Source organism: Alosa pseudoharengus, unplaced genomic scaffold (assembly GCF_046254945.1).
Source record: "Alosa pseudoharengus isolate Yale_2024_CS ecotype anadromous, Long Island Sound unplaced genomic scaffold, YU_APseudo_1.1 YU_APseudo_1.1_scf_16, whole genome shotgun sequence".
NCBI lineage: Eukaryota > Metazoa > Chordata > Actinopteri > Clupeiformes > Clupeidae > Alosa > Alosa pseudoharengus.
This window is the reverse complement of record NW_027468630.1, coordinates 39,416,005-39,488,093: the sequence shown is the minus strand read 5'-3', so window position 1 is coordinate 39,488,093 and position 72,089 is coordinate 39,416,005. Positions and strand designations below refer to the sequence as shown.

Here is a 72,089-nt window from a genome sequence, read left to right as displayed (position 1 = left end):
TTCATAAGATGTCGCGGGCGATCGGGAAGACGCTGAGCAGAGGGCACCGTCGCGTAAAACAACGTGAGTCCGCGGAAACTGCCGGACGGTGCTTCAGGCCGGATTCGAACCTGCGATGACATTCTTAAAGTGCTATGTAGCACAGCGCTGCCTTTCCCATGTGTGCTACGGAGACACCGATTAATGCAGTGCTCATTATACATGATTAGAGTCTCGTGACTGCCAGCTACTGCTTGCGTGCGTGCGTGTATAGGTCAAAGTCCGCCGATCGCAGCATTCCCCTATTTTGTAAAATTATTTTTTACTCTCCTGGGTGTTGCAATGGATATCAATGATTCATATGATTGCCCTCAGTAAAAAAACACAAGAAACAGGAATGCAATCAGTTACAAACACTCAGGTTCTCTGCTTCATAAGATGTCGCCGGAGATCGGGAAGACGCTGAGCAGAGGGCACGTCGCGTAAAACAACGCGAGACCGCGGAAATGGCCGGACGGTGCTTCAGGCCTTATTCGAACCTGCAATGCCATTCTTAAAGTGCTATGTAGCACAGCGCTGCCTTTCCCATATGTGCTACGGAGATGCTGATTAGTGCAGTGCTCATTATACATGATTAGAGTCTCGTGACTGCCGGCTACTGCGTGGGTGCGTGCGTAGGTCAAAGTCCGCCGATCGCAGCATTCCCCTATTTTGTAAAATTATTTTTTACTCCTCTGGGTGTTGCAATGGATATCAATGATTCATATGATTGCCCTCAGTAAAAAAGCACAAGAAACAGGACGCAAACAGTTACAAACTCTGCTTCATAAGATGTCGCGGGCGATCGGGAAGACGCTGAGCAGAGGGCACCGTCGCGTAAAACATCGTGAGACCGCGGAAACAGCCGGACTGTGCTTCAGGCTGGATTCGAACCTGCGATGACATTCTTAAAGTGCTATGTAGCACAGCGCTGCCTTTCCCATGTGTGCTACGGAGACACCATTAATGCAGTGCTCATTATACATGATTAGAGTCTCGTGACTGCCGGCTACTGCGTGCGTGCGTGCGTGTGTAGGTCAAAGTCCGCCGATCACAGCATTCCCCTATTTTGTAAAATTATTTTTTACTCTCCTGGGTGTTGCAATGGATATCAATGATTCATATGATTGCCCTCAGTAAAAAAACACAAGAAACAGGAATGCAATCAGTTACAAACACTCAGGTTCTCTGCTTCATAAGATGTCGCCGGCGATCGGGAAGACGCTGAGCAGAGGGCACCGTCGCGTAAAACAACGTGAGTCCGCGGAAACTGCCGGACGGTGCTTCAGGCCGGATTCGAACCGGCGATGCCATTCTTAAAGTGCTATGTAGCACAGCGCTGCCTTTCCCATGTGTGCTACGGAGACGCTGATTAATGCAGTGCTCATTATACATGATTAGAGTCTCGTGACTGCCGGCTACTGCGTGCGTGCGTGCGTAGGTCAAAGTCCGCTGATCGCGGCATTCCCCTATTTTGTAAAATTATTTTTTACTCTCCTGGGTGTTGCAATGGATATCAATGATTCATATCATTGCCCTCAGTAAAAAAACACAAGAAACAGGAATGCAATCAGTTACAAACACTCAGGTTCTCTGCTTCATAAGATGTCGCCGGCGATCGGGAAGACGCTGAGCAGAGGGCACCGTCGCGTAAAACAACGTGAGTCCGCGGAAACTGCCGGACGGTGCTTCAGGCCGGATTCGAACCTGCGATGACATTCTTAAAGTGCTATGTAGCACAGCGCTGCCTTTCCCATGTGTGCTACGGAGACACCATTAATGCAGTGCTCATTATACATGATTAGAGTCTCGTGACTGCCGGCTACTGCGTGCGTGCGTAGGTCAAAGTCCGCCGATCGCAGCATTCCCCTATTTTGTAAAATAATTTTTTACTCCTCTGGGTGTTGCAATGGATATCAATGATTCATATGATTGCCCTCAGTAAAAAAGCACAAGAAACAGGACGCAAACAGTTACAAACTCTGCTTCATAAGATGTCGCGGGCGATCGGGAAGACGCTGAGCAGAGGGCACCGTCGCGTAAAACATCGTGAGACCGCGGAAACAGCCGGACTGTGCTTCAGGCTGGATTCGAACCTGCGATGACATTCTTAAAGTGCTATGTAGCACAGCGCTGCCTTTCCCATGTGTGCTACGGAGACACCGATTAATGCACTGCTCATTATACATGATTAGAGTCTCGTGACTGCCGGCTACTGCGTGCGTGCGTGCGTGTGTAGGTCAAAGTCCGCCGATCGCAGCATTCCCCTATTTTGTAAAATTATTTTTTACTCTCCTGGGTGTTGCAATGGATATCAATGATTCATATGATTGCCCTCAGTAAAAAAACACAAGAAACAGGAATGCAATCAGTTACAAACACTCAGGTTCTCTGCTTCATAAGATGTCGCCGGCGATCGGGAAGACGCTGAGCAGAGGGCACCGTCGCGTAAAACAACGTGAGTCCGCGGAAACTGCCGGACGGTGCTTCAGGCCGGATTCGAACCGGCGATGCCATTCTTAAAGTGCTATGTAGCACAGCGCTGCCTTTCCCATGTGTGCTACGGAGACGCTGATTAATGCAGTGCTCATTATACATGATTAGAGTCTCGTGACTGCCGGCTACTGCGTGCGTGCGTGCGTAGGTCAAAGTCCGCTGATCGCGGCATTCCCCTATTTTGTAAAATTATTTTTTACTCCTCTGGGTGTTGCAATGGATATCAATGATTCATATGATTGCCCTCAGTAAAAAAACACAAGAAACAGGACGCAAACAGTTACAAACACTCAGGTTCTCTACTTCATAAGATGTCGCGGGCGATCGGGAAGACGCTGAGCAGAGGGCACCGTCGCGTAAAACAACGTGAGTCCGCGGAAACTGCCGGACGGTGCTTCAGGCCGGATTCGAACCTGCGATGACATTCTTAAAGTGCTATGTAGCACAGCGCTGCCTTTCCCATGTGTGCTACGGAGACACCGATTAATGCAGTGCTCATTATACATGATTAGAGTCTCGTGACTGCCGGCTACTGCTTGCGTGCGTGCGTGTATAGGTCAAAGTCCGCCGATCGCAGCATTCCCCTATTTTGTAAAATTATTTTTTACTCTCCTGGGTGTTGCAATGGATATCAATGATTCATATGATTGCCCTCAGTAAAAAAACACAAGAAACAGGAATGCAATCAGTTACAAACACTCAGGTTCTCTGCTTCATAAGATGTCGCCGGAGATCGGGAAGACGCTGAGCAGAGGGCACGTCGCGTAAAACAACGCGAGACCGCGGAAATGGCCGGACGGTGCTTCAGGCCTTATTCGAACCTGCAATGCCATTCTTAAAGTGCTATGTAGCACAGCGCTGCCTTTCCCATATGTGCTACGGAGATGCTGATTAGTGCAGTGCTCATTATACATGATTAGAGTCTCGTGACTGCCGGCTACTGCGTGGGTGCGTGCGTAGGTCAAAGTCCGCCGATCGCAGCATTCCCCTATTTTGTAAAATTATTTTTTACTCCTCTGGGTGTTGCAATGGATATCAATGATTCATATGATTGCCCTCAGTAAAAAAGCACAAGAAACAGGACGCAAACAGTTACAAACTCTGCTTCATAAGATGTCGCGGGCGATCGGGAAGACGCTGAGCAGAGGGCACCGTCGCGTAAAACATCGTGAGACCGCGGAAACAGCCGGACTGTGCTTCAGGCTGGATTCGAACCTGCGATGACATTCTTAAAGTGCTATGTAGCACAGCGCTGCCTTTCCCATGTGTGCTACGGAGACACCATTAATGCAGTGCTCATTATACATGATTAGAGTCTCGTGACTGCCGGCTACTGCGTGCGTGCGTGCGTGTGTAGGTCAAAGTCCGCCGATCGCAGCATTCCCCTATTTTGTAAAATTATTTTTTACTCTCCTGGGTGTTGCAATGGATATCAATGATTCATATGATTGCCCTCAGTAAAAAAACACAAGAAACAGGAATGCAATCAGTTACAAACACTCAGGTTCTCTGCTTCATAAGATGTCGCCGGCGATCGGGAAGACGCTGAGCAGAGGGCACCGTCGCGTAAAACAACGTGAGTCCGCGGAAACTGCCGGACGGTGCTTCAGGCCGGATTCGAACCGGCGATGCCATTCTTAAAGTGCTATGTAGCACAGCGCTGCCTTTCCCATGTGTGCTACGGAGACGCTGATTAATGCAGTGCTCATTATACATGATTAGAGTCTCGTGACTGCCGGCTACTGCGTGCGTGCGTGCGTAGGTCAAAGTCCGCTGATCGCGGCATTCCCCTATTTTGTAAAATTATTTTATACTCTCCTGGGTGTTGCAATGGATATCAATGATTCATATCATTGCCCTCAGTAAAAAAACACAAGAAACAGGAATGCAATCAGTTACAAACACTCAGGTTCTCTGCTTCATAAGATGTCGCCGGCGATCGGGAAGACGCTGAGCAGAGGGCACCGTCGCGTAAAACAACGTGAGTCCGCGGAAACTGCCGGACGGTGCTTCAGGCCGGATTCGAACCTGCGATGACATTCTTAAAGTGCTATGTAGCACAGCGCTGCCTTTCCCATGTGTGCTACGGAGACACCATTAATGCAGTGCTCATTATACATGATTAGAGTCTCGTGACTGCCGGCTACTGCGTGCGTGCGTAGGTCAAAGTCCGCCGATCGCAGCATTCCCCTATTTTGTAAAATTATTTTTTACTCCTCTGGGTGTTGCAATGGATATCAATGATTCATATGATTGCCCTCAGTAAAAAAGCACAAGAAACAGGACGCAAACAGTTACAAACTCTGCTTCATAAGATGTCGCGGGCGATCGGGAAGACGCTGAGCAGAGGGCACCGTCGCGTAAAACATCGTGAGACCGCGGAAACAGCCGGACTGTGCTTCAGGCTGGATTCGAACCTGCGATGACATTCTTAAAGTGCTATGTAGCACAGCGCTGCCTTTCCCATGTGTGCTACGGAGACACCGATTAATGCACTGCTCATTATACATGATTAGAGTCTCGTGACTGCCGGCTACTGCGTGCGTGCGTGCGTGTGTAGGTCAAAGTCCGCCGATCGCAGCATTCCCCTATTTTGTAAAATTATTTTTTACTCCTCTGGGTGTTGCAATGGATATCAATGATTCATATGATTGCCCTCAGTAAAAAAGCACAAGAAACAGGACGCAAACAGTTACAAACTCTGCTTCATAAGATGTCGCGGGCGATCGGGAAGACGCTGAGCAGAGGGCACCGTCGCGTAAAACATCGTGAGACCGCGGAAACAGCCGGACTGTGCTTCAGGCTGGATTCGAACCTGCGATGACATTCTTAAAGTGCTATGTAGCACAGCGCTGCCTTTCCCATGTGTGCTACGGAGACACCGATTAATGCACTGCTCATTATACATGATTAGAGTCTCGTGACTGCCGGCTACTGCGTGCGTGCGTGCGTGTGTAGGTCAAAGTCCGCCGATCGCAGCATTCCCCTATTTTGTAAAATTATTTTTTACTCTCCTGGGTGTTGCAATGGATATCAATGATTCATATGATTGCCCTCAGTAAAAAAACACAAGAAACAGGAATGCAATCAGTTACAAACACTCAGGTTCTCTGCTTCATAAGATGTCGCCGGCGATCGGGAAGACGCTGAGCAGAGGGCACCGTCGCGTAAAACAACGTGAGTCCGCGGAAACTGCCGGACGGTGCTTCAGGCCGGATTCGAACCGGCGATGCCATTCTTAAAGTGCTATGTAGCACAGCGCTGCCTTTCCCATGTGTGCTACGGAGACGCTGATTAATGCAGTGCGAATTATACATGACTAGAGTCTCGTGACTGCCGGCTACTGCGTGCGTGCGTGCATAGGTCAAAGTCCGCTGATCGCGGCATTCCCCTATTTTGTAAAATTATGTTTTACTCCTCTGGGTGTTGCAATGGATATCAATGATTCATATGATTGCCCTCAGTAAAAAAACACAAGAAACAGGACGCAAACAGTTACAAACACTCAGGTTCTCTACTTCATAAGATGTCGCGGGCGATCGGGAAGACGCTGAGCAGAGGGCACCGTCGCGTAAAACAACGCGAGACAGCGGAAACGGCCAGACGGTGTTTCAGGCCGGATTCGAACCTGCGATGACATTCTTAAAATGCTATGTAGCACAGCGCTGCCTTTCCCATGTGTGCTACGGAGAGGCTGATTAATGCAGTGCTCATTATACATGATTAGAGTCTCGTGACTGCCGGCTACTGCGTGCGTGCGCGTAGGTCAAAGTCCGCCGATCGCAGCATTCCCCTATTTTGTAAAATTATTTTTTACTCCTCTGGGTGTTGCAATGGATATCAATGATTCATATGATTGCCCTCAGTAAAAAAGCACAAGAAACAGGACGCAAACAGTTACAAACTCTGCTTCATAAGATGTCGCGGGCGATCGGGAAGACGCTGAGCAGAGGGCACCGTCGCGTAAAACATCGTGAGACCGCGGAAACAGCCGGACTGTGCTTCAGGCTGGATTCGAACCTGCGATGACATTCTTAAAGTGCTATGTAGCACAGCGCTGCCTTTCCCATGTGTGCTACGGAGACACCGATTAATGCACTGCTCATTATACATGATTAGAGTCTCGTGACTGCCGGCTACTGCGTGCGTGCGTGCGTGTGTAGGTCAAAGTCCGCCGATCGCAGCATTCCCCTATTTTGTAAAATTATTTTTTACTCCTCTGGGTGTTGCAATGGATATCAATGATTCATATGATTGCCCTCAGTAAAAAAGCACAAGAAACAGGACGCAAACAGTTACAAACTCTGCTTCATAAGATGTCGCGGGCGATCGGGAAGACGCTGAGCAGAGGGCACCGTCGCGTAAAACATCGTGAGACCGCGGAAACAGCCGGACTGTGCTTCAGGCTGGATTCGAACCTGCGATGACATTCTTAAAGTGCTATGTAGCACAGCGCTGCCTTTCCCATGTGTGCTACGGAGACACCGATTAATGCACTGCTCATTATACATGATTAGAGTCTCGTGACTGCCGGCTACTGCGTGCGTGCGTGCGTGTGTAGGTCAAAGTCCGCCGATCGCAGCATTCCCCTATTTTGTAAAATTATTTTTTACTCTCCTGGGTGTTGCAATGGATATCAATGATTCATATGATTGCCCTCAGTAAAAAAACACAAGAAACAGGAATGCAATCAGTTACAAACACTCAGGTTCTCTGCTTCATAAGATGTCGCCGGCGATCGGGAAGACGCTGAGCAGAGGGCACCGTCGCGTAAAACAACGTGAGTCCGCGGAAACTGCCGGACGGTGCTTCAGGCCGGATTCGAACCGGCGATGCCATTCTTAAAGTGCTATGTAGCACAGCGCTGCCTTTCCCATGTGTGCTACGGAGACGCTGATTAATGCAGTGCGAATTATACATGACTAGAGTCTCGTGACTGCCGGCTACTGCGTGCGTGCGTGCATAGGTCAAAGTCCGCTGATCGCGGCATTCCCCTATTTTGTAAAATTATGTTTTACTCCTCTGGGTGTTGCAATGGATATCAATGATTCATATGATTGCCCTCAGTAAAAAAACACAAGAAACAGGACGCAAACAGTTACAAACACTCAGGTTCTCTACTTCATAAGATGTCGCGGGCGATCGGGAAGACGCTGAGCAGAGGGCACCGTCGCGTAAAACAACGCGAGACAGCGGAAACGGCCAGACGGTGTTTCAGGCCGGATTCGAACCTGCGATGACATTCTTAAAATGCTATGTAGCACAGCGCTGCCTTTCCCATGTGTGCTACGGAGACGCTGATTAATGCAGTGCTCATTATACATGATTAGAGTCTCGTGACTGCCGGCTACTGCGTGCGTGCGCGTAGGTCAAAGTCCGCCGATCGCAGCATTCCCCTATTTTGTAAAATTATTTTTTACTCCTCTGGGTGTTGCAATGGATATCAATGATTCATATGATTGCCCTCAGTAAAAAAGCACAAGAAACAGGACGCAAACAGTTACAAACTCTGCTTCATAAGATGTCGCGGAGGATCGGGAAGACGCTGAGCAGAGGGCACCTTCGCGTAAAACAACGTGAGACCGAGGAAACGGCCAGACGGTGTTTCAGGCCGGATTCGAACCTGCGATGACATTCTTAAAGTGCTATGTAGCACAGCGCTGCCTTTCCCATGTGTGCTACGGAGACGCTGATTAATGCAGTGCTCATTATACATGATTAGAGTCTCGTGACTGCCGGCTACTGCGTGCGTGCGTGCGTAGGTCAAAGTCCGCCGATCGGGGCATTCCCCTATTTTGTAAAATTATTTTTTACTCTCCTGGGTGTTGCAATGGATATCAATGATTCATATGATTGCCCACAGTAAAAAAATACAAGAAACAGGACGCAATCAGTTACAAACACTCAGGTTCTCTGCTTCATAAGATGTCGCGGGCGATCGGGAAGACGCTGAGCAGAGGGCACCGTCGCGTAAAACAACGTGAGTCCGCGGAAACTGCCGGACGGTGCTTCAGGCCGGATTCGAACCGGCGATGCCATTCTTAAAGTGCTATGTAGCACAGCGCTGCCTTTCCCATGTGTGCTACGGAGACGCTGATTAATGCAGTGCGAATTATACATGATTAGAGTCTCGTGACTGCCGGCTACTGCGTGCGTGCGTGTGTAGGTCAAAGTCCGCCGATCGCAGCATTCCCCTATTTTGTAAAATTATTTTTTACTCCTCTGGGTGTTGCAATGGATATCAATGATTCATATGATTGCCCTCAGTAAAAAAGCACAAGAAACAGGACGCAAACAGTTACAAACTCTGCTTCATAAGATGTCGCGGGCGATCGGGAAGACGCTGAGCAGAGGGCACCGTCGCGTAAAACATCGTGAGACCGCGGAAACAGCCGGACTGTGCTTCAGGCTGGATTCGAACCTGCGATGACATTCTTAAAGTGCTATGTAGCACAGCGCTGCCTTTCCCATGTGTGCTACGGAGACACCATTAATGCAGTGCTCATTATACATGATTAGAGTCTCGTGACTGCCGGCTACTGCGTGCGTGCGTGCGTGTGTAGGTCAAAGTCCGCCGATCGCAGCATTCCCCTATTTTGTAAAATTATTTTTTACTCTCCTGGGTGTTGCAATGGATATCAATGATTCATATAATTGCCCTCAGTAAAAAAACACAAGAAACAGGAATGCAATCAGTTACAAACACTCAGGTTCTCTGCTTCATAAGATGTCGCCGGCGATCGGGAAGACGCTGAGCAGAGGGCACCGTCGCGTAAAACAACGTGAGTCCGCGGAAACTGCCGGACGGTGCTTCAGGCCGGATTCGAACCGGCGATGCCATTCTTAAAGTGCTATGTAGCACAGCGCTGCCTTTCCCATGTGTGCTACGGAGACGCTGATTAATGCAGTGCTCATTATACATGATTAGAGTCTCGTGACTGCCGGCTACTGCGTGCGTGCGTGCGTAGGTCAAAGTCCGCTGATCGCGGCATTCCCCTATTTTGTAAAATTATTTTTTACTCCTCTGGGTGTTGCAATGGATATCAATGATTCATATGATTGCCCTCAGTAAAAAAACACAAGAAACAGGACGCAAACAGTTACAAACACTCAGGTTCTCTACTTCATAAGATGTCGCGGGCGATCGGGAAGACGCTGAGCAGAGGGCACCGTCGCGTAAAACAACGTGAGTCCGCGGAAACTGCCGGACGGTGCTTCAGGCCGGATTCGAACCTGCGATGACATTCTTAAAGTGCTATGTAGCACAGCGCTGCCTTTCCCATGTGTGCTACGGAGACACCGATTAATGCAGTGCTCATTATACATGATTAGAGTCTCGTGACTGCCGGCTACTGCTTGCGTGCGTGCGTGTATAGGTCAAAGTCCGCCGATCGCAGCATTCCCCTATTTTGTAAAATTATTTTTTACTCTCCTGGGTGTTGCAATGGATATCAATGATTCATATGATTGCCCTCAGTAAAAAAACACAAGAAACAGGAATGCAATCAGTTACAAACACTCAGGTTCTCTGCTTCATAAGATGTCGCCGGAGATCGGGAAGACGCTGAGCAGAGGGCACGTCGCGTAAAACAACGCGAGACCGCGGAAATGGCCGGACGGTGCTTCAGGCCTTATTCGAACCTGCAATGCCATTCTTAAAGTGCTATGTAGCACAGCGCTGCCTTTCCCATATGTGCTACGGAGATGCTGATTAGTGCAGTGCTCATTATACATGATTAGAGTCTCGTGACTGCCGGCTACTGCGTGGGTGCGTGCGTAGGTCAAAGTCCGCCGATCGCAGCATTCCCCTATTTTGTAAAATTATTTTTTACTCCTCTGGGTGTTGCAATGGATATCAATGATTCATATGATTGCCCTCAGTAAAAAAGCACAAGAAACAGGACGCAAACAGTTACAAACTCTGCTTCATAAGATGTCGCGGGCGATCGGGAAGACGCTGAGCAGAGGGCACCGTCGCGTAAAACATCGTGAGACCGCGGAAACAGCCGGACTGTGCTTCAGGCTGGATTCGAACCTGCGATGACATTCTTAAAGTGCTATGTAGCACAGCGCTGCCTTTCCCATGTGTGCTACGGAGACACCATTAATGCAGTGCTCATTATACATGATTAGAGTCTCGTGACTGCCGGCTACTGCGTGCGTGCGTGCGTGTGTAGGTCAAAGTCCGCCGATCGCAGCATTCCCCTATTTTGTAAAATTATTTTTTACTCTCCTGGGTGTTGCAATGGATATCAATGATTCATATGATTGCCCTCAGTAAAAAAACACAAGAAACAGGAATGCAATCAGTTACAAACACTCAGGTTCTCTGCTTCATAAGATGTCGCCGGCGATCGGGAAGACGCTGAGCAGAGGGCACCGTCGCGTAAAACAACGTGAGTCCGCGGAAACTGCCGGACGGTGCTTCAGGCCGGATTCGAACCGGCGATGCCATTCTTAAAGTGCTATGTAGCACAGCGCTGCCTTTCCCATGTGTGCTACGGAGACGCTGATTAATGCAGTGCGAATTATACATGACTAGAGTCTCGTGACTGCCGGCTACTGCGTGCGTGCGTGCATAGGTCAAAGTCCGCTGATCGCGGCATTCCCCTATTTTGTAAAATTATGTTTTACTCCTCTGGGTGTTGCAATGGATATCAATGATTCATATGATTGCCCTCAGTAAAAAAACACAAGAAACAGGACGCAAACAGTTACAAACACTCAGGTTCTCTACTTCATAAGATGTCGCGGGCGATCGGGAAGACGCTGAGCAGAGGGCACCGTCGCGTAAAACAACGCGAGACAGCGGAAACGGCCAGACGGTGTTTCAGGCCGGATTCGAACCTGCGATGACATTCTTAAAGTGCTATGTAGCACAGCGCTGCCTTTCCCATGTGTGCTACGGAGACGCTGATTAATGCAGTGCTCATTATACATGATTAGAGTCTCGTGACTGCCGGCTACTGCGTGCGTGCGTGCGTAGGTCAAAGTCCGCCGATCGGGGCATTCCCCTATTTTGTAAAATTATTTTTTACTCTCCTGGGTGTTGCAATGGATATCAATGATTCATATGATTGCCCACAGTAAAAAAATACAAGAAACAGGACGCAATCAGTTACAAACACTCAGGTTCTCTGCTTCATAAGATGTCGCGGGCGATCGGGAAGACGCTGAGCAGAGGGCACCGTCGCGTAAAACAACGTGAGTCCGCGGAAACTGCCGGACGGTGCTTCAGGCCGGATTCGAACCGGCGATGCCATTCTTAAAGTGCTATGTAGCACAGCGCTGCCTTTCCCATGTGTGCTACGGAGACGCTGATTAATGCAGTGCGAATTATACATGATTAGAGTCTCGTGACTGCCGGCTACTGCGTGCGTGCGTGTGTAGGTCAAAGTCCGCCGATCGCAGCATTCCCCTATTTTGTAAAATTATTTTTTACTCCTCTGGGTGTTGCAATGGATATCAATGATTCATATGATTGCCCTCAGTAAAAAAGCACAAGAAACAGGACGCAAACAGTTACAAACTCTGCTTCATAAGATGTCGCGGGCGATCGGGAAGACGCTGAGCAGAGGGCACCGTCGCGTAAAACATCGTGAGACCGCGGAAACAGCCGGACTGTGCTTCAGGCTGGATTCGAACCTGCGATGACATTCTTAAAGTGCTATGTAGCACAGCGCTGCCTTTCCCATGTGTGCTACGGAGACACCATTAATGCAGTGCTCATTATACATGATTAGAGTCTCGTGACTGCCGGCTACTGCGTGCGTGCGTGCGTGTGTAGGTCAAAGTCCGCCGATCGCAGCATTCCCCTATTTTGTAAAATTATTTTTTACTCTCCTGGGTGTTGCAATGGATATCAATGATTCATATGATTGCCCTCAGTAAAAAAACACAAGAAACAGGAATGCAATCAGTTACAAACACTCAGGTTCTCTGCTTCATAAGATGTCGCCGGCGATCGGGAAGACGCTGAGCAGAGGGCACCGTCGCGTAAAACAACGTGAGTCCGCGGAAACTGCCGGACGGTGCTTCAGGCCGGATTCGAACCGGCGATGCCATTCTTAAAGTGCTATGTAGCACAGCGCTGCCTTTCCCATGTGTGCTACGGAGACGCTGATTAATGCAGTGCTCATTATACATGATTAGAGTCTCGTGACTGCCGGCTACTGCGTGCGTGTGTGCGTAGGTCAAAGTCCGCTGATCGCGGCATTCCCCTATTTTGTAAAATTATTTTTTACTCCTCTGGGTGTTGCAATGGATATCAATGATTCATATGATTGCCCTCAGTAAAAAAACACAAGAAACAGGACGCAAACAGTTACAAACACTCAGGTTCTCTACTTCATAAGATGTCGCGGGCGATCGGGAAGACGCTGAGCAGAGGGCACCGTCGCGTAAAACAACGTGAGTCCGCGGAAACTGCCGGACGGTGCTTCAGGCCGGATTCGAACCTGCGATGACATTCTTAAAGTGCTATGTAGCACAGCGCTGCCTTTCCCATGTGTGCTACGGAGACACCGATTAATGCAGTGCTCATTATACATGATTAGAGTCTCGTGACTGCCGGCTACTGCTTGCGTGCGTGCGTGTATAGGTCAAAGTCCGCCGATCGCAGCATTCCCCTATTTTGTAAAATTATTTTTTACTCTCCTGGGTGTTGCAATGGATATCAATGATTCATATGATTGCCCTCAGTAAAAAAACACAAGAAACAGGAATGCAATCAGTTACAAACACTCAGGTTCTCTGCTTCATAAGATGTCGCCGGAGATCGGGAAGACGCTGAGCAGAGGGCACGTCGCGTAAAACAACGCGAGACCGCGGAAATGGCCGGACGGTGCTTCAGGCCTTATTCGAACCTGCAATGCCATTCTTAAAGTGCTATGTAGCACAGCGCTGCCTTTCCCATATGTGCTACGGAGATGCTGATTAGTGCAGTGCTCATTATACATGATTAGAGTCTCGTGACTGCCGGCTACTGCGTGGGTGCGTGCGTAGGTCAAAGTCCGCCGATCGCAGCATTCCCCTATTTTGTAAAATTATTTTTTACTCCTCTGGGTGTTGCAATGGATATCAATGATTCATATGATTGCCCTCAGTAAAAAAGCACAAGAAACAGGACGCAAACAGTTACAAACTCTGCTTCATAAGATGTCGCGGGCGATCGGGAAGACGCTGAGCAGAGGGCACCGTCGCGTAAAACATCGTGAGACCGCGGAAACAGCCGGACTGTGCTTCAGGCTGGATTCGAACCTGCGATGACATTCTTAAAGTGCTATGTAGCACAGCGCTGCCTTTCCCATGTGTGCTACGGAGACACCATTAATGCAGTGCTCATTATACATGATTAGAGTCTCGTGACTGCCGGCTACTGCGTGCGTGCGTGCGTGTGTAGGTCAAAGTCCGCCGATCGCAGCATTCCCCTATTTTGTAAAATTATTTTTTACTCTCCTGGGTGTTGCAATGGATATCAATGATTCATATGATTGCCCTCAGTAAAAAAACACAAGAAACAGGAATGCAATCAGTTACAAACACTCAGGTTCTCTGCTTCATAAGATGTCGCCGGCGATCGGGAAGACGCTGAGCAGAGGGCACCGTCGCGTAAAACAACGTGAGTCCGCGGAAACTGCCGGACGGTGCTTCAGGCCGGATTCGAACCGGCGATGCCATTCTTAAAGTGCTATGTAGCACAGCGCTGCCTTTCCCATGTGTGCTACGGAGACGCTGATTAATGCAGTGCGAATTATACATGACTAGAGTCTCGTGACTGCCGGCTACTGCGTGCGTGCGTGCATAGGTCAAAGTCCGCTGATCGCGGCATTCCCCTATTTTGTAAAATTATGTTTTACTCCTCTGGGTGTTGCAATGGATATCAATGATTCATATGATTGCCCTCAGTAAAAAAACACAAGAAACAGGACGCAAACAGTTACAAACACTCAGGTTCTCTACTTCATAAGATGTCGCGGGCGATCGGGAAGACGCTGAGCAGAGGGCACCGTCGCGTAAAACAACGCGAGACAGCGGAAACGGCCAGACGGTGTTTCAGGCCGGATTCGAACCTGCGATGACATTCTTAAAGTGCTATGTAGCACAGCGCTGCCTTTCCCATGTGTGCTACGGAGACGCTGATTAATGCAGTGCTCATTATACATGATTAGAGTCTCGTGACTGCCGGCTACTGCGTGCGTGCGTGCGTAGGTCAAAGTCCGCCGATCGGGGCATTCCCCTATTTTGTAAAATTATTTTTTACTCTCCTGGGTGTTGCAATGGATATCAATGATTCATATGATTGCCCACAGTAAAAAAATACAAGAAACAGGACGCAATCAGTTACAAACACTCAGGTTCTCTGCTTCATAAGATGTCGCGGGCGATCGGGAAGACGCTGAGCAGAGGGCACCGTCGCGTAAAACAACGTGAGTCCGCGGAAACTGCCGGACGGTGCTTCAGGCCGGATTCGAACCGGCGATGCCATTCTTAAAGTGCTATGTAGCACAGCGCTGCCTTTCCCATGTGTGCTACGGAGACGCTGATTAATGCAGTGCGAATTATACATGATTAGAGTCTCGTGACTGCCGGCTACTGCGTGCGTGCGTGTGTAGGTCAAAGTCCGCCGATCGCAGCATTCCCCTATTTTGTAAAATTATTTTTTACTCCTCTGGGTGTTGCAATGGATATCAATGATTCATATGATTGCCCTCAGTAAAAAAGCACAAGAAACAGGACGCAAACAGTTACAAACTCTGCTTCATAAGATGTCGCGGGCGATCGGGAAGACGCTGAGCAGAGGGCACCGTCGCGTAAAACATCGTGAGACCGCGGAAACAGCCGGACTGTGCTTCAGGCTGGATTCGAACCTGCGATGACATTCTTAAAGTGCTATGTAGCACAGCGCTGCCTTTCCCATGTGTGCTACGGAGACACCATTAATGCAGTGCTCATTATACATGATTAGAGTCTCGTGACTGCCGGCTACTGCGTGCGTGCGTGCGTGTGTAGGTCAAAGTCCGCCGATCGCAGCATTCCCCTATTTTGTAAAATTATTTTTTACTCTCCTGGGTGTTGCAATGGATATCAATGATTCATATGATTGCCCTCAGTAAAAAAACACAAGAAACAGGAATGCAATCAGTTACAAACACTCAGGTTCTCTGCTTCATAAGATGTCGCCGGCGATCGGGAAGACGCTGAGCAGAGGGCACCGTCGCGTAAAACAACGTGAGTCCGCGGAAACTGCCGGACGGTGCTTCAGGCCGGATTCGAACCGGCGATGCCATTCTTAAAGTGCTATGTAGCACAGCGCTGCCTTTCCCATGTGTGCTACGGAGACGCTGATTAATGCAGTGCTCATTATACATGATTAGAGTCTCGTGACTGCCGGCTACTGCGTGCGTGTGTGCGTAGGTCAAAGTCCGCTGATCGCGGCATTCCCCTATTTTGTAAAATTATTTTTTACTCCTCTGGGTGTTGCAATGGATATCAATGATTCATATGATTGCCCTCAGTAAAAAAACACAAGAAACAGGACGCAAACAGTTACAAACACTCAGGTTCTCTACTTCATAAGATGTCGCGGGCGATCGGGAAGACGCTGAGCAGAGGGCACCGTCGCGTAAAACAACGTGAGTCCGCGGAAACTGCCGGACGGTGCTTCAGGCCGGATTCGAACCTGCGATGACATTCTTAAAGTGCTATGTAGCACAGCGCTGCCTTTCCCATGTGTGCTACGGAGACACCGATTAATGCAGTGCTCATTATACATGATTAGAGTCTCGTGACTGCCGGCTACTGCTTGCGTGCGTGCGTGTATAGGTCAAAGTCCGCCGATCGCAGCATTCCCCTATTTTGTAAAATTATTTTTTACTCTCCTGGGTGTTGCAATGGATATCAATGATTCATATGATTGCCCTCAGTAAAAAAACACAAGAAACAGGAATGCAATCAGTTACAAACACTCAGGTTCTCTGCTTCATAAGATGTCGCCGGAGATCGGGAAGACGCTGAGCAGAGGGCACGTCGCGTAAAACAACGCGAGACCGCGGAAATGGCCGGACGGTGCTTCAGGCCTTATTCGAACCTGCAATGCCATTCTTAAAGTGCTATGTAGCACAGCGCTGCCTTTCCCATATGTGCTACGGAGATGCTGATTAGTGCAGTGCTCATTATACATGATTAGAGTCTCGTGACTGCCGGCTACTGCGTGGGTGCGTGCGTAGGTCAAAGTCCGCCGATCGCAGCATTCCCCTATTTTGTAAAATTATTTTTTACTCCTCTGGGTGTTGCAATGGATATCAATGATTCATATGATTGCCCTCAGTAAAAAAGCACAAGAAACAGGACGCAAACAGTTACAAACTCTGCTTCATAAGATGTAGCGGGCGATCGGGAAGACGCTGAGCAGAGGGCACCGTCGCGTAAAACATCGTGAGACCGCGGAAACAGCCGGACTGTGCTTCAGGCTGGATTCGAACCTGCGATGACATTCTTAAAGTGCTATGTAGCACAGCGCTGCCTTTCCCATGTGTGCTACGGAGACACCATTAATGCAGTGCTCATTATACATGATTAGAGTCTCGTGACTGCCGGCTACTGCGTGCGTGCGTGCGTGTGTAGGTCAAAGTCCGCCGATCACAGCATTCCCCTATTTTGTAAAATTATTTTTTACTCTCCTGGGTGTTGCAATGGATATCAATGATTCATATGATTGCCCTCAGTAAAAAAACACAAGAAACAGGAATGCAATCAGTTACAAACACTCAGGTTCTCTGCTTCATAAGATGTCGCCGGCGATCGGGAAGACGCTGAGCAGAGGGCACCGTCGCGTAAAACAACGTGAGTCCGCGGAAACTGCCGGACGGTGCTTCAGGCCGGATTCGAACCGGCGATGCCATTCTTAAAGTGCTATGTAGCACAGCGCTGCCTTTCCCATGTGTGCTACGGAGACGCTGATTAATGCAGTGCTCATTATACATGATTAGAGTCTCGTGACTGCCGGCTACTGCGTGCGTGCATGCGTAGGTCAAAGTCCGCTGATCGCGGCATTCCCCTATTTTGTAAAATTATTTTTTACTCTCCTGGGTGTTGCAATGGATATCAATGATTCATATCATTGCCCTCAGTAAAAAAACACAAGAAACAGGAATGCAATCAGTTACAAACACTCAGGTTCTCTGCTTCATAAGATGTCGCCGGCGATCGGGAAGACGCTGAGCAGAGGGCACCGTCGCGTAAAACAACGTGAGTCCGCGGAAACTGCCGGACGGTGCTTCAGGCCGGATTCAAACCTGCGATGACATTCTTAAAGTGCTATGTAGCACAGCGCTGCCTTTCCCATGTGTGCTACGGAGACACCATTAATGCAGTGCTCATTATACATGATTAGAGTGATCGCAGCATTCCCCTATTTTGTAAAATAATTTTTTACTCCTCTGGGTGTTGCAATGGATATCAATGATTCATATGATTGCCCTCAGTAAAAAAGCACAAGAAACAGGACGCAAACAGTTACAAACTCTGCTTCATAAGATGTCGCGGGCGATCGGGAAGACGCTGAGCAGAGGGCACCGTCGCGTAAAACATCGTGAGACCGCGGAAACAGCCGGACTGTGCTTCAGGCTGGATTCGAACCTGCGATGACATTCTTAAAGTGCTATGTAGCACAGCGCTGCCTTTCCCATGTGTGCTACGGAGACACCGACTAATGCACTGCTCATTATACATGATTAGAGTCTCGTGACTGCCGGCTACTGCGTGCGTGCGTGCGTGTGTAGGTCAAAGTCCGCCGATCGCAGCATTCCCCTATTTTGTAAAATTATTTTTTACTCTCCTGGGTGTTGCAATGGATATCAATGATTCATATGATTGCCCTCAGTAAAAAAACACAAGAAACAGGAATGCAATCAGTTACAAACACTCAGGTTCTCTGCTTCATAAGATGTCGCCGGAGATCGGGAAGACGCTGAGCAGAGGGCACGTCGCGTAAAACAACGCGAGACCGCGGAAATGGCCGGACGGTGCTTCAGGCCTTATTCGAACCTGCAATGCCATTCTTAAAGTGCTATGTAGCACAGCGCTGCCTTTCCCATATGTGCTACGGAGATGCTGATTAGTGCAGTGCTCATTATACATGATTAGAGTCTCGTGACTGCCGGCTACTGCGTGGGTGCGTGCGTAGGTCAAAGTCCGCCGATCGCAGCATTCCCCTATTTTGTAAAATTATTTTTTACTCCTCTGGGTGTTGCAATGGATATCAATGATTCATATGATTGCCCTCAGTAAAAAAGCACAAGAAACAGGACGCAAACAGTTACAAACTCTGCTTCATAAGATGTCGCGGGCGATCGGGAAGACGCTGAGCAGAGGGCACCGTCGCGTAAAACATCGTGAGACCGCGGAAACAGCCGGACTGTGCTTCAGGCTGGATTCGAACCTGCGATGACATTCTTAAAGTGCTATGTAGCACAGCGCTGCCTTTCCCATGTGTGCTACGGAGACACCATTAATGCAGTGCTCATTATACATGATTAGAGTCTCGTGACTGCCGGCTACTGCGTGCGTGCGTGCGTGTGTAGGTCAAAGTCCGCCGATCACAGCATTCCCCTATTTTGTAAAATTATTTTTTACTCTCCTGGGTGTTGCAATGGATATCAATGATTCATATGATTGCCCTCAGTAAAAAAACACAAGAAACAGGAATGCAATCAGTTACAAACACTCAGGTTCTCTGCTTCATAAGATGTCGCCGGCGATCGGGAAGACGCTGAGCAGAGGGCACCGTCGCGTAAAACAACGTGAGTCCGCGGAAACTGCCGGACGGTGCTTCAGGCCGGATTCGAACCGGCGATGCCATTCTTAAAGTGCTATGTAGCACAGCGCTGCCTTTCCCATGTGTGCTACGGAGACGCTGATTAATGCAGTGCTCATTATACATGATTAGAGTCTCGTGACTGCCGGCTACTGCGTGCGTGCGTGCGTAGGTCAAAGTCCGCTGATCGCGGCATTCCCCTATTTTGTAAAATTATTTTTTACTCTCCTGGGTGTTGCAATGGATATCAATGATTCATATCATTGCCCTCAGTAAAAAAACACAAGAAACAGGAATGCAATCAGTTACAAACACTCAGGTTCTCTGCTTCATAAGATGTCGCCGGCGATCGGGAAGACGCTGAGCAGAGGGCACCGTCGCGTAAAACAACGTGAGTCCGCGGAAACTGCCGGACGGTGCTTCAGGCCGGATTCGAACCTGCGATGACATTCTTAAAGTGCTATGTAGCACAGCGCTGCCTTTCCCATGTGTGCTACGGAGACACCATTAATGCAGTGCTCATTATACATGATTAGAGTAGTCTCGTGACTGCCGGCTACTGCGTGCGTGCGTAGGTCAAAGTCCGCCGATTGCAGCATTCCCCTATTTTGTAAAATAATTTTTTACTCCTCTGGGTGTTGCAATGGATATCAATGATTCATATGATTGCCCTCAGTAAAAAAGCACAAGAAACAGGACGCAAACAGTTACAAACTCTGCTTCATAAGATGTCGCGGGCGATCGGGAAGACGCTGAGCAGAGGGCACCGTCGCGTAAAACATCGTGAGACCGCGGAAACAGCCGGACTGTGCTTCAGGCTGGATTCGAACCTGCGATGACATTCTTAAAGTGCTATGTAGCACAGCGCTGCCTTTCCCATGTGTGCTACGGAGACACCGATTAATGCACTGCTCATTATACATGATTAGAGTCTCGTGACTGCCGGCTACTGCGTGCGTGCGTGCGTGTGTAGGTCAAAGTCCGCCGATCGCAGCATTCCCCTATTTTGTAAAATAATTTTTTACTCTCCTGGGTGTTGCAATGGATATCAATGATTCATATGATTGCCCTCAGTAAAAAAACACAAGAAACAGGAATGCAATCAGTTACAAACACTCAGGTTCTCTGCTTCATAAGATGTCGCCGGCGATCGGGAAGACGCTGAGCAGAGGGCACCGTCGCGTAAAACAACGTGAGTCGGCGGAAACTGCCGGACGGTGCTTCAGGCCGGATTCGAACCGGCGATGCCATTCTTAAAGTGCTATGTAGCACAGCGCTGCCTTTCCCATGTGTGCTACGGAGACGCTGATTAATGCAGTGCGAATTATACATGACTAGAGTCTCGTGACTGCCGGCTACTGCGTGCGTGCGTGCATAGGTCAAAGTCCGCTGATCGCGGCATTCCCCTATTTTGTAAAATATTTTTTTACTCCTCTGGGTGTTGCAATGGATATCAATGATTCATATGATTGCCCTCAGTAAAAAAACACAAGAAACAGGACGCAAACAGTTACAAACACTCAGGTTCTCTGCTTCATAAGATGTCGCGGGCGATCGGGAAGACGCTGAGCAGAGGGCACCGTCGCGTAAAACAACGTGAGTCCGCGGAAACTGCCGGACGGTGCTTCAGGCCGGATTCGAACCGGCGATGCTATTCTTAAAGTGCTATGTAGCACAGCGCTGCCATTCCCATGTGTGCTACGGAGACGCTGATTAATGTAGTGCTCATTATACATGATTAGAGTCTCGTGACTGCCGGCTACTGCGTGCGTGCGTGCGTAGGTCAAAGTCCGCTGATCGCGGCATTCCCCTATTTTGTAAAATATTTTTTTACTCCTCTGGGTGTTGCAATGGATATCAATGATTCATATGATTGCCCTCAGTAAAAAAAACACAAGAAACAGGACGCAAACAGTTACAAACACTCAGGATCTCTGCTTCATAAGATGTCGCGGGCGATCGGGAAGACGGTGAGCAGAGGGCACCGTCGCGTAAAACAACGTGAGTCCGCGGAAACTGCCGGACAGTGCTTCAGGCCGGATTCGAACCGGCGATGCCATTCTTAAAGTGCTATGTAGCACAGCGCTGCCATTCCCATGTGTGCTACGGAGACGCTGATTAATGCAGTGCTCATTATACATGATTAGAGTCTCGTGACTGCCGGCTACTGCGTGCGTGCGTGCGTAGGTCAAAGTCCGCTGATCGCGGCATTCCCCTATTTTGTAAAATTATTTTTTACTCCTCTGGGTGTTGCAATGGATATCAATGATTCATATGTTTGCCCTCAGTAAAAAAACACAAGAAACAGGAATGCAATCAGTTACAAACACTCAGGTTCTCTGCTTCATAAGATGTCGCCGGTGATCGGGAAGACGCTGAGCAGAGGGCACCGTCGCGTAAAACAACGCGAGACCGCGGAAATGGCCGGACGGTGCTTCAGGCTGGATTCGAACCTGCGATGACATTCTTAAAGTGCTATGTAGCACAGCGCTGCCTTTCCCATGTGTGCTACGGAGACACCATTAATGCAGTGCTCATTATACATGATTAGAGTCTCGTGACTGCCGGCTACTGCGTGCGAGCGTGCGTGTGTAGGTCAAAGTCCGCTGATCGCGGCATTCCCCTATTTTGTAAAATTATTTTTTACTCCTCTGGGTGTTGCAATGGATAGAACACAGAGCACTACATTAAACAGCGCTCCCGTAGCACAATGGACTAGACGTCGCTGAAGCATTGTGCCAGCGTCGCAGGTTGTAATCCTGCTTCATGACGTGACCACCGCGGTCTCCCGTTAATTTTACCGGTGTCCGGTAGCCTAGTCAATGCAATCGCGAATCGCGAGCGAGTGCAGGCGATCTCTTAAGAAGCCAATTGCGTGAATGTTTCTAATTGTTTGCTGTCTGTTTGTTGCCCTGTTTACTGAGGGCACTCGTATTAACCACTGATATCAATTGCAACAGCCAGAGAAATAAAAATCATTTTTTACTGAGAAGGAGGGCCTTTGGCCTGCACACGCTACAGCGTCACGAGACTGTCATAATGGATAGACAGCGTCGGCGTCAAGGGCGGGCCATAGGGGGCCAGGCCCGTCCAAACAGGCCAGTGTGCCCCCCCAACTGAGTTCTCTCCCTCACATAAAAAAATCTAAATATTATTATGCATGATTGAAATTAAATCCATATTGAACACTGATGTTGAACACTTACTACTCAAAATGAAACATGACATGTGTCAACTATGCTACTGTTGATTATGTGCGCAAACTGCGCGATGAAAAGGGATTCTGCACACTCGGACACCGTTGCAATGAGTGCCACCGATATATTTACTACGACTCCTGCAACGCCAAATGAGCATAAATCTCGATCAGTAGGGTTTTTAGACACTGCTGCATAAGAAATCCAGTAAAATGTCTCAAGATAGATCTGGGAATATAGGCCTAATGGAAAATACAAGGTTTTTCGTATGACCGCAGGATGACCCAAGCTGAATGCATGATCTGTTAATCTAAATTGCAGAAACCATAAAGGGCCAAACTGACATGTCGCATTTCCTATATTTTCCGATATTGTCCAGTGCTAATGATAAACTCGAGCAACGGAGATAGTGCTTTGGATCATGTAGGCTAGGACTACTTTAAGAATCGCCCTTTAGTGAGCGCAACACAGCACGGGTCTTAACCTGCTTTATCCAGAGGGAGACATTTTTGGAAGCAGTGACAAAAAGCCTATCATGGACCTGGCTGGGAAATGCGACAGTGGAGTCGGCATTCGTAGGCTATAGCCTGTCGCTGCAAGTACTTCTCCAAACTCAAAAACAGTAGACTTAAAAGTGGCAATAAAAGTGGACTGTCAGAGCAGCACAAAATACTAAGTCATGCCGAGTGTCCTGTTTCCTTTTAAACTTTCCATCACAGTTGGTGCATTTACCACTTCGTAAATGTGTTAGAATTTGTTCTGTAGGCTACTTTAAAGAACGTTTTGAGGGATCACATAGCCTATGTGCAATGTTGTGATATTATCAGTAGCCCTATGTGTAATTTGCTTTTGAGCAGGATCTTACAAGAACATTTCGAAATGAATGGAAAGACACAGTGAAGCCTATAGCCTAGGCTTGTTAGTGGTGAGTCTGTTATAGCCTATTTACTTGTATTGTAGCCTATGCAACGCTATTCTATTAAAATTCTATTATTCTAAACGTTGTGTGCTAGTTTATTCAACGGCTATGACCGCTATGTTCTTGCACTATTTCCCCCTTGATCATATTGATTCATGTATCCAAAAGGCTCGAAGGATGCTCTTTATTATATGGCAAAATAACGAATAAAAGTGAGGTGAGGTGCCCCCCCTGTCAGTGCTCATAGCCCCCCCACCAGTTGCTTTCTGGCGCCGACGCTGTGGATAGAACACCGAGCACTACATTAAACAGCGCTCCCGTAGCACAATGGACTAGACGTCGCTGAAGCATTGTGCCAGCGTCGCAGGTTGTAATCCTGCTTCATGACGTGACCACCGCGGTCTCCCGTTAATTTTACCGGTGTCCGGTAGCCTAGTCAATGCAATCGCGAATCGTGAGCGAGTGCAGGCCGGACAGGCGACCTCTTAAGAAGCCAATTGTGTGAATGTCTCTAATTGTTTGCTGTCTGTTTGTTGCCCTGTTTACTGAGGGCACTCATATTAACCACTGATATCAATTGCAACAGCCAGAGAAATAAAAATCATTTTTTACGAGGAGGAGGCCCTTTGGCCTACACACGCTACAGCGTCACAAGACTGTCATAATGGATAGAACACAGAGCACTACATTAAACAGCGCTCCCGTAGCACAATGGACTAGACGTCGCTGAAGCATTGTGCCAGCGTCGCAGGTTGTAATCCTGCTTCATGACGTGACCACCGCGGTCTCCCGTTAATTTTACCGGTGTCCGGTAGCCTAGTCAATGCAATCGCGAATCGTGAGCGAGTGCAGGCCGGACAGGCGACCTCTTAAGAAGCCAATTGCGTGAATGTCTCTAATTGTTTGCTGTCTGTTTGTTGCCCTGTTTACTGAGGGCACTCATATTAACCACTGATATCAATTGCAACAGCCAGAGAAATAAAAATCATTTTTTACGAGAAGGAGGCCCTTTGGCCTACACACGCTACAGCGTCACAAGACTGTCATAATGGATAGAACACAGAGCACTACATTAAACAGCGCTCCCGTAGCACAATGGACTAGACGTCGCTGAAGCATTGTGCCAGCGTCGCAGGTTGTAATCCTGCTTCATGACGTGACCACCGCGGTCTCCCGTTAATTTTACCGGTGTCCGGTAGCCTAGTCAATGCAATCGCGAATCGCAAGCGAGTGCAGGCGATCTCTTAAGAAGCCAATTGCGTGAATGTTTCTAATTGTTTGCTGTCTGTTTGTTGCCCTGTTTACTGAGGGCACTCATATTAACCACTGATATCAATTGCAACAGCCAGAGAAATAAAAATCATTTTTTACTGAGAAGGAGGGCCTTTGGCCTGCACACGCTACAGCGTCACGAGACTGTCATAATGGATAGACAGCGTCGGCGTCAAGGGCGGGCCATAGGGGGCCAGGCCCGTCCAAACAGGCCAGTGTGCCCCCCCAACTGAGTTCTCTCCCTCACATAAAAAAATCTAAATATTATTATGCATGATTGAAATTAAATCCATATTGAACACTGATGTTGAACACTTACTACTCAAAATGAAACATGACATGTGTCAACTATGCTACTGTTGATTATGTGCGCAAACTGCGCGATGAAAAGGGATTCTGCACACTCGGACACCGTTGCAATGAGTGCCACCGATATATTTACCACGACTCCTGCAACGCCAAATGAGCATAAATCTCGATCAGTAGGGTTTTTAGACACTGCTGCATAAGAAATCCAGTAAAATGTCTCAAGATAGATCTGGGAATATAGGCCTAATGGAAAATACAAGGTTTTTCGTATGACCGCAGGATGACCCAAGCTGAATGCATGATCTGTTAATCTAAATTGCAGAAACCATAAAGGGCCAAACTGACATGTCGCATTTCCTATATTTTCCGATATTGTCCAGTGCTAATGATAAACTCGAGCAACGGAGATAGTGCTTTGGATCATGTAGGCTAGGACTACTTTAAGAATCGCCCTTTAGTGAGCGCAACACAGCACGGGTATTAAACTGCTTTATCAAGAGGGAGACATTTTTGGAAGCAGTGACAAAAAGCCTATCATGGACCTGGCTGGGAAATGCGACAGTGGAGTCGGCATTCTTAGAACACCGAGCACGACATTAAACAGCGCTCCCGTAGCACAATGGACTGGTCGTCGCTGTGCAAAGCACTTGAAGCATTGTGCCAGCGTAGCAGGTTTTAATCCTGCTTCATGACGTGACCACCGCTGTCACGCCGTCTCCCGTTAATTTTACCGGTGTCCGGTAGCCTAGTCAGTGCAATCGCGATCTCTTAAGAAGCCAATTGCGTGACTGTTTGCTGTCTGTAGTGCTGTTTACTGAGGGCACTCATATTAACCACTGATATCAATTGCAACAGCCGAAAAATAAAAATACTTTTTTTTACGAGAACGAGGGCCTTTGACCGACGCACGCTATGGGCACCGTCACGAGACTGTCATAATGGATAGAACACCGAGCACGACATTAAACAGCGCTCCCGTAGCACAATGGACTGGTCGTCGCTGTGCAAAGCATTTGAAGCATTGTGCCAGCGTAGCAGGTTTTAATCCTGCTTCATGAAGTGACCACCGCTGTCACGCCGTCTCCCGTTAATTTTACCGGTGTCCGGTAGCCTAGTCAGTGCAATCGCGATCTCTTAAGAAGCCAATTGCGTGACTGTTTGCTCTGTCTGTAGTGCTGTTTACTGAGGGCACTCATATTAACCACTGATATCAATTGCAACAGCCGGAAAAAAAAAAAAAAAAATTTTACGAGAACGAGGGCCTTTGACCGACGCACGCTACGGGCACCGTCACGAGACTGTCATAATGGATAGAACACCGAGCACGACATTAAACAGCGCTCCCGTAGCACAATGGACTGGTCGTCGATATGCAAAGCACTTGAAGCATTGTGCCAGCGTAGCAGGTTTTAATCCTGCTTCATGACGTGACCACCGCTGTCACGCCGTCTCCCGTTAATTTTACCGGTGTCCGGTAGCCTAGTCAGTGCAATCGCGATCTCTTAAGAAGCCAATTGCGTGACTGTTTGCTCTGTCTGTAGTGCTGTTTACTGAGGGCACTCATATTAACCACTGATATCAATTGCAACAGCCGGAAAAAAAAAAAAAAAATTTTTTACGAGAACGAGGGCCTTTGACCGACGCACCCTACGGGCACCGTCACGAGACTGTCATAATGGATAGAACACCGAGCACGACATTAAACAGCGCTCCCGTAGCACAATGGACTGGTCGTCGATATGCAAAGCACTTGAAGCATTGTGCCAGCGTAGCAGGTTTTAATCCTGCTTCATGACGTGACCACCGCTGTCACGCCGTCTCCCGTTAATTTTACCGGTGTCCGGTAGCCTAGTCAGTGCAATCGCGATCTCTTAAGAAGCCAATTGCGTGACTGTTTGCTGTCTGTCTGTAGTGCTGTTTACTGAGGGCACTCATATTAACCACTGATATCAATTGCAACAGCCGGAAAAATAAAAATCTTTTTTTTTACGAGAAGGAGGGCCTTTGACCGACGCACGCTACGGGCACCGTCACGAGACTGTCATAATGGATATAACACCGAGCACGGCATTAAACAGCGCTCCCGTAGCACAATGGACTGGTCGTCGCTGTGCAAAGCACTTGAAGCATTGTGCCAGCGTAGCAGGTTTTAATCCTGCTTCATGACGTGACCACCGCTGTCACGCCGTCTCCCGTTAATTTTACCGGTGTCCGGTAGCCTAGTCAGTGCAATCGCGATCTCTTAAGAAGCCAATTGCGTGACTGTTTGCTGTCTGTCTGTAGTGCTGTTTACTGAGGGGCACTCATATTAACCACTGATATCAATTGCAACAGCCGGAAAAATAAAAAACATTTTTTTTACGAGAACGAGGGCCTTTGACCGACGCACGCTACGGGCACCGTCACGAGACTGTCATAATGGATAGAACACCGAGCACGACATTAAACAGCGCTCCCGTAGCACAATGGACTGGTCGTCGCTGTGCAAAGCACTTGAAGCATTGTGCCAGCGTAGCAGGTTTTAATCCTGCTTCATGACGTGACCACCGCTGTCACGCCGTCTCCCGTTAATTTTACCGGTGTCCGGTAGCCTAGTCAGTGCAATCGCGATCTCTTAAGAAGCCAATTGCGTGACTGTTTGCTGTCTGTCTGTAGTTCTGTTTACTGAGGGCACTCATATTAACCACTGATATCAATTGCAACAGCCGGAAAAATAAAAATCTTTTTTTTTACGAGAAGGAGGGCCTTTGACCGACGCACGCTACGGGCACCGTCACGAGACTGTCATAATGGATATAACACCGAGCACGGCATTAAACAGCGCTCCCGTAGCACAATGGACTGGTCGTCGCTGTGCAAAGCACTTGAAGCATTGTGCCAGCATAGCAGGTTTTAATCCTGCTTCATGACGTGACCACCGCTGTCACGCCGTCTCCCGTTAATTTTACCGGTGTCCGGTAGCCTAGTCAGTGCAATCGCGATCTCTTAAGAAGCCAATTGCGTGACTGTTTGCTGTCTGTCTGTAGTGCTGTTTACTGAGGGCACTCATATTAACCACTGATATCAATTGCAACAGCCGGAAAAATAAAAAACATTTTTTTTTACGAGAACGAGGGCCTTTGACCGACGCACGCTACGGGCACCGTCACGAGACTGTCATAATGGATAGAACACCGAGCACGACATTAAACAGCGCTCCCGTAGCACAATGGACTGGTCGTCGATATGCAAAGCACTTGAAGCATTGTGCCAGCGTAGCAGGTTTTAATCCTGCTTCATGACGTGACCACCGCTGTCACGCCGTCTCCCGTTAATTTTACCGGTGTCCGGTAGCCTAGTCAGTGCAATCGCGATCTCTTAAGAAGCCAATTGCGTGACTGTTTGCTGTCTGTCTGTAGTGCTGTTTACTGAGGGCACTCATATTAACCACTGATATCAATTGCAACAGCCGGAAAAATAAAAATCTTTTTTTTTACGAGAACGAGGGCCTTTGACCGACACACGCTACAGGCACCGTCACGAGACTGTCATAATGTATATAACACCGAGCACGGCATTAAACAGCGCTCCCGTAGCACAATGGACTGGTCGTCGCTGTGCAAAGCACTTGAAGCATTGTGCCAGCGTAGCAGGTTTTAATCCTGCTTCATGACGTGACCACCGCTGTCACGCCGTCTCCCGTTAATTTTACCGGTGTCCGGTAGCCTAGTCAGTGCAATCGCGATCTCTTAAGAAGCCAATTGCGTGACTGTTTGCTGTCTGTCTGTAGTGCTGTTTACTGAGGGGCACTCATATTAACCACTGATATCAATTGCAATAGCCAGAAAAATAAAAATCATTTTTTTTACGAGAACGAGGGCCTTTGACCGACGCACGCTACGGGCACCGTCACGGGACTGTCATAATGGATAGAACACCGAGCACGACATTAAACAGCGCTCCCGTAGCACAATGGACTGGTCGTCGCTGTGCAAAGCACTTGAAGCATTGTGCCAGCGTAGCAGGTTTTAATCCTGCTTCATGACGTGACCACCGCTGTCACGCCGTCTCCCGTTAATTTTACCGGTGTCCGGTAGCCTAGTCAGTGCAATCGCGATCTCTTAAGAAGCCAATTGCGTGACTGTTTGCTGTCTGTCTGTAGTGCTGTTTACTGAGGGGCACTCATATTAACCACTGATATCAATTGCAACAGCCGGAAAAATAAAAAACATTTTTTTTACGAGAACGAGGGCCTTTGACCGACGCACGCTACGGGCACCATCACGAGACTGTCATAATGGATAGAACACCGAGCACGACATTAAACAGCGCTCCCGTAGCACAATGGACTGGTCGTCGATATGCAAAGCACTTGAAGCATTGTGCCAGCGTAGCAGGTTTTAATCCTGCTTCATGACGTGACCACCGCTGTCACGCCGTCTCCCGTTAATTTTACCGGTGTCCGGTAGCCTAGTCAGTGCAATCGCGATCTCTTAAGAAGCCAATTGCGTGACTGTTTGCTGTCTGTCTGTAGTGCTGTTTACTGAGGGCACTCATATTAACCACTGATATCAATTGCAACAGCCGGAAAAATAAAAATCTTTTTTTTTACGAGAACGAGGGCCTTTGACCGACGCACGCTACAGGCACCGTCACGAGACTGTCATAATGTATATAACACCGAGCACGGCATTAAACAGCGCTCCCGTAGCACAATGGACTGGTCGTCGCTGTGCAAAGCACTTGAAGCATTGTGCCAGCGTAGCAGGTTTTAATCCTGCTTCATGACGTGACCACCGCTGTCACGCCGTCTCCCGTTAATTTTACCGGTGTCCGGTAGCCTAGTCAGTGCAATCGCGATCTCTTAAGAAGCCAATTGCGTGACTGTTTGCTGTCTGTCTGTAGTGCTGTTTACTGAGGGCACTCATATTAACCACTGATATCAATTGCAACAGCCGGAAAAAAAAAAATCTTTTTTTTTACGAGAACGAGGGCCTTTGACCGACGCACGCTACAGGCACCGTCACGAGACTGTCATAATGTATATAACACCGAGCACGGCATTAAACAGCGCTCCCGTAGCACAATGGACTGGTCGTCGCTGTGCAAAGCACTTGAAGCATTGTGCCAGCGTAGCAGGTTTTAATCCTGCTTCATGACGTGACCACCGCTGTCATGCCGTCTCCCGTTAATTTTACCGGTGTCCGGTAGCCTAGTCAGTGCAATCGCGATCTCTTAAGAAGCCAATTGCGTGACTGTTTGCTGTCTGTCTGTAGTGCTGTTTACTGAGGGGCACTCATATTAACCACTGATATCAATTGCAATAGCCAGAAAAATAAAAATCATTTTTTTTACGAGAACGAGGGCCTTTGACCGACGCACGCTACGGGCACCGTCACGGGACTGTCATAATGGATAGAACACCGAGCACGACATTAAACAGCGCTCCCGTAGCACAATGGACTGGTCGTCGCTGTGCAAAGCACTTGAAGCATTGTGCCAGCGTAGCAGGTTTTAATCCTGCTTCATGACGTGACCACCGCTGTCACGCCGTCTCCCGTTAATTTTACCGGTGTCCGGTAGCCTAGTCAGTGCAATCGCGATCTCTTAAGAAGCCAATTGCGTGACTGTTTGCTGTCTGTCTGTAGTGCTGTTTACTGAGGGCACTCATATTAACCACTGATATCAATTGCAACAGCCGGAAAAATAAAAAACATTTTTTTTTACGAGAACGAGGGCCTTTGACCGACGCACGCTACGGGCACCGTCACGAGACTGTCATAATGGATAGAACACCGAGCACGACATTAAACAGCGCTCCCGTAGCACAATGGACTGGTCGTCGCTGTGCAAAGCACTTGAAGCATTGTGCCAGCGTAGCAGGTTTTAATCCTGCTTCATGACGTGACCACCGCTGTCACACGAGGCTGAACTTGGCACCACTTTCGTTTCCGCGGGGGAAGACCACTTTCAGATCGCGGGGGAGTTAAGTTTCTGTTCCACCTTAAATAATGCAATTTTCTACCTCGTCCACAAGGGGCCAGTGTTGACCGCAAATCCGCGATAACACAGGCATGTGCCTGTTGCAGATGAACAGGCATTGTTCACAGACATTCAAAAGCCTGTATATCTTTTTTCTGTTGACTCCACTGCCGAATGTTTTGAGAAATGTTGCCTTTTGTGTTCTATTAAATAATTTGGTAATTTAGAGGGGGGGGGGGGGGGGGGTTATGTAGAGGGTGGCAGATTATGTAGTTTTTTTTTTTTTTCCTGTGCTGGATCTTTTGATACATGTTGTGTTATGTTTTTTTCTATTCAATAATTTTGTTCATTTTACACTGGGGGGGGGGGGGGCAATTCTATGGTGGAAAATGCCCTTTTTTGCCCCTCTGAAAATATAATATGTATTTGTGAAATTGCAGAATTTCAACACTTGAACAGGGACAGATATCCCATGTAGGATTTTGCAAGGGATCTTTCACCACATTCTGAAACTACACTTCCTCCCCTTTCCAATGACACCCCACTTGTGAAATTCTATGGTGGAAAATTGGATATTTAGCCCCTCTAAAAACAGTATATATTTTGTGAAATTGCAGAATTTCAACACTTGAACAGGGACAGATAGCCCATGAAGGATTTTGCAAGGGATCTTTCACCACATTCTGAAACTACACTTCCTCCCCTTTCCAATGACACCCCACTTGTGAAATTCTATGGTGGAAAATGCCCTTTTTTGCCCCTCTGAAAATATAATATGTATTTGTGAAATTGCAGAATTTCAACACTTGAACAGGGACAAATATCCCATGAAGGATTTTGCAAGGGATCTTTCACCACATTCTGAAACTACACTTCCTCCCCTTTCCAATGACACCCCACTTGTGAAATTCTATAGTGGAAAATGCCCTTTTTTGCCCCTCTGAAAACGTTTCATTTTCGCTATCATTGCGAGAATAGGCTACAATATGGAAAATGTTCCCTTTCAGTCTGATCGCTCCAAACATGTATGGGATTTCCTTACCTTTCCAAGAAGTTTTGTGAAAATTGTTCCAGTAGCTTTTGCGATATTGTTGACAGCCCTACCTCACCGCAGTAGGGTGCAGTAAATGGAAGCTTTTGATAGCGCACGCCACTAACGAAAAACGGAAAATCACCAGGACAAACCACTCAGGGGTGTAGGCTACTCTGGAACCATAGGTCACTAATTTGTGCGTTATTTACGTTTGATTACATTTCAGATACGTGTTGGTTTCCTGTAGGCCTAGTATAGCGCTTTATTCTTTCTGTATTTTTCTATGTCCGAATATTGGGGGGGACATTTTGGTCATATTTGAATATTGGGGGGGGGACACGTCCCCCTCAATGTCTATGGTGACTACGGCCCTGTGTCATACTATGTTTGAGTAGATAAACTTGCAGTAGCTTGTAACACTAGCGAGTAGCCATAGTTTTTATTTTCCTCATACTGTCTTTCTGTGGTATGTGCTGTAGTGGCAGGGGAACAGAGAGGCGCTAGAGTCCAGTGGGGAGAGAGCACTAGAGGCCCTCAGGAAGGGAACCACCATTGCAGCTAATGAAGGTCCCTCAGGCCCTGATGTTGCCAACAGATGTTTCCAACAGTTGGCTCATTCCTATGATGAAGACTATGAAGGATTTAGAGAAGCACCTAAGTTCCCTTCACCAGGTAACCAAGTTATTAAAAATAGCTACATTATATCAGCATGTTTTATTTGTTCAGTCCCAGATAGTGACAATTTGAAGGAAACTGAGCAGACGTTTGACTGCAGGCACTGATGGCACATGAATTCTCCTACTTCACAGTGAATCTGATGTTCCTGATGTCATTCTGGGCGGAGAACCGCACTACCTCTGAGGGCGTGGAGGCCTTGGAGATGGCCTTGCACACTCTTCGTATGATGGCACTCGGGGGCGTCCATGACCACGTGGCACAGGTAATCAAAACATCACATGGATCACAACATGTACAGTTCACTAATCTGAAATGTAAGGTGAAGTATTACAACAACTACAAAAAAGACAGCAAATTTAAACTCAGGGCAGACGTACCATCAGACACTCATACATACAGTCAAAGCATAAAAGTCCATTTTAAAATGAGAAGGGTGTGACATTTTTGCCTTTTCATACTTAATGAGTTTACCCACAGTTTGATTATTTGTCATTTTTGTCAATTTAGGAAACCAAAACTAACTTGCCAGCAGATGGGGCAAGAGTAGCACTTGCAAAATCTAAAAAGCACCCACCAAGTGATAGAAGAGAGAACCAGCACAAGTATGGTATTGCAATGATTTAGGCAATGACATAATGCGTAAGTCTTATTGGACTGGATCATCTTTATTTGTTTCAAGATTATGCCCCACTCTTCTGCTCTCCACTCTCCACCTTTTTAAAAGGCATCCTTTATATCTTACACGTTTGTCACCATAATATGATCTGTGGTACTAGTGGATAAAATGAAAACTATGTGCAGTCTTAATCTTCTAGATACTGTTTCATAATGAACACAACACAATTTTTTTGAGCCACACTACTGAGATTTGCTGAGATGATGCTATGCATATTACCTCACCTTATGCTACTGTTCAAATGTTTGGGGTCACTTTATAATCTCCTTGTTTTGAAGAAAAAGCCACATTTTCTGGCCATTAAAATAGCACCTGATCAATCAGTAGTATGGTGTAGACATGAATGTTGCAAGTGACCATTGTAACAGGAATGGTTGATTCTTAATGCAATATATGTACAGTAGGTGTAAGTGTACAGAGGCCTTTTATTAGCTACCATCCATCCTATGTTCCAAAGGCGCACTCTGTCTGCTAATACAAAGCCTCACTCAGAAAAGAAAAGAGAAAAAAATCATCATTTTTTTGCGTTCTCACACGCTCCCCCGTAATGATAAAGTAACAGGTCTCAGGTGACAGTTGTCACACGAAGGCATTTAACGGGTTCACGTCTCTGCAATCTTTCAAGAGTAAACATGCAAGGTCAGGTGTATTATCTTTGCTACAAACTATTCTAGCTATTATTGCCAAGGGTAGACCGTTCAGAAAGGATACCACTAATGGTAGGGTCTGAGGTTGATAAATGACCACTTACAGTTAGCATTCCATTGACCCCATTCATTTGGACGTCACTTTGACATCTAATAATTTTACATCTAACGCGTTTTAAGCCTTTATGTGACCGCAGTTTATTTCCAAAGAAATAAAACATCGTACGACTGATACCTTACCTTGTATCTCACTCTATGACCCCGTAATAAATGGTTTTCTAAATTGTATTTATTACGGGCTTTTTCATTTAAAGCTATAGAGAATTAGAAAGTATTCGGAAAAAAAAAAAATATTAAGTGATGTTTTGTTGGATTAGCACTATGTTGGAACAAATTACCTTCCAAAAGCTGCACTTTAACTCAAAGCACGTTCTTAATATTCTGGGTGTGGGCTAGATGAGTGACTGTGTGACAGTCTGTTGTTCAATGTCACGTCTATGTCACCAAACTGAGCTTGTGATATAAACGATGCCCAGGAAACTGGTTCAAATAGGCTTCACTTCTCTCCATTGAAGTTGTATGACTGCGAGATTTAATCTTTGCTATGTATCTCCAATCTTTGCTAGCTACTGTATTTCTTAACCAGTGGCAGTTACTAGTGTGCTTATGAACTGACCAAGCAGCAGAGCTGCACAAGCATCCTTTTAACCCTTTCCCTTATAATAATAGTAATAATAATGCATTTTATATACAGTATAAAGTGCCTTTCAAGACACCTAAGATTGCTTATGCTGTGATTGAAGCACTGTGGCTCTACTGTAAGCTCTAATTTTAAAGATGTATTCAAGAGTGTTTTAAACTAAGTAGCATCTGCTAGATATTGTGAACAATGCAAGCTAACAAAAGCACAGTTTAGCAACTAACATTAATTTGCAACCAAGAAACATGCCACGAACATTGCCTGAAGCAAGGCTGAATGTCTCAAAAAAATGTCTCATATTAGTATAGCGGGTAAATCCCCCCCCCCCCCCTTGCCCTTCTCAAACCCGCTTACCAATTGGCTTGTTTTCACACAGAAGAAAAGTGTGTATCGCACTACATTGCAGGTGCAGTGTTTGCTGATTCAACTTTAGCGTTTATCTTGTGTGTAAATGGGGCTCAAGTTTAGAATTTTAAAAGGCTAACTAACTGTTCATTAGATAAGCCTTTTGTAATTATGTTTGCACAGCTGAAACTGTTGCCCTCATTAAAGAAGCAATACGACTGTCCTTCTTTAGATGAATTGAGTATCTGGAGCATAATTTGTTGTGGGTTCGATTAAAAGCACAAAATGGCCAGAAACAAAGAACTTTCTTCTTTCTTCTGAAACTTTCTTTTTGCTCTGAGAAATGAAGGACGTTCCATGTGAGAAAGAGCCTAGAAACGGAACATCTCATACATCGCTGTGTGCTACTCCCTCCACAGAAAAGCATAAACTGGAAAGGATTTGGGAGGCCCCAGTGAACAAATGCTTGACATTAGTCTGTCCAGTGAAAAACAGACATATCACAGGTCCTCAACTGGCAGCTTTGGTAAATAGTACCAAAACACCAGTGTTAACAGAAGAGGTGACTTCAGGATGCCAATCTTCTAGACAGAGAAAAAAACCCCTATATCTCAGACTAGCCAAAAAGAGAAAAGTAAAGAAAAGATGAAGATTGGTAAAAGAAGACAGGAAAACATTTTTATACACGGACAAAGCTCTGCTGTTCTGATCACAAAGAAGAACATTAGTGACCAACCAGATGCTGGAGAAGTGTCAAGCATGGTGGAGGGAATGGTCTGGTTGTGCTATGGTGGCAGTAAAATGGAAACTATACTGAGTAAAAGGAATCTTGAAGAAAGAAGGCTTTCACTCTGATTTGCAGTGCCATGCCTCACCCTGTGGACGTGTTTGATTGGAGACAATTTCATCCAAAAAGTGGTCAAAACATAGCTCAAAACTATGCAGGAAACATGTAGGGAAGAAGCAGTCAGCTGCTATTCTGTCTATAGTAGAGTGGTATAGACATTTTTAAGTGACCCCAAACTTTTGAATGGCAGTACAATTTGATGTTCTAGTAGTCACTTAGCTGGAGCTCCTATTCATGTTTTGCGGATGCACTTGGGCACATCTTCAGTGATGCTCATTGGGTGTCTCGGGTCCTGCAACATCATACCCAGTCAGGGACCATCACTCTCCAAATTGCATTACAGTAGCAGTGATCCACAGATCAATCCTCTTGATCCAGAAGCAACTGGACCCTCTCTTTGCGGCCTCAGAGGTGGATGTGATGACTCCTCTTTTTTCTATCTCTGTGATGCCAAGCAGTACAAATGCTCTGCAGAGCGAGCGACTCACAAAGACTCTGCAACCCACTCATACAGGCTTGCAGCTAGCTCGCCATCCCTGTCTCCACCATTGGCCCAGAAGATTCTGCTACTTTGTATGCTTTCTCTTGAATGCTTCCTCCATGTGGTCCTCTCAGGTTCTGTCAGTTTCCTGTCAGTTTCACCATAACCAGTTGTTTTGAAGCATTGCTCTCAGAGGATGAGATGTTGTCGGGGCTAGGAATATGGATAGAGCTAGCAATGCACCAATACCACTATTTTTAGACCGAGTATGAGTAATACTTACTGTACATATGGGTACTTTGCGATATGAGTTATCAATAAGGCAGTATTTCTATCATATATGAGTATGAGTATATTCACACCGATACAATATTCGATACCAGTATTGGTGCAACCCTAGATAGGGCTTTTCTACCACTCTGCTGCTGGGATCATGCTGGGATCATGATAGCAACCCTCTCCCTGGGCTTTCAGGCAGCTCCTCTGCAGTGCTGGTGAATGGAAGCTTCAGAATGTTGCTGCATTGTTACTGCATTGTTAAGACTCTACGACAAGCTGAGCCACCTGCGAAGGTAGATGGTGATTTTTCTTTCCAAGGTCTTTCACTGCTCTAATATCTGTACTTGATACAGCATCATGATACAGAGACCAGAGAATGTGAGGCTGTATGCCATGTTGCTAAATCCAGGATTTGAATCTTTCAGGCAGGTTTGACTTATTCACCTGAACAAGCCAAGCTTTGAGCTCCTTGGTTGATGTCGGAATGAATCTCAGAGGCTGCAGTTGAAGACTGTACTCAGCATCTTCACTGGCTTCCTAGATCTAGGTGGGATTTAAGGGCCATCCAGGGTGAAGTGAGCTTTAAAGGTTGTATCAGCGATGGCGGGGTAACGTCACTTCTGTTGACGTTCAAACAAACAAAAAAAGCTCGCTACTCCCTCCCCCTCCCTCCCGTGCAATTGAAACTCTCCTGAACACGCATCTCGTTGGTTATTGGTTGGAACACTTTATTTTGGCAACACTTGTTGTTAGCAATTGTTTTTGTGTGCAGATCTCAGAGCCTAGGCTGCCTACAGAGACACATTTTTTTAACGGCCTGCTTATGGGGCAGGCAGCTAGCGGATCGTTAGGAAAGATTAGATGAATGTGATCATTTATGTTTGGTCCTTTTTTGGGCCTGCAATCACTGATACAACCTTTAAAGATGGCTAGAGAACTTATGACTTATGATTGCATAGAAGTGTGGAGTGTGTGGATAGTACTATTTTTTAAGTAAACACAGATGAGAACAAGGAACATATTTTTAATGGCTTTGATGATTGTTTTTCAGGCTCATAAGTATTATGCATTAAATAGCTTGAAGACAATTACACTTGAATTGTTTGAACTGTGATGAGATCTTATCAATTTAACATATTTAATCATTTCACAATGATAGAATGTGAAATATTGTCCTTGTTACCCCCAATGCAAGGGTATTATATTATAGTATTACAGTACTATACACCATCTATAAAAGTTCTAGATTTTTTAAACTTTGACTGATGTTTTCTCCTATTTTACTTTCATTTTGTACTTTCAATAAGACTCTCCCTCCATCTCTTGTGCTTTCTCTCTCCCTCCCCTTCCTTCTCTGTTTTCTCAGGGTTTTCACCGTTACTCCACAGATTCCTCTTGGCATGTGCCCCACTTTGAGAAGATGTTGTACGACCAGGCCCAGCTGGCGGTGGCCTACATCACAGCTTACCAGGTGTGTTTGTTTATGTGCATCTGTATGTGTCTTCATTCTGGATAGTCATAGATCACAACCTAGACTAACACACTTATTCAGCATAAAGCTTGAAGGTTCATTTTATTGGGTGGGAAGGGAATGCCCCAGTTTGTTTGTTTTCCAAGCATTCATTCTCCGCTATACACTTTTTAAAAATAATGTATTGTATTCTTTGGTAAGAAGTAGGGTTTTCTAAGGGCATATCATATTAGCTTATAACATTTGACTTGAAAGGTGAAAGTAATTGTGGTGAATAATTACTTAATATTAATCTTAGACTGGCAAACTTCAGGAAATACTCAGGAATCAGGTTTATTCTGTTTACAAGCTGAGAGGGTACAAAAAAAAGGTCTATGGTCTATGTAGGCCTAGCCCAGGCCTGAAAGGCCTAGGTTGGCCTGTAGCCAACTCCTCCTCTCTTCCGCTACATCCTTAGTCTGACAATCCAAAATCTAAAATCTGACAAACCTTGCAGTTTAGTTACTTTTTAAATGCTTTAAACAAAGAAGAAAATGGCGCCAAAAACAATCCCACATGATTGGTTCTCCAGTTGGCATCAGACACACCTACTCACACCCACTTCACACCTATCAATTCTTATCAGAATAGCATGAGGAGAGATATCATATATATCAGAAATATCACTTATAGAATGTTCCAAACATTCTCACAATCAAATCATTACAATCCTTGTAAGGAGACTATCAGAATGATACCAAACATGAATACATTTACATTTCATGACACATGGATACATTATATCAAGGTAATATCCTTTGTCCTGTGTAAGTAACCAGCACATTAGCATTCCATTGGGGGAGGGGATGGTGTCTTTGTTTAAAACCATGAAGGGTTACATGGCTAACTAAAAGTAGTCTTGAAGTTAAATTATTATCCATTTTAACCATACATTTATTGCTATCAAAGGCTACATTAAGACATATGTCTCTTTGGTTGGGTTGGCCACAGGTGTCCAAGGAACAGTGTTTTGCAGATGTGGCTCGTGACGTGCTGCTCTATGTCTCTCGGGATCTGAGTGACAAGGTGAGCCATCTTCCCCCTCATTAGTGCAGGCGTCTGTTAGCCCCTGCTGACTCGGCACCGTACCACTGGCGACAGATTGCTGAACATCTCCCACATAGCCAAAGCCCCTCGTTTTGAGGTCAACTCATTTCTGTACTGTAGAAGGAACACAATGGCCAAACCATAGTGTGGTGATGAATTGGCCTACCCTTACACGTAGAGGTCACAATTAGACTAACTATATTGGTTATGATTATGTTTTCCATGATTTATAGAGTAATTCTACATTAAGAAAACATGGTAATATAAGGCACATTCACCAGTGATGGTCATTTTTGTTCACTGGAATAATTAATGTCTTATTTTTTATATAGTATAATTGTCATACCAGGTAATCCAGTGGGGAAGGATTATGATTAGAGGCAAGTGTTCTTTTGCTTTTTACGACATAATATGGAAGGACGATAGGAGATTGTCTCTGGTTTTTATTTAGTTCTGAATATTTTTTTGTACTGAAGTAAAGATATTCTTTTATAGAGTATATTCTCTATTTACAAAGTGGATTAATACTGTAACATAAGCAATTTAGCACAAAGTAGGTACAGTATTAATGTACTGTAATATAAACAGTGATATGTTAGATATTGTAATGATAAAAAATAAGAGGGTTCCAGGAGCTCCACATATTTGGCCCATGATTTTGCACTTAAGAGAGGCAGTGGGGAGCTGATGGCTTAATATTGCAGATAATATGTATATGAATATTCCTAAAATTAGAGTAGCTTGCTCACTGCCAGCCCCAAAGACATGCCTGTGATGATGAATATTGCTCCTTTTTAAATTTCTTAGTTTCTCTTATTAATCTTCTGGTGTCATCTTGGCAACTACAACATGGAAACCATCAAAGATGCCACATTTAGATCAGTATTTTACAAAGCTTTTTGAATAAGGTTGCCATATGCCATTTAAGATGTTTTACTCATTGTCTCTGTAGTTTTGTTCAGTTCTGATCATCTGCCAGTGGAAAAAGCAGACATTTCGCCAAACTGCTTCAAAACCTCAGTGAGAAACATATTAACATAAAAATAACACTTCTAGTATATCATTGTATATGATTAGCTGATTACATCATTTTCAGTTTGGATCAACATTCATTTACTGTGTCTAAGTCCAATTTGAATTCACTGGAATGGTTCCTGACCACAGTGAACACAAGGAATGTGTATTGGTAGAACAAGGCTGATGTGTTGTATGCAGACATTATTCGTTCTAATCTTTGAGTTTGAGCTTTTATCCCTTTGGGTCTTTGCTAGTATTCATATACCTGGTTGTGAACACACCGCACCACTACATTATCACAGTCATTCTATGGTCTAGGACAAACTGTCAAACCCTGCAGTACAGTATACTATAGGGCAGCCGAACTGTCTCTGCATGCATGTATGCTCAGGTCAAATGCATACAGTGTATGTGTGTACTCTTGATTCCACATGACCTATCACACGTATAATCCGGGCGACAAAATCAATAAAATTGATGTCAAAAAGACTATATTTGATTTCATAATGGGCAGAGTGGGCCTAATAGGTCTGCCTGCATGTGAACACACATGTTCCAGAACACGGCCACGTGTCTGCTCTAGTACTTGTTAGTCCACTGCCTGTTGCCCTCCACTTGCTCCCTGTGGCTGCTCACATCCACATTCTATATAGTCTGGCGTACAAGATGAAAAGCATGTTCTTACCATGACCATAACATGACAGAAAATGTCAACTCCATAATTGAACCGACATATTGATACAAATAACAAGAAAATCCCTTGGCAGTTATATTTTAATGATATGGCATCACACTATAGGCCTACTGGTCTAGGGATGAAATCCCCTTGAAAAAGTCAAACATCTTTTCCACTACATTGTCCCCAAATATTCTTCCAAATTTCATCAGTCAGCTGTTTTATGGTTGATATGTGTATGGCAAGTGTGCTGTAGTTATTAGCTCACTAGTTTAGTCAAAAGCATCCATAAATGGCGTTTTACAAACGGAAGTTCGGGAGGAGCGTGACGGAATTTGCCACGCCTCCTTCTTCAATCGGTCAGGTTATTTATTCGCAGTCTACCCGCGGGGGCCAGCCGTGAATAGGTGTAACGGAGAAACAGCCAATCAAATCGAAGCCTTAATCTGACGTGCGCATATCATTATCGTGTCAATTTTCCACCGAAATCGCGGGTTCGAATCGCGACAGAAGCATTCAAAATATATGACGAATATGTAAAAACGAGTAAAAACGAGTATGTAGAAATGTAGAAATGAGTGTAAATGTTGTAAAAACTCTTGAAATACCTTTTAAAATGTGAACAATTCTAAAAGACCTGATTGCTGAGTGTTTGTATTGAGACTGTCTTCTCTCTACCCCTCCCTTTCTCTCCATTTGTCTTACAGATGCAGGGTAAACAAATTGGTCCCCTCTCCATACTGGAAGAGCTTTCCTCCAATATTTTAATGTCCTGTATTTTTTATTTCCCTTAACATGAACTTTGTATTATATTATAAAATAAAGTCTTATAATGTAAAATAAAGTCTTATAATGTATAGTCATATAATGTATATTATAATGTCATCCTTCCTTTATCCATGATTGAGACAGTGTTTAATAGTATATTTTATCTTGTTGATAGGTACTGATGGTGAGATCATTTCAATGTAAAAGTCACAGGCAGAATTTTCATGAAATAAACTTTATTTATGAATAATCATGTACATTAGTTATGGGGTGCTGGTAGCACTCCACCACAGATGGTAACAAGTACAAACAATTCAAGTGAGAATAAAGCAATACTGCTATGAAACTATTTTGGCCCACCACCACCCCCCCTCTATGGAGGACAACTTTATTAGTTTAAACTTACAATTTCACATAAGTGCTTGAATGATTAATGTGGATCATAACAGTAGGCCATTCAAACATTGTATTGCAAGAAAAATCCTGTTATCACTGAAAATGTGTACATAACATTCTAAATAAAAGTGTTTTAAAGTCAATATAAGGTGTTAGAAAAAGGTGCAAGGGCATGCGTGTGTGTGTGTGTGTGTGTGTCTAGTGTAATGTGTGGATGATTCAGTGGATTTAGGGAGATCTGATGGATAAAGTGTGTGTATGTTTCAAGGTGTGTCTGACTGTGTGTGGCTTTGTTGTTGCAGTGTATAGGGAGATCTGAATGAATGTCTGAGTTGATGGATGATGAAGTGTGTGTGTGTTTGAGGAGTGAGTGATGAATACCTATGACCATCAGAATGTGTGAGGAAGTCTGGTGCATGTACAGTAAGTGTGTAGTGTGGAGGATGCAGTGAGAATGTGAAATACAGGGTTTCTATGGCATAGTAACACTGCAAAAAAAGACTGTAAAACAAAACAATTAAAAGGTGTGTGTGAGAGTGAGAGTTCAAGGCGTGTTTGATTCAGTGTGTACAGAGCAGTAGTGGTGTGGTATGAGAGTGGATGGGTGTGTGTGTGTGTGTGTGTGTGTGTGTGTGTGTGTGTTTGTGTATGCCGTAGTGTGTTCGAGGAGTTAGCTGGGTAGCTAGTATCATGAGTAAAAGATGACAAAAAACAACCAAACAAAATCAAAAGGTGTGTGTGTGAGAGAGGGAGAGTAGAGTGCTGATGTGTTTGTGTGCGCATTGTGTAGCCGTGGCAGCGCGTGTGTGTGCTGTCCCTGGGTCCGCTGTTGCTGGGCGATACATTGACACTGCTGCTGGCCCTGGGTCTGCTTCTGCTGGACGATACAGCGCCATTGCTGCTGGGCCCTGGGTCTGCTTCTGCTGGACGATACACTGTCGATGCTGCTGGGCCCTGGGTCGGCTGCTGTCAGACGATACACCGCCACTGCAGAACCGGCCGCTGCTGTCAGACGCTACACCGCCACTGCTGCTGGGCTGTGGGTCCACTGCTGCTGGACGATACGTTGCCGATGCTGCTGGGTTCTGGGTCGACCCTGCTGAGCCCGTCTGCATTGCCTGGTCAAGGTGCCACCACAGTCCTTTCTGTCTCCCTCTGTGTTCTCACGGACCTGTACAAATAATTAAATGTCACCATTTATGTACAGTCCTTAAAGCGGGTAACTGAATATGACCACAGCGTTGTGCTAAAACATTTGTTCCTTTTAAGAAGTCTCCTCAGATTTTTTATGAAGGGAAGGCAGCTGGTGGACTCCTCCTGAGGAACCAGGCACTCCTGGGTGGTGGTGGGGGCTGTCTGCTTTGTGCAGCTGAACCTCCACCTGAACTTTCCCTAGGTGGGCTTGGAGGGCTCCTGGATGCTTCCCAGGGAAATAAAGGTCTCAGGTGCAGTGGGGGTGCCAGGTGTGTCGGGGGCCTCAAAATGTAATGACAGTGTCTCCTCATGCACTGTCTGGTCTTATTGTAAATAACAGGGACTGAGCAGCTAAAACATTTGACCTACCATTGAGAGAGTATCCTTTGATTTAGCTCACACAGCTGTATCAGCGCCCGACCCATCATCCTACGCACATCACGCTCTGGGGTCACCTCCTTTCAGTGCCACTGTGTCCCTTGCCTCCATGTACACCCTGTCCACCCTCTTGATCTTCTAGGTAGTGGTCCCCTTCTGGCGGTACTCAAGGGCCAGTTCTGCTGCAGCGGAGGGCCACGGGGTCAGTTGGGAGGACGAGGGCTCAAACCTAAAGGGGGGCAGGGCACAGATGCAACTTTCTACGAGGAAAAGACAAACAATTTAAATCACACCATACAGAATCCATTTTGAAGACACACACAGATCCCTGGAGTTGTAATAATAGCCCATCACTATTAGTTTGATAGTGGTGTACTCATTAACACACGTTAAAAAATCAGGTGTTCTGTTTACATATCTAAAGCATACTTAGACCTCGAATTTGGACTCCACACTGTAGTAAATACATCTAGAGGGTCTAAACATGCTAGCCAGATGATCTGATGAGGGCTTAAATACATTTACAGAGACCCTCAGCCCTCGTAAAAGTAGTAAACAAAAATAGTTCATTCATCACTCTGTTTTTAGCATGGAATTCCCGGTTGACATGTTTACACTTCTAAAGCATATCTACACCTCAAATTCCAACTCCAAACTGTTGTAACACCATCTCTATGCTCTTAAGAAGTGAGCTAGGGTGTCTGGTCACGTTTTTAAAGTATTTCCAGTGATCGTCAGGTCATTACAGTGGCGATTGGTAGCTCATTCATTTTCAATGCATTTAGCATTCTAATCGCGGTTGATATTCTAACGCATCTAAAACATATTTAACCTTTACATTTCGAGTCCACACAGTAGTAGTACATTCCCCAAGGTCTCAATGTGTAAAATCAATAGTCTGATCGCATTTTAAACGCATTTCAGAGAGATCGAACCTAGCTATTTTAATGTAAACAAGCGGTGCTAGCCTAGCCAATTCGTCGCAGAAAATTTGTGTCAGTACGGCGCTAACAAGATATTATCACGTAAAATCATGAATATCAGACAAATGATCCAAAAATATATCGAGTTTCATTCATTGGATAGCGCATAATTAGACCAAACTTACCTGAGAGTAAAAAGTAAGTCCGATATCTGTCATCGGTAACGCCCATAGATATATACACTAGATGTCGCCTTCTGCTTCTCAGCATGCGTCAACACCGCCGCCATCTTTGTACAGGGATCTGAATCGCTAAACTAGTTCTCCTGTATTGTCAGCGTTACCTATTTAGCGACGTTTGGCCATCCCCAGCGATAGAAAACCTTTTTAGCGATTAGCGACAAATTTGGGAACTTCTCACAATGATGGCAGATCGGCTTCTTTGTTGTTGAAACGTAAGAAAATCACCTTTCTCATGGCTTTGTCATTTATGAATTCAGCTACATCTCGTTTGCCCATGGCACTGACCCATGATTATAAAAGTAACGACTGGCGTAGCCTATGTAGTAGCAGAGGTAAATGTTCTACAGATCTACAGCAACTTCTGGTGAGATTACAACTTACATGAGTAAACGAGACGAGGGGTATGTGGCCTCAACCAGAGCCTGTCTACGAAGAGCCTGTTTACTTTCATTGTATCGAACCTGGTTGCAGTTTACTCATTGTTCCTCTAGGGGCCGCCGCTAGCTAGTGCAGAATGAATGGGAGTCTATGGGGCTAGACGGGTAAAATGTATCTTTATTATCGTCTTAAGCTTAGTTTTCTGTAGACTCAACCATAAATACATGCCTGTCAGTTGGAACAACCCAAAAAATTAGATAATTGCTTGAGATTTTGACGATTTATGGTGATTTTATTTTCGCTAGATCTTTGCCCAGATTGACGCTAATGCATTATAGAGGAGTGGATCACTGAAGCAAGATGGCGTCTCGATTGACGCATTCGTTCCAATGAACAGCAGTAGTCAAGGCGACATCTAGTGTATATATCTATGGGTAACGCCGACCACAACAAATGAATCAAAGATGGCCGCCAATCCGTAGTGATTTTAGGAGACCGGAAATGGCCTAAAAAAACCCGCAAAACAGCGCCAAAAAGGAAGTGGCGGCCAAAATAATATTACATCCGTAGTGGTTTAGGACTACCATTGGAAATGCATGGGAAACGGTTTAGGGCCGTTTAGCTAAAGAATCCCCGCCGCCGGCGCGGGGAGTTGCACCATCGGTTTTACTCCGCTCGCAGTGGCTACCGGTTTGCTCGCTTGTGTCAAGCAGAACTTGCTGCCCATTATCTGTTACAGACGATCATGGTCTAGGTTGCATGGGAAACTACTGGAGGGAGGTAGTTCTTATCTTGTTGCTTTGTATTAGAGCTGGTTGTAAAGCCCACTCGTTCCTGCTGAATGTTGAGATACATGTCACAAACATGTATAGCCTACTAGATGAAGACACTTGTTTTGCTATTTGCCTGTTTTTAGCTAACAACTTTTCGGTCACATTGGCTGTGTTAATAGTTACAGGCTCATGGAGTAGCCACTAGGCTACTGCTTGTCTGGAGGCATAGGGTGAACTGAAGTCAGTGTAGGCTAAATATCCCGTGAATCACACTTGAGCATTGCAAGCGGCCATGTTATATAGACGTGACATTTCTGATAAATCAGGCTTCCAGTCCTTCGTGGTTCTTTGGTAAAGTTTGCTTGGAATTGTGTTAACCAACGTGTTGTCTATCCTAAGTTGTTTGTCACTCAAATTTGCTTCAGTAGCCAATGTGCCTGTATTCCGTGATTTGCGTGGGTCCCAGCTTGTAACTTCTAACACGTTAACGTTACATACATCTCTTGCCACTTTGTTTGTTTTAGCAAGCAACTAGCTTTCCCTCATTGCAGATGGCTAATGGTTAGCCTACACATGAAGTTGGTACTAGGCTACAAACTGCTGCCGTTTGCCAAGGGTAATTGTATAACGTTAGCTAAAATTACCTAGCCTACTGTTTTGATTTTAGTAGGCTATTGACTATAGCCTACTCCTGCTAGTCAGTGTGTGTGTCACCGTGGGCTATGCAGTGGGTTCTAGCTTAGCTTGTAGGCCATTTCCTGCTACATGATTTTAATAATAACTTTACGAGTTTCTATCTCATTAAAGATAAGTAGTAGACCTACATAACAAACAGCTAACCAACTCAGCTGCGTTCTACAGCTAACGCATCTACATGTTGCTGACTGCTTACCACTTTGCCTGTTTGAAGAATATCGGCGTTTGATTTGTGATGAGAACAGTTTAATATGCATTGCGCTGCGGTGTTCATGATGCTAACCTTTAATGTACACCAAGCTGAACTGTCATTCGGCCAGATTCTGTGCCGCAACAATCTGGTATCATTCTGATCCAGACATGCACAAATATGGAGTCCCAGTGTGTGTGAGATGCGGAGTTGAGGTCAGTTACCCCCACCTCAATGCCGGCTTTGGCTGTAAGGCAGCTGATGCACAGGAGCTGTTGCTCTGTCGCTCATTGCTAAGAGGGCAAGGAAGGAATTTTTTCTCCTTTAAAGTGTTTGGGAGTTTTTTTTTTTCCCGCCTTCCTCTGTGTTGAGTGCCAGCATATTAAAGCCTTCCCTAGCTGACCATGGGAGCACAGGTAGGGGAGAGTGGGGTGATTGGTGCCAGTGGGGAAGTTGTGCCACCCCCTATTTCTAGGAAACTATAGAAAAAATTGGGTCATGTGACCACACATTTTTGAAGACACAGCCATTTCACTCATCCTGCAAAGAAGAGAGCCTCATTGCATGACAGGTAAGCACATTTAAGTTGAAAAAACTGTTTTTTGCCTTTCAAAGTAAAATTTCTATGATCATGTTTTTTTGATTGTTGTGTCAAAACAGTTATAGACAAGTTTGAAAAGATTTCACACATGTTTTAGTGCTTTGGTAAGCTACATTATGAGTCTATACAGCTAGCATGATGTTAGCTCAAATCTGATGGATGATGCATTTTTTCCAAAATGGTGGGGTTGGGGTGATTTGTGCCAAAGGGCCTGGGTTAAGTTGTGCCAGTGACACAACTCACCCCCACTTATAAATGTTTTAAACATTATTTTATTGTAATTGTGCATTTTATCCTTACATTTTATCACTAAAACTATGTGACAGTCTTAATTTTAGACCAAAAATAGAAATATACCATCATGCTACAGAGTTATAAGAAGACAGGCAGGGCATACTGTTTGGAGAAGGAGCTGGCAGAACATATTAAGGCACTAGCAGTAATGTTTCACGGTCTAAGTCCCATGAAATGCTGTGAACTTGCTCTTGAGTACGCAAAAAGAAATGACATCGATATCCCTGCCAGCTGGATCAGAGAGGAAAAAGCAGGTTTGGTTATGTGCATTTATTAATAAAAAGGGAAAGAAGTAAAAGGGAAGTTTATCAATTATTTCCCAGGAATGCTCATGCAGATAAGAGAAGCAAAATTGGGTACTTATTTAGAGCGTATAGCTTCAACTTATCTAAACACAAGGGACTCAAGGGCTCAATAAGGGACAATTTAAGAGATATGCTAATAATACTAATAAACTTTTAATATTTTCTAGGATGTGATTGGTTTGGAGCCTTTAAAGCACGCCGTCATTTGTCATGCCGCACTTCTGAAGCAACCTCTGTTGGTAGAGCTACTGCCATTAATAGGCACAACGTGGGGGAGTTATTTGATAACCTAAAGTGATGGACAGGTAATCATATGGCTTTGACATGTCAGCCCCAGAAAGACACTCCTGTGTACAGGACTCTCTCTCTCTCTCTCACACACACATGCTCTCTCTCTCTCTCTCACACACACATGCTCTCTCTCCCTCTCTCTCTCACACACACACACTGACCAGGAAGCCTGGGAAGGAGAGGGGGAACATCATCTCTAGGTAGTAGCAGAGTTGACATCTACACAACCACATCCAACCACCTAAATCTGCTGTAAACTTCTCTGATCAACAAAACTTTAATCTCATTTCAGGTATGACTTCCCTCCACACAAGATCTACAACATGGATGAAATGGTGTGGCAACGGAAAATGACCTTTGATGTGCTCATGTGGCGCAATAGGCTTGTAGAAAACTGGCCTTTGATGTTGTAAAATAACTTTAAATAAGTAATTTTGTATTGAATTTGTCTAGCTTTTATAAAGCATTACTGTGTCTGAGATCAAAATATACTGTTTTACTTCAATAATCTATGGCACAATTTACCCCAATGGATTCTCTTCAAAGGCACAACTTACCCCGCACCGGGGGCAAGTTGTGCCACAAGACCACTTTTTTTCAGAAAGCTATATCTCTTAAATACTATATTTCAGATCGAAAGTGATTGTTCCCAGAGATGCACCACATCCTGAAATATATGTTCATATTGTAGTTGGAAGCATTGCTATCATGGCCTCCCTTTAGTCACTTTAAGTCACTTTAAGTAAAAACTGGCACAACTCACCCCACTCTCCCCTACACCAGCGTGTAGCGTGAACCGCGTTCGTGCCCGTGTCTCTTCCCCAGCCAGGGACCGCGTCCTGGTTCTCCCTCACCCCTCTTTCCCTGGATTGGTGCCACCACCCATGGGGTCACCCAGTGTTTCCCATACATTGACTTATTTGTAGCGGCCTACCACAATATCAACATTGACCACCACACAATGATTTTCCAGGTTGTATTAAATTGCAAACCAACCACCACAATTGGAATTCAATTCTGTGGGAAACACTGGTCACCGCATCCTTCTAACAATGTTTTCCAGATCACACCCAGGTCAATCTTCTCTTTCCGCTCTTCATGTTTTGCTCTTTACAAACCCGTTTGCGTCATTTTTTAAGGTGTCTTAGTTGCCCTCATCTTTGGGCTGTATACACGGATCCTGCTGACTCCTGCCTGCACAGTGTCTCCTGCACGATCCCCCCCCAGAGTAATTTGGCTGAGCATCACAGTCCCGCCCACAGGAGTTTCTGGAAGTAAGAATTCAATGCAATTTCTCCATTGACAATTCGGGTATAAGCCATAAAAACTTAACTGCACATGGTAGACTCAAAACCAGCTACGGCTGTACTAAGCGATTGTGTATGCTCATATAGACTCCAAAAGTTCACGGGGCACTAACCTTGTTTTGAGATAAATGTCTTTTATTCAGGATGTCTTGGATAAGTACTTCATTACCCACAATCCCACAGTGATGCCTCTGATTGGTGGAAAGGCCGTTAAGGTCATAGTTTGAAACTTTATCAGCGAAAATTATTGACAAAGATGGCGGAGTCTTTTACTGCCTATGGCGAAATTCTTAATGTGATTAAAAACTTTCTTGACGAATATTGGTACTTGTATCAACAAGGATTGTGGTTTATATATAACACGAACTTAGTCAGGGCCAATACACCATCAAATAGAACACTGGAAATGCTAGTTTGAACACTTAACTTTTCAGTTAGCCGACAGGCTAATAATTAGCCTTTCAGACATTAGAATGTCATTATAATGCTGCTAACATTAGCCTACATGCTGCAACACAGGTATGAAATATATTATGTTTTAGTGACCTTGTTGTTTCTATGAATATGAATTGTTGTTTATATGAAACATCAACTTAGTCGAGGCTTGAAAAGCCCGGTATATCCCCATTAAGTACTTAAACCTTTGAACTAGCTAGCTAGCTGATAGCACAGGCTGGATGCTACGACACTGCAGTAAAATGGTTAGAACTAGCAAACCGTCCATGCCCCCGTGAATCTTTCACTGTTTCAAGGACGACATCAAGAGTGTCCAAAGGGGTGAAAACCACTTTAAATCGGGTCACATTATTGACTGTTGTGTGTCGAGGGTCAGCTTGTGGGTTTTGTAAGGGCCAGCATGAGGGACAAGACCTATCAAACCTACGAAGTTGTGTGGTGAGTTTTGCAGGGAGGTTGGTAATGCTAGTTAACATTAGCTAGGCTACTGTAGCCTTCATACTGTACGAGCCATATCATCAATCATTAACCTAGAAATACTTCTTCGTACATTTAATGAACATTTTGTGTAATAATTCACAGCAAGTTAATAAACTGAATATGGTGGTCCAAGAGCAGACCATGCACCGGTCCATGCATCAGGATGGCAGTCAGATATGAAGCACTGCACAATGTTGCTAACGTTAACGTTAACCGGTTTCACACACACGATATAAAATACACGATGGTAAATATAACATTCAATACCAAAACACTATTATTTACACGATTACTCCTGAAATAACTGCTATTAACTATATAAAAAACATTGTTTGGAGGAAAGGGTTCGCGTGTTGTCCCCGGTTGGAAACATGGTTGGAAATGATTTCGCGCTGGTCCAGTGTTGCCAACTCTTGCGAGACAAATAAGCAACTCTCACCTCAAAAAGAAGCCCAAAAGAAGCCCAATGCCGCTTTAACCTGCCACAGCCTTAACAGCGCCTATTTGTATAATGAGTGAAACAATTACTTTCCAAAGCCAAAACTATCATTTATTTTACTTTGTATTTAAACATTTGCCCCCCAAAAATTAGGCTAAATTAAACTCATTGCAAATGTAACAACATAGGCTACACATTCGCACACGTGTGTGTGAGAGAGAGGTGTGTAGGCCTATTCCTTCCTGTGTGGTTTATTACGAATATGAATCAAACCGTAACAATAAAAAAAAAATCAACAATAAAAAAAGTGGACCAATAGGCCTAGCCCACATGGCAATTATTACCCTGGCCTTTATTTGTTCGAATAAACAATGCCCCTGGCTATTATCAGAGGCCCGGCTATAGAGAATATAATCTCGGCCATAATTTGAGGATTTACTGTATGGCCATAGGATCTGAGTATTCAGGGTATAACCTACATTGAAGACAGGTATTTTCTACTCCTGCATTTGTGAAAATAATTCCGTTCACACCTGATGATGAAAACAGCCATAGACCTGAACTCATTGATCAGACAGGTGACCAAATTCCAAACCAACAAGGGAACAGCGTCAAGCAATGCAAAACGCCGCAAAAGCCTTGGACAGCTGTAGCGATAGTCTGGAAAAAGAATCCCCATCCCTAAGCCCAGTCCCCTATGTCAGTTGGTCTCAGATTTAACTAACCCAATAACCCCTAACCCACAAATTGTCCAGACCAGTACTGCTTCCCAACCACCAATCAGAATCAACCAAATTAACAAGAACAACAAGAATTCTTATTTGGAACACTGGAAGAAAGAAACAAAATTATAACACAAACTAGAATGTTACATTGGCATACGAAAAGACTATCAATTGGCAGAGTATCTCCACACTGTCAGAGATACGAAGCAGACAGATCCTCACCAAGTACAGGCTGAGTGACCACAGTCTAGCCATAGAGAAAGGCAGGCACAAGAAGTCATGGCTGTCCAAAGAGCAAAGGACATGTGGTCACTGTATGACAGGGGAGGTAGAGTCAGAGGTGCACTTTCTGCTACACTGTGACAAATATCGGTCCCAAAGAGACAAATATTTCACCATTTTGAACAACATCATTCCCAACTTCACAAAACTGGAGGAACAGAAAAAACTTGCTGTAGTTTTGGGTGTGGACACCAGCACATGCATACTGGCAGCCAGTTATGTGTCCTCACTCCATAACCTGAGAGAAGGCATTACTTAAGATAATCACCCCACTACCTCCACCCTTCAACATAACACTGCTCCCCAGCCCCAGTCTATTACACCATGTCTCCTGTTTGTTTTGTTTTGTCCTGTCTTGGTTTTCCTATGGACGTGTACAGACAATGGTCTTGTATGGTTGTGACGTGCTGTGTGTGTGTGTGTGTGTGTGTGTGTGTGTGTGTGTGTGTGTGACGGAAGTGTAACAATGTTTGTAATGTTTGTACATGTTTATATCATTTTGTATTTGTATTTTCTTTAATTATTATTATTACTGTGAATGCTTTGGCAATGCATCATATGGTGTGTCGTGCCAATAAAGCATATTTGAATTTATGTAGGTCAAGAGTGGCGTCACTGACTCACTCACTCTACTCTACTCTACTCTACCTCTCTACTCTACTCTACTCTACCTCTCTACTCTACTCTACCTCTCTACTCTACCTCACTCACTCTCTCACTCTACTCTACTCTACCTCTCTACTCTACCTCTCTACTCTACCTCTCTACTCTACTCTACCTCTCTACTCTACCTCTCTCACTCACTCACTCACTCACTCTACTCTACCTCTCTACTCTACTCTACCTCTCTCACTCACTCACTCTACTCTACTCTACTCTACCTCTCAACTCTACCACTCTACTCTACTCTACCTCTCTACTCTACCTCTCTACTCTACTCTACCTCTCTACTCTACCTCTCTACTCTACCTCTCTACTCTAACTTTTCTAATTTCACTCTCTCTGCCTCTCTCATTGTCATTCTGCCGGGGCCCCATTGGATGGCTTGGGAGACTCGGTCCTGGTGGGTCGCTGTGTGGGTTTGGCATTGGTTGGGTCCTGTGGGTTATCCATTGGCCCTGGGCCCCCGTTGTGCACCCCCCTCATATGCTCATGCACATGCCTTGTCCTGGAAGCACACAGCACGCTTAATCTCTTTTAATTGCACTACATATTAGGTGACATTCATAAAACACAAACAAAACTACAAAACAGGCTAGGGTAAGGGTGGGGTGCAGGTAGATACCTCATCAGGTGTCTATCTGCATGCCTCACTTATTTTAATGCACACATTACAGAGGAGGCATACATCTTACACAGGGTAAGTGTGGTGTGCATGGGGAAATCCTGACATATATTCACCATGCATGCCCACTTCTTTTAATGCTACACACTAGATAGAGCTCTCAACCTAGCCATTCACATACATATTTAGGTCAAGAGTGGCGTCACTCACTCACTCACTCACTCACTCACTCTACTCTACTCTACTCTACTCTACTCTACCTCTCTACTCTACTCTACCTCTCTACTCTACTCTACCTCTCTACTCTACCTCTCTACTCTACTCTACTCTACCTCTCTACTCTACCTCACTCACTCTACTCTACTCTACCTCTCTACTCTACTCTACCTCTCTACTCTACCTCACTCACTCTACTCTACTCTACCTCTCTACTCTACTCTACCTCTCTACTCTACCTCTCTCACTCACTCACTCACTCTACTCTACCTCTCTACTCTACTCTACCTCTCTACTCTACCTCACTCACTCACTCACTCAAATTCAAATATGCTTTATTGGCACGACAAACCATATGATGCATTGCCAAAGCGTTCACAGGAATAATAATAATTAAAGAAAATACAAATACAAAATGATATAAACATGTACAAACATTACAAACATTGTTACACTTCCGTCACACACACACACACACACATACACACACACACAGCACGTCACAACCATACAAGACCATTGTCTGTACACGTGCATAGGAAAACCAAGACAGGACAAAACAAAAACAAACAGGAGACATGGTGTAACAGACTGGGGCTGGGGAGCAGTGTTATGTTGAAGGGTGGAGGTAGTGGGGTGGTTATCTTAAGTAATGCCTTCTCTCAGGTTATGGAGTGAGGACACATAACTGGCTGCCAGTATGCATGTGCTGGTGTCCTCACCCAAAACTACAGCAAGTCTTTTCTGTTCCTCCAGTTTTGTAAAGTTGGGAATGATGTTGTTCAAAATGGTGAAATATTTGTCTCTTTGGGATCGATATTTGTCACAGTGTAGCAGAAAGTGCACCTCTGACTCTACCTCCCCTGACAGTGACCACATGTCCTTTGCTCTTTGGGCAGCCATGACTTCTTGTGCCTGCCTTTCTCTATGGCTAGACTGTGGTCACTCAGCCTGTACTTGGTGAGGATCTGTCTCTGCTTCGTATCTCTGACAGTGTGGAGATACTCTGCCAATTGATAGTCTTTTCGTATGCCAATGTAACATTCTAGTTTGTGTTGTAATTTTGTTTCTTTCTTCCAGTGTTCCAAATAAGAATTCTTGTTGTTCTTGTTAATTTGGTTGATTCTGATTGGTTGTTGGGAAGCAGTGCTGGTCTGGACAATTTGTGGGTTATTGGGTTAGTTAAATCCGAGACCAACTGACATAGGGGACTGGGCTTAGGGCTGAGCTCTTGGGATTTAAGTGCTTACAGCACGCTTACTCTCTTTTAATTGCACTACATATTAGGTGACATTCATAAAACACAAACAAAACTACAAAACAGGCTAGGGTAAGGGTGGAGTGCAGGTAGATACCTCATCAGGTGTCTATCTGCATGCCTCACTTATTTTAATGCACACATTACAGAGGAGGCATACATCTTACACAGGGTAAGTGTGGTGTGCATGGGGAAATCCTGACAGATATTCACCATGCATGCCCACTTCTTTGAATGCTACACACTAGATAGAGCTCTCAACCTAGCCATTCACATACATATTTAGTGAATGCACTAAAAGAAAAAGCACGACGAGCATTTTATGCAATAAAAAGAAATTTTCATCAAATAGATATACCAATTAAAATCTGGTCCAAAATATTTGACAGTCATTTTGCCAATTGCACTTTATGGAAGTGAAATATGGGGTCCACTCAGTAAGCACGACTACTCAAGATGGGACAAACACCCAATCGAAGCCCTGCATGCTGAATTCTGTAGAAATTTGTTACATATCCAAAGAAAAGTACCCACAAATGCTAGCAGGGCAGAATTAGGCCGATTTCCACTATTGATTAATATCCAAAAACGATCACTAAAATTCTGGATTCATCTAAAATTAAGCCCTCAAAATTCACTACATTTTAAAGCATTTAAATCCCAAGAGCTCATCCCTACTGTGACAAATATCGGTCCCAAAGAGACAAATATTTCACCATTTTGAACAACATCATTCCCAACTTCACAAAACTGGAGGAACAGAAAAAACTTGCTGTAGTTTTGGGTGAGGACACCAGCACATGCATACTGGCAGCCAGTTATGTGTCCTCACTCCATAACCTGAGAGAAGGCATTACTTAAGATAATCACCCCACTACCTCCACCCTTCAACATAACACTGCTCCCCAGCCCCAGTCTATTACACCATGTCTCCTGTTTGTTTTGTTTTGTCCTGTCTTGGTTTTCCTGTGGACGTGTACAGACAATGGTCTTGTATGGTTGTGACGTGACGTGCTGTGTGTGTGTGTGTGTGTGTGTGTGTGTGTGTGTGTGTGTGTGTGTGTGTGTGTGTGTGTGTGTGTGTGTGTGTGTGTGTGTGTGTGTGTGTGTGTGTGTGTGTGTGTGTGTGTGTGTGTGTGTGTGTGTGTGTGTGTGTGACGGAAGTGTAACAATGTTTGTAATGTTTGTACATGTTTATATCATTTTGTATTTGTATTTTCTTTAATTATTATTATTACTGTGAACGCTTTGGCAATGCATCATATGGTGTGTCGTGCCAATAAAGCATATTTGAATTTATGTAGGTCAAGAGTGGCGTCACTGACTCACTCACTCTACTCTACTCTACTCTACCTCTCTACTCTACTCTACCTCTCTACTCTACCTCACTCACTCTCTCACTCTACTCTACTCTACTCTAAAAAATATCCGTTTAGTGATAGCTTGATTTCAATTTATTTTATATTAATAAGCTACATTATTATTGCAAATATCGTATTATTAATAATGATATATTGAGTTATTGTTAATGATTATAATGTTGATTGTAGGCCTTTACATAGCCATATACACAACGCCTATGCATATTACATAGGTTGATTAACTATTGAACTATAAATGATGTTCTATTGATTAACAGTTAGTTAGAAAACAATTACAATATTTGTTTTTCAGATGGCTATGATAAAGTTGGGTCGTAGTCTTTTATTTGGTAGTAAATCATTTGTAAACGTAGTAAATCATTTGTAAACTATCTAAAAATGTACTTTTTATAATTAATTGATGATAAATGATTGCATCAAACCTTTTTTTTAATGGCTATTATGAAGTTGCATCTTAGTCTTTTATATGTTAATAAACAATTTGTAAATTATCTAAAAATGTCAATCTTATAATCAATTGATGGAAAATGACTGCATGAAACAAAATTTTGGGTGGCTATTATGAAGTTACATCTTAGTCTTATATTTTAATGAACAATTTGTAAATGATCCAAAAATGCTGTATTTCAAACTGATGGGATATACCTGGAGCAAACAATGTATAAACACATTGAAGTTGTAACTGGTGTTCATAGTTCTGTACTTAACTTATGACTTTGCCGATTAAAGTCAAATATTGTTAAATGACAATAGTGATAATGAAAACAATAACACTTTACATACACTGCAATTACAGATGCTTAACACATTGTAAAGCATTGTCACACATCACAATTGGCTTTAATATCAAGAGATATTTATTGAAATCAAAACTTCTGATCCATCAGAGGAGGGCAATAAGCAAATAAAAATTAAACAAAAAACATAATAGCTTAAAAGGCTATCAATCCTTCATTGCAACACCACAGCATAAACAAAACAGGGTGGTGGGGCGAGGGGCACTTACTTCTGCTGCCTCTTCAGACAATCAGACAGTAAACATGAACACAACATGAATGAACACTGCTTAAACATAAGAGGGTTGTTGGCGGGGGGCTTACTTCGGCTCCCTCTTAATGTAGGGTATGAGATTGCCCTCATGTTTGAGTTTTGCTATCTCAGCTCTGACCTGTGTATCATTCTCAATAAGGTCTTCACATTTACTTAGAAAATCAGAAATTTTTCCTCTTTTGTTGTAGCCTGCCAAAAGCTCCTCAAATTTTTCTGGTGAAGCTATAGCCAACTCTGGGATAGCTGCTTTTGATCGAACGGTCACCTCTGTAACACCAGCAATGGTACACGCTTCCCCAAGTTTTTTTCCACGGTTGTAAGCCCGCAGAACCTTCTTGTACCTTGCAACGATGTCTTTTGGACTGGAAGCTGCATCAGTAAGAAATAAAACAAATAGAGATTAACTGGACTGTGAGATGAGACAAAATATTGTTGACATTAACATGCATCACCCATAACTTGACCATGCCTAAGCTGGTTAAGAGTATTTTGGGTATTGGATATTTCAAAGTGGTAATATGGTGGCAGCATGGAGGGGAGTGTCTCCAGGACGCTGGTTTCACTGTTAAGCCTTCATGAGGTGTCGTGGGCCTAACTTAACGAAACATCGGTGAATGAGGGTGCCCACTTGATAACCCCAATGACATGCCACATACTATATACTGCTGTTGGATGGGCCATTTGTCTTGTGTTTGTGACCATTTGTTGGTGGATTTGTGGGTAGCGTGCTTTTTAAAGTTAATTTTGAGTAGGGGCTTCTGAATGTGTTTTTACCTTGGATTTTGGCACAAGGGATTTTAACTTTAATCCTGTGTATTAATGTAATTGTTTTTGTAAACAGGAGCCCTCCCTTATGACTCACCTCTTTGTCCACATTCAGGTTTTGCGGACTTCTGTTCCTTCTTGTGCTTTTTGCGATGCCTTGCTTTTGCCGACTTCTTTTCCTTCCGATGCCTTTTGTCTTTCCTTGTATGCTTTTTTTTGTAACGCCTTTTCTTATGACTTTCATCGTCTGATGACAATGAAGAATTGGAGGAAGAAGAGGAAGATGAATTACTGGTGGAAGAGGACTCAGATGATGACTCAGATGAAGTGGTGTGGTCAGAAGTTGTGGTATGGCATATCTTGTCTGAAAAGAAACAATAAGGAAAGGGGACGGGAAAGTTTAATCAAGTGAAGTTTAAGTGAGAAGCTTCAGTACTCACATACTGTACATTTTGTCAGGTACAAAGGTGTATCCCAGCTAACACAGTTACGTCGCCGTTACGTGGCGGTTACGTAACTTTATTACCAAACATACGTTGCCGCCACGTAAGTTCTAACGTTGCCGACACGTGCGGGTGAAAGACGCGATTACGTTGCCGCAACATATCTTGGCAACGTTTCTCGCACGTAACCTCCACGTAACCGCCACGTCGCGGCAATCAAAAGACATACTGGCGACATTGTAGCAACCTTCCTGAGAAAGGTTGCCATAATGTCGCCAGCACGTTAGGGCGGATCTGCATGTGCAGTCCTCATTTGCCCTTTATAGAATCCACAAAATCTAGTTGTCTGAAAATAGACAAGCCACATTCATATACCTGCATTTGGCTATAGTGGCTGTTGCTAATGTTGACTCCAAGCCTATTCAAGACAACTGTACTAACAAATATCAATTTATTATGACTGCCACGCAGCGAAGCAGGTGCGGTCAGAGTTATGAGAGTTCTCATTTGCCTTTAATAGAACCCACAAAATCTAGTTGAGAGCCTAGACAAGCCACATTCATGTTTTACCTGCATTTTGACTGATGGCTGTTGCTAATGTTGAGCCTATTCAAAAGAAAAGACAGCTGTACACTAACAAATATCAATTTATTATATTTTATTTAAAAAAATCAATTTTGCGGATGGTCTTCCACCTGCCGTTCCATCCGACCCTGTGAAGAACAAATAAAAGAGAACAACAGGTAAGTGCATTTATATTAATTTTACATTCAGTCAAAAGTCATTTTACATTTAGTCAAAACTTAAATAGGATATGCCAATAGCTGGTTATGCTAGACTTTTTGCTGCTGCTGGGTCATTACTTCGCCCTTGCGCTTGTAGCCTACACTGAAAAAAATGGAAATAGGGGGTCTTTGATTTGACACAAATTAATTTGATATATGCAACATGATTGTTTTATATTCCGCTTGCAAACGTGTTTTAATTAAGTAGATTTCAAGAGATAATTTTGAATGCTGGATGTAGACATTTTTCTTGTGTTGATCGAAAGTGAAAATGTTAAGTTCAGACATACTCCAGAGCAGCAGGTGGCTGTAATGTGTCATTAAAAAAAATACATAGTAGTAGAAGAAGAAGTTTTTGAAGCATGGTTTGACCGTTAAAGTTTGGATATCTATCATCAGTGACTGAAGTGGAAGAGAGAATGGCAAATCGAATTAGCCTACTGAAGGGTAAGTTTATCAACCTTATGATCATGTTATATTAGACAATAAATCTCCTAGCTGTTTTCTTACAGTATTACAGCGTTGCAAAGTTGACCCTTGATGTCTTTGTATTATTTTTTGGTCCGTTTCTTTCTACCAAGTTAACGTTAGCCTAACCAACCAGTTAGCTGCATCTGTTGGGCGGTTGGAAAAATACATAAATCATAGTAAAGCTAAATTGGGGTTGGTTTGGTACAGTCCATTAATTTGATCACGTTTGAAGCATAATAAGTTGTATGTGAGTGAAAAGCCTGTTAGCCTGTGTGCGCCAAGTGTGTTGCCAGCAAATGGCTGCCTAAAAGCAAGCTAGCATAGCCATGTGGACAAAAAGCCATTTGCAAAGTTACATTATAGCATCCAAAAACGTTTAGCCCTAGGAAGTTGTCTCCCCATATGATGAAAATATGAAATATAAATATTTTGATTTGTTTGTGCAGGCAAAAAAACAGGCAGTACAGTGTACGCATACAACTTTTTTGTTACTGAGTCTAAGATGTAGTGATGTTACTGTTTGAAGTCACTGAAGTTTGATCTTTTATTTATTTATGAATTTACTGTTGATAAAATGAATGTCTTATACACCAATAAATGCCTGTTATGCCAGATGTGTGGTGCAGTATGCGTATGTTTTGTCTGGCACTGTCGTATGAAACTAATTTTCTTCCTGCTAATCTTATTTCAGATCAACACGGAATTTCAAAAGAATCACAATTGTCCCACTTCAATCCAAGTTCCTGTCTCCAAGCAATGATTAAGCAAATTACTGATGTGAGTAATGCAGAGTTTTAATCATGCAAACCTTACAGAGGCTAATATTTTTGATCATGTTGATATTGATACTTCTTCACATATTGTTCTATTATTATTCTATTATTCATCACATCCTAAAATTTGTGATGATCTCGGGAAGAATAAAGTATCTATCTATTGTATTCGTCTAACTTTTTGTTTCTTTTTATCATATGGTCGTTTACAACAGTGGCTGACTTAAATGAAACTTGGATTAACGTGCTAATCAATAATGTTTTTATTTCAGTGTGATATAGATGCTGGCCGAGTGTCTCCTGAAGGGACTCTGTATCTACACGGGGGAAGATCCTGAAAACTTTGTGCAGGAATATGTGGTATGTACATGAACATGTCTATTTTTCACATTCATTTCTCAATAGGGCTTTGTTAGAGGGTCTCATTTTCTTACTGTTATGTGCATTTGTCTGCCTAATTCAGGTCATGGATGAAGTTGAAGACAACTGTTGAGGTTTATGTCCTGAGAGAACATGAGGACATTGGGGTCGTACTCCAAGGAATAAAGTTTTTGACAGATCTACATGGCCGTTAGCTGTCACTGATGATGTCGGAGTTGATAACCTCATGTACCTGCCCGTGCTTAGATACACCTTTGAGGCATTGTAAAAAATCTTCATGGAGCTGGATGAAGGCAAACTCCAAAGGTTGGTTAAAGAACAACCTGTTTCAGTGAATGACTTTCCATTTTTATTTTTTGAAAAAGAAATACTGTTTTTACTATGTTGAAACCTGAAAGGACTATCAATGGCTGAGTGACCACGGGTCATGAAATCTTTTTGTGGATGTTTTTTATTATTATTAATTATTAATTATCTTTATTTTAGGAACTAGAAATGTCACCTTTTGGTCAGTCATCTTTGAATCTGGTCCATCAGTCTTCAGGCCTGATCTCTCACTTTCTTTCTCTTCTCTCCCTCTCTCTCTTCCCCCTTCTCTCTCCCTCTCTCCCCTTCTCCCTCTCTCACTTCTCTCTCTCCTCTTCCTCTCTCACTCCTCTATCTTTCTCCTTTCCCTGTGATGTTTGCTGCACTTTTTTCCATTTGTCAATTGCTGGATAAAAAACAATACTGTGTATTTCATGTTGCTTTCAATAAAAATTGACTACTAAACTGACTTGACTCTTTTCAGTAAAAAGATATATAACAGATGTCTGCAATTCTAGAAAGAAAGAAAAAACAGTTAAAACACACTGTTCTGTTACTATAGGGACATAAAACTTTAAGAGTTTATTTTTTTAGCATTAATAAATGAAGTTAGAAGTACCTTTTACAATCTATTACTATTGACATGATAAAATTACTTTTGCATTACACAATACATTGGTATTACATAAATATGAAGGTATTATCTTCATTCAACATGATTTTTTTATGTAATACGATGTGATTTCAATGTGTAGGTTTTACAAGAAACGATTAACTAGAACAAAAGTGTAAAAATTGTGTCAGCTGGACACATTCTGATTATGTGGGACCGATGTACACATTAAAATCATGTAAATTCAAGGAACTTTTTTTTTCAGTGTAGATCAGAGTGTGAGGATGCGCCGACGGCTATCAAGTCGCGGAAATAGTAGGCGAGATGCGGATGGTGTTTCTGTCTTAAATATTATAATTTTGTGTGTTCAGATAGCCCACCCGTAAGTATTGATACTGCTCCTTTGTAAAGTTTAGTTCGTTATCAGTCTGTGTTTTTTTTAGAAGCATTATTGAGGATTGTAAATGCGTTGATAGAACGCGAGAGTGAAAAATGGTCGCGGTATGATCCAGTAGCCTATGCACATTTAATAGGCTATATGACGTCTCACAGTTAGCCTACTTTATTAACATGGAGATATCATCTTGTGTTGATCCACCAGCATGTTGCTGCTAAAACTGTAGGCCTACAGTATATTGCTGCTATAGCTGTAATGCTAGTGAAACATGATTTGTTTTTGGCTAGGCTATCAGCTTCATTGTTGCGAGTGTTGTAGCTTGTTGCACAAAGATGTCTCGCTTAGAAGGTTAGCCTTGTTTGGCTTGAAGACGAAGACGAGTAACTGCACGTCTTGTGAACAAGCTTAAAAAGTAGGGCATGGATCCGCATATCATTTTGAGGTGGTGTACAAAAATATGATAATGGACTTGCACAAAAGGCTCAGTGCATTCGTTTGTTTCAGGTGGAGCGTAACTGTCTTGTAACGGCATCTTACACTCCTACACTGAATATCTTGTTTGCCCATTAATATAAATTTGAACACACGCATAAATCCTTAATCGTAACATGCTGATTTACTAGGTGCAACACCCAACCGGGTCCGTAGACGCTAATTGCATTAACAATAGCGGCAGGTTCAAACACACCTGGCTCCACCGGAAAAGAAACGTAGGCTATTAGAGCAATTTCGTGCAAGTATAGCCAGTTCCCTAATAGTCGGCATGTTCTTTTAATTGATTTGGAGGGATATTTATGCCTCTCTCGTTTCAACTCACCTTTAAACTTTTGGAGTGGGCTGCAGGGGCATGTTTTAGGACCTCCGCTATCAGCAGCTCCACGTCCTTCTCTCCCAGCCCTGGCTTCCATTTCATGATCGCCTCTGTAATAAGATTGGATTCGTGATGACATTTCAGACAAATTAGTCACTTTATTTTTCTGAAAGCATATTACTCCATGAACCACAGCACAGGCCAAAAAATGGGCGTGTCACCAACACTCGGGTAGCAAATTCTCACTACACCCCACCCAAGCTATTTATCTCTGGAGTATATTTTTGTGTGATAGTAAGTTGGAACTTGTTGCTTTGTGATTTCAACAGCCTCTCAAGTAGCCTTCTCATTAAAAATGAAAGGGATTGTATGGATTCAGATAAAGTGCACAGCTAACACATTTTGGTTTGTAGAAAGAAAACTGAATAAACTCACCAAAACTGTGTTTCCTGAAAGCATACCCTCTAGATGTAAGTCAAACCCCCTACATTGTTGCCAAAATGCAAAAGCCGTCGGCCATAGTAAACAAACTGTTAAATGACATCTAGAGGGTATATGCTTTAAGAAAATATATAGTGGTTTTATCAGTTTTTCTTTAATGATATAAACCAAAACATATGTATATTAGTTATCTTTCATCTGAATCCAGACAATTTAATATAGTATGAATGAGAGTGGTAATGGTTGGTAATCCACGGTGTTGTTCTGCTGTAGCCACAAGGACTTAAAAATCTGTTAAAATCACATAGCTATAAGATCGAATTTGTTATCATACAAAAATATACTCCAGAAAAACATAGCCTTTAGCTATACATGAGATACATGTGTACAGATGTGTGATGTCAACATGTCTTGCACTAGGCTATTTAATTCCCTATCAGGTCTAATTCAAATTCAGTGTTGTTGCATTTCAGCAAAAGCACAAGAGTGAAAGTCTTTGGTCCCCTTCAACTCCTGAGCAGCAACAACGGCAGGTAATAAATTCAAAATATAGTAAAGATAAAGTGCCTCTGTTAAAGAGAGCAGTCAATATATTAGTAAATAGATGTGATGCATTGAAAGCATTCCATAACAAACATCCTCCAATACAAAGACAAAAAAGCAGCCAGGGACACTGAAAGAGATTTGTTTGCACATATTTGAACTTACGTTTAATGGTACTGCCCACTGCTGTGCCAAGCAGTGGCATCTTCCCCTTTTTCCCCCTAAGGCTGTAGCTGCTCCACACATAGTTGGAGGCCACAGAGCGCAACACCCTCCTCACACACTCCCCAGGATTGGACCCACCAACGAGGCTCAGATGGGAAATCTAAGGAAAGGACACAACCATGGTTAAGGCAAGTATTTGCGTTGTATTTTACACATGGTGGTGGTGGTTTTTTTTGGGGGGGTGGTAACCAAATTAATAGGTCTTTGAAAATGGACTGCTCATCTCTCTAACAACTTAACTACTAGCGTGACCCACTAACAGGGAACTCATGAAAAAAAGTTTATGTGTACACTATAGCCTAACGTCACTTCACTATTATTTGTACATTTACCATTTTTTTTGTGAAATCCCTATTTTTAAGGTGCTCTTCGAGTTTATTAAGTTCGGCCTGAGTTTGGGCTTGCTCTAACTCCACAGTAGCTTCCCCAGGGTCCCCATGTTGTTTTGCCTGAAGCAAACGTAGAGCCTCTCTTTGGTTCTGCTCCATAGTTTCCACTTTGCGAAGCAGAACCTCCAATGTCGCTGTAAAAAAATATAAGTTGAGAAGAGAGGAGTGTATTTAGTAGAAGTTGTTGTCATTTGCATACACTGTGTTTCTACAAGACGTCACAATTTTTAACTACATAATGTATTACCGTTTATATTCTTTGCCCAGATGGGCATGGTTTCTCTTCGGTCACCTGAGTAGTGTGTAAAAAGCAGTGTTAGTATAGACAGATAACTGATATAACCTGTGGATAAGAGTTACTAGTTTGCTTTTGACCACCCTCTCCACCCGCCACTTTACCGTCACCAGTGTAGATTGGCGATGGTGGTTCGATTGAAGAGGGAATTGAATCATCTACAGAAAGTACAAAACAATAATTCAATGTTATGTTTTTTTGTTACAAACTCTTTGTTGTCTTGGCTCATAGAATTACTGTTAAATGTCATCATTCATCATCATTACCATACATAACTTTACCATCATTGTCTGTATAATGTCTCGCCGGTGAAGATGGAAGCGAGTCATCTACAGAAAGTACAAGATAAGAATTTAGGTTATTTGTTTTTGTTTCGAACCTTAGTCTTCTTGACTTCTATACAATTATTGGTATTTGTTTTTCACCATCACTCCCTTGCATAACTTTACCGTCATCAGTCGCAGGTCGTGAAGCGTATTGTTGAGGGGGGTGCTGTGGGCTAGGCTGTGGACTTAGATATGAACTACTAGGCCGTGGAGTGGATAGTCCTGTCTGGGGTGCTGGAGGAAGGGAAGTCTTTGAATGTTGGACTTGTTTCTTCTCTTTTTTTTTCTGTGTTTTTTTTTCAACTGAACAGAATCATATTAGAATGTAAATAACAGTGTTACATGTTTACAAATTGTTTAGAATTGCTGCATGCACTTTTAACACTAAAGGCACACAAAGACTGGGTCACTAATTAATAGACTTGTCAGTGTCACAAGGTCAAGACTAGGAAAAGACAATCTTAAAACTGGTCAGATAGCCACAACTGCTACCTTACACTGTACAACCGCTACCTTACACTGTACAACTGCAAAAAGGCTGAAACATGCAGTGACTCCAGTAAGACTCCCAAGATTTCAGTATGACTATATATGGAAATTAGTGTCAGACTGCGAAAGTAATATAGTGTATGGAGGCCCTAAGTTACTCCAGGTCACAAGGATGTGTAGATATACCGTTGTGAGTAAACTTTTTGGGTTTAACAATGATGCGCTTTCCTTTGTCCTCCTTTCCTGTCTCTACACAGGACTTTGTCTCCGCCCTCTTGTTCCTCCTGACGGCCTGATCCCAGTCATCTGAACAAAGTAAGGTTGACCAAAACAATTTGTGCAAATTATCAGCTAGAAATTGCACTCTTTTAAATTTGTTGCTTTTGTGTACGTCACCATGTTTTTGCCGCCCATTAACACACCTGACGAGGAAAATATTCGCACTGGCCTTTTAAGCCATGTCTTGGGGTCATGTAGGACTCTTTCCTTTGCCCTCTGTGTGGGGTTATTTAGTGGCCAGTAGCTGTATGTCTTCTGAAATGGAAAAAACAAAACAAAAAATCTCACAACAGCATTGGTGTTTTGCAGAACTTGCATAGAATTTGTGACATGATTGACATAAAGGTTTTTAGAATGTACTTACATCTCCCTCTTTTCTAATCCAGTTACTGGCCACAATGCCAACTGTCTTTTCCCCCAAAAACTCCACAATGCTATACATTCTGTAATAAAGAACAGAGAAGTTAATTTGATACAGTAAAGAATTATTGTGTCTGTATAAAAGAATTGCAATGATAATACACTGATGAGAGCACAAATGACAACATACTGCAATGTCATGAAGAATGGCCATGAAGATTATTTTTTCCCTAACAGGAATCTTGATTGCACTTTGTTTTAGGTTGTCTTCTGGGATCCACCTCAAAACAGTGTCATTGATCTTGAATTTCAGTGCTCCAATTAATGTCGAGTCACAAGGGACACTGAAAAGTGGTTCTGGGTGCTGGAATACACGGCACAGCTTGCTTCCATCCCTCTCCTCTATGACCTCACAACATTCGCGGCGATTCAATATAAAAGAAGAATTGGACCTCTGCCTACCATACTCCATTGGCTGTCCAGCACATTCCTCAAGCCTTTTCACCACTTGTGACAGGGGGCATCTTCCACTCCTTACCATCCTCTTTATGTTCTTCAGACAATTCTCAAATTTAAAAGCGCTACAATTGTCCAATCCTGCAAAAGTCACGGCATCCTCCGCAATGTGCAACATTGAGTGCACGTTGTAGACAAGAAACTGGTTGCCATAAAGTTCTCGGCCTCTCTCAACAAAAAATCTGAGGAGATCAGCAGCATATCTCCAGTGTTGCTCGACCAATGCTGGACTTACGAGAATGTTCATAGCCACACTGAATGTCATGAAGTGGCTGAAAAAATCATCTTTAAGGACCCCCTTCAGCACAATCTTTCCTGTATACAACATAAACTGCCTATATTCCGTTGCCTTCCATCTCTCCAGCTCTTTAAGATCTCTCGGTCTGCGAGCGAAGCTGGAAGGGATGTGTGGACGGAGGTTGGTGAGCCTGCTGCTGACTTCCTCTATTTGGGTTGCTGACATCTTGAGGCCCTTCACTCCTCTGCACCACATGAAGAGAAGCCTCTTCATTACACCCAAGCATGCCTGGTGCATGTAATCAATGGGAAATGCTCTGATCATGTTTATGGGCAAATCCAAAAGCGGGGTGCTCCCGTGATGATGCTCGCCCTGTGTCTGTTGGCGGAAGGAGTCATCGCTACGAGCCACCACCTCTGTGTCTTGGTAAGTTACTTTATTATACCACTCACCCCTCTGAACACACTGGTCACACCCATAATAGCCTGTGCAAAGCTTAACATTCTTCACAAAGGCCTTCGCAGGAGCATCGCACACAAAACATAGAATGTTGAATTTAATTGTTTTGTTCCTGTGTTGCAGGCCACTGGACAGGAGGTTGTTGACATCCATCACCATGTCTTCCAGGAATTCTAGATTCTGTGGCTTCGCACCTCCACAAGTCAGGGTGATGGGGAAGACTGACACTGGCTTTAAATGGACAGCACAAAGGATGGGCCACATTGTTCTTCCTGAGCTCTTAAACAGAGGTAGCCCATCTACGTTGAAGGAAAGATCAACACAGTCAGGGACCTGGTCTGCTGGGTATCTCAATAGAGTCTGGTGCAATTTGTCCTTGATGGGAAAATGGACATACTCCATACCAGACTTTGATGTGATCCTGACCTCCCTGGGTGTCTTCAGGAGTGTCCTGGTGGTGGATGGCAGGTCAGTGTGTCCGTGACCTCTCAAAACTTTCAAAAGGTCATCAACAGCATTGTGTTTCACCTGAAACTGGCAAGCCCAGCTAGCGAGGTCAGCCGCTAGGGATGCCGGACACTGGTCGGATGCCTCCAGGTCATCCTCTAAAGCCTCTTCCTCCTCATCATCAGAGGGATCAACATCCATCCAGTCATCCTCAGAAGCAGAATTATCCTGAAATGACTCATCCAAGTCCAAGGAGTTGCCAACAGGCGCAAGAACACTGGATGGACTGCTGGCCAAGCTGACATCAGCCACATGGTGTTCTGTGACACAATCACTGGCAGTGCGATCAGCTATCTTACTCATAACTTGTTTAGCTGATCTCCATGAACGGAGGTACTGCCTTGCCCTTAACTGTTTTTCCTCACTCATCCTGTGGAATAAAATGTTTCGAATTGTCATGTGCGATTGAGGTTTCAATACCGTCTAACCAATCTAAGATTCAGACCAAAGATTCACGATGAAAATGGAACACTGATTCCAAAATTCAGCAGGGTTCACACACCCATGCAACCTCTATCAACAGCACCACTGTTTCCATAACAATAATCTTTGTTCTGAATTGGCTTTAAGGCTGACACTGAATACATACCTGACAAAAATGAGGTCAACAGGGACTGAAGGGAATGATCTATAATGCAAAAAGAAATGTATAGGGAATGAATGTAATTGTGTTCATTAAGCTTTTAAACAGTACAGTTCATGATGCATACAGTTTGTGAAACAGTACAGGACTAGGCCTAGGTTTTGTGCAGGTAAAGAAGAATGTGGGAATGTGTAAATTCATCTTAAATCAAAACTGAAAGGTGATTTAATTTGCTCAAAGGTAATACATTCAAACTGGGAAGAGTCTTAAGATATGAAAATATGGCTGTTTATTTCATCTTTTGAGGGGTATGTTGCCTGGTAAGCCAAACTCATTCATGAGTGAATAGTCTGGTTACTCATGATTGGGAAAATTGGCTATAAATGCTGTGCTTTCATTATACATTGATGTTCCTTGGGGTCAGTTTGACCCCAGCTGTATGAAACTTTACATGAATATTTGACACATTATGGATATTATTATTCTAAAAGCATGAGACCATATTGTTATTATCATTACATACACAAGTACATATTACATATAAGTGGGGCTGTCAAAATAACTGATTAATAAAAAAAATTGCGCAGATTAATCGAATCCACATGACCTTTGACACCGAGCCATTCTAGTCAGTAACCATTAGACTGTAAAATGAAGGAAAGAGAAGAAGAATGTGCTGCCTAGATCGTTGATTGGAACATTTACTTTTTAAAAACAGCGTGATGGTGTTGATAAAAAATAGTGTTGATTAAAATAAAGTCCTCTGCAATGTCTGCAGCAAGGAATTTGCATATAACCGGAGTTCGTCAACTCTAAAGTCGCACATCAATGCAAAGAAATAGTGTTGACATTGAGGGGAGTATTCATTTATTTTCATTGTGTCCTCTAGGTTATATCTGTGGCCTGAAATGCCTTGTATGTGAAAAAAAAACTCCTTCCCGAAGCAGTTTTGAATTTATTTCCTCAGCATATTAGGTCATATCATAGATTATTATGCCCATTATTTGAACAGTGAAAATAATAATGAAAGAGTTTTTTTAACTTTAATGTCACTAATGCTGATTATTCAATGATTAATTTGAATTTAAATATTTAAAATCCTTTTACAAAAAAAAATTATATATGCAATCAATTTAGATTAATTAATCACAGAGTATGTAATTAATTCAATGACATTTTTGACAGCCGATTGACAGCCCTTATAAGTCATTTTGGCAGGACTGTATAAGTCAAAAGGGCTTTGGGCTGCTGACATTGGATGGGCAATATTGCCGGCCAGGGTTCCAAGGTTCATAAAAGGGGGGTAACTCTTGTTAAGTACCTGTCACAAAAAAAACTGGGTAACAATATGAATTCTAATCATTTTCTGAGGGTTTATTTAGCTGGGGTCAAGGAGGATAAAGCATGTCGGTAAGATTTGAGGGTAACACAAGCGTTAACAGACGTTTGGGGCAATGATTTCAATGGGAATACATGTGAAATTAAACACAGCCATGGGTATATCATTTACTAATCACTCTCACGCAGGACATTTTGCCCAATTAACAGAACTACGTAAGGGGCTATTTCAAAATATTATCCGAAACGACCAAATTCTTTCTATTAAAACATTTGAAGTACATTTCATGCGTTTCAGATTCACGTGATGTGTACTAACAAACCACATTGCAGGGTAGGCATTGGTCAACCAGTACAGAGCATTAAGGCCTTGGAGAGGCTGAGGTGGAGAGTACTAAAACAGTGACTGCTAATCAGAATCCAGTCCAAACTAATGTTAATGCTGTCTAGCGCAATTTGACTTAGATCTCCCTCTTGTTATCAAATTACTGGCAACAATACCAAGTCTTTTCTCCCAAAAACTCCACAATAGTATACATATACCTACAAAAACATAGACGTTAATTTGATACATTTGATAAATGTTTGTGTCTGCATTAGATAATACAATTGCAATGATAATACTCTGATGAGAGCACAAATGACAACATACTGCAATGCCATGAAGAATGGCCATGGAGATTATTTTTTCCCTAACAGGAATCTTGATTGCACTTTGTTTTAGGTTGTCTTCTGGGATCCACTTCAAAACAGTGTCATTGATCTTGAATTTCAGTACTGGTTACCATTAAGTTCTCGGCCTCTCTAAACAAAAAATCAGTATATATCTCCAGTGTTGCTCTACCAATGCTGGGCTTACGAGAACGTTCATCGCCACACTGAATGTCATGAAGTGGCTGAAAAAATCATCTTTAAGGACCCCCTTCAGCACAATCTTTCCTGTATACAACATAAACTGCCTATATTCCGTTGCCTTCCATCTCTCCAGCTCTTTAAGATCTCTCGGTCTGAGAGCGAAGCTGGAAGGGATGTGTGTCACAAGGTCGAGACAATCTTAAAACTGGTCAGATAGCCACAACTGTACAACCGCTACCTTACACTGTACAACTGCAAAAAGGCTGAAACATGCGGTGACTCCAGTAAGACTCCCAAGATTTCAGTATGACTATATATGGAAATTAGTGTCAGACTGCGAAAGTAATATAGTGTATGGAGGCCCTAAGTTACTCCAAGTCACAAGGTGAAGATGGAAGCGAGTCATCTACAGAAAGTACAAGATAAGAATTTAGGTTATTTGTTTTTGTTTCGAACCTTAGTCTTCTTGACTTCTATACAATTATTGGTATTTGTTTTTCACCATCACTCCCTTGCATAACTTTACCGTCATCAGTTGCAGGTCGTGAAGCGTATTGTTGAGGGGGGTGCTGTGGGCTAGGCTGTGGACTTAGATATGAACTACTAGGCCGTGGAGTGGATAGTCCTGTCTGGGGTGCTGGAGGAAGGGAAGTCTTTGAATGTTGGACTTGTTTCTTCTCTTTTTTTTTCTGTGTTTTTTTTTCAACTGAACAGAATCATATTAGAATGTAAATAACAGTGTTACATGTTTACAAATTGTTTAGAATTGCTGCATGCACTTTTAACACTAAAGGCACACAAAGACTGGGTCACTAATTAATAGACTTGTCAGTGTCACAAGGTCAAGACTAGGAAAAGACAATCTTAAAACTGGTCAGATAGCCACAACTGCTACCTTACACTGTACAACTGCAAAAAGGCTGAAACATGCAGTGACTCCAGTAAGACTTCAGTATGACTATATATGGAAATTAGTGTCAGACTGCAAAAGTAGCCTACTATATGGATATATACTGTATGGAGGCCTAAGTTACTGCAGGTCACAAGGATGTGTAGATATACCGTTGTGAGTAAACTTTTTGGGTTTAACTATGATGCGCTTCCCTTTGTCCTCCTTTCCCAGTCATCTGAACAAAGTAAGGTTGACCAAAACAATTTGTGCAAATTGCGCTCTTTTAAATTTGTTGCTTTTGTGTACATCACTATGTTTTTGCCGCCCATTAACACACCTGACGAGGAAAATATTCGGACGGGCCTTTGGGTCATGT

At 43.9% G+C, this 72,089-nt stretch overlaps 1 protein-coding gene and 3 long non-coding RNA genes across 6 annotated transcripts; 3 read left to right on the top strand and 1 right to left on the bottom strand.

Annotated features, from left to right (window-relative positions):
• Positions 1 to 32,052: 32,052 nt before the first annotated feature.
• LOC143126361 (spermatogenesis-associated protein 20-like) lies at positions 32,053 to 42,043 on the top strand. Of its 2 annotated transcripts, none has more exons than XR_012987469.1 (5): positions 32,053 to 32,693; positions 32,831 to 32,961; positions 38,041 to 38,400; positions 39,094 to 39,210; positions 41,632 to 42,043. XR_012987469.1 is itself a non-coding variant. In XM_076288254.1 (5 exons), exons 2-5 carry the CDS (start codon positions 32,839 to 32,841, stop codon positions 41,716 to 41,718), a joined length of 390 nt encoding a protein of 129 aa, XP_076144369.1. In that variant the 5' UTR covers positions 32,053 to 32,693; positions 32,831 to 32,838; the 3' UTR covers positions 41,719 to 42,043. The 2 variants fall into 2 exon arrangements, 1 of the variants encoding a protein (XP_076144369.1); XM_076288254.1 differs by having other exon boundaries at positions 38,041 to 38,145; positions 39,136 to 39,210.
• A 3,767-nt stretch (positions 42,044 to 45,810) lies between these two features.
• Positions 45,811 to 49,981, top strand: LOC143126037 (uncharacterized). The gene is made up of 3 exons (XR_012987357.1): positions 45,811 to 47,433; positions 48,230 to 48,367; positions 48,646 to 49,981. It is a non-coding gene; the product is annotated as an uncharacterized LOC143126037 (long non-coding RNA).
• Positions 49,982 to 57,017: 7,036 nt separating this feature from the next.
• Positions 57,018 to 58,431, bottom strand: LOC143126360 (uncharacterized). Its single transcript, XR_012987468.1, has 2 exons — positions 58,096 to 58,431; positions 57,018 to 57,602 (listed from the first exon to the last, which is right to left on the bottom strand). It is a non-coding gene; the product is annotated as an uncharacterized LOC143126360 (long non-coding RNA).
• Positions 58,432 to 59,332: 901 nt separating this feature from the next.
• Positions 59,333 to 61,622, top strand: LOC143126359 (uncharacterized). 2 transcript variants are annotated; one of them, XR_012987467.1, is made up of 5 exons: positions 59,333 to 59,673; positions 60,389 to 60,474; positions 60,743 to 60,830; positions 60,934 to 61,157; positions 61,338 to 61,622. It is a non-coding gene; the product is annotated as an uncharacterized LOC143126359 (long non-coding RNA). The 2 variants fall into 2 exon arrangements; XR_012987466.1 differs by having other exon boundaries at positions 59,339 to 59,673; positions 60,934 to 61,622.
• The last annotated feature ends 10,467 nt before the right edge of the window (positions 61,623 to 72,089 follow it).

Excerpts from the sequence above, each read along its gene's own strand:
- LOC143126361 (XM_076288254.1), top strand. The coding sequence starts at position 32,839 with ATGTTCCTGATGTCATTCTGGGCGGAGAACCGCACTACCTCTGAGGGC. Across the intron at positions 38,146-39,135 it reads CCTACATCACAGCTTACCAG|GTGTCCAAGGAACAGTGTTT; the intron begins GTGTGTTTGTTT and ends GGTTGGCCACAG. Across the intron at positions 39,211-41,631 it reads CTCGGGATCTGAGTGACAAG|ATGCAGGGTAAACAAATTGG; the intron begins GTGAGCCATCTT and ends TTTGTCTTACAG.